This window comes from Sphaerodactylus townsendi, linkage group LG01, assembly GCF_021028975.2.
Source record: "Sphaerodactylus townsendi isolate TG3544 linkage group LG01, MPM_Stown_v2.3, whole genome shotgun sequence".
Classification (NCBI taxonomy): domain Eukaryota; kingdom Metazoa; phylum Chordata; class Lepidosauria; order Squamata; family Sphaerodactylidae; genus Sphaerodactylus; species Sphaerodactylus townsendi.
In genome coordinates, this window is record NC_059425.1 from 15,788,612 (window position 1) to 15,851,030 (window position 62,419).

The 62,419-nt window shown below is 47.3% G+C and overlaps 1 protein-coding gene across 1 annotated transcript; it reads right to left on the minus strand.

Moving 5' to 3' along the window:
- Positions 1-12,617: 12,617 nt before the first annotated feature.
- LOC125436769 (V-set and immunoglobulin domain-containing protein 8-like) lies at positions 12,618-45,594 on the minus strand. Its single transcript, XM_048504047.1, has 10 exons — positions 45,491-45,594; positions 41,317-41,396; positions 37,405-37,521; positions 24,988-25,166; positions 22,644-22,845; positions 20,652-20,810; positions 16,987-17,106; positions 13,326-13,563; positions 12,791-12,850; positions 12,618-12,696 (listed from the first exon to the last, which is right to left on the minus strand). Exons 1-10 carry the CDS (start codon positions 45,592-45,594, stop codon positions 12,618-12,620), a joined length of 1,338 nt encoding a protein of 445 aa, XP_048360004.1.
- Positions 45,595-62,419: the final 16,825 nt, after the last annotated feature.

Genomic DNA, 62,419 nt, shown 5'->3' on the forward strand with positions numbered 1-62,419 from the left:
TAGGGTCATGAGGATATGATGGAGCCTAGAAATTTAAAGGTCTCTACTGTCGATACTTGTGTTGTCTAGTATTGTGAGAGGAGGTAGGATGGGAGGGTTTCTCCTGAAATCTACCACCATTTCTAATGGGTTTTAAAGTGTGTTCAGTTCTAGATTGTTCCAGTGGCACCCACGTAGGGCTAGCTTGTTCAACCTCCCGTCTGTATCTTGGTGGTTTCATGCGTTGTCTCGAATGAGACCAATCACTGTTGTATCATCTGCAAACTTCAGTATTTTTTTAAACAGATGGATCAGTTTGAGATGCAGTCATTGGTATGCAGAGAGAAGAGAAGTGGTGAAAGTACACAGCCATGGGGGGTCTCCCTGTTGCTCATTTTTACAGGTGTCTGATGCTTAATTTTTTCCTAGCCTCACCTGCTGTCATTCCTATCTGTTAGGAAGCTTGTGATCCACTTACAAATATGCTCAGTGGTACTGCTAGCTGATTTAGTTTTGGTTAGAAGAATGTCCGGTATGATAATATTGACCAGATGCTGAATCTAAAGTCAACAAAGAGGACCCTTGCACTTAGGTCTTTGGCGATTCAAGATGCTGTAGGATATAGTGCAAAGCCATATTAACAGCATCATCTGTCGATCTATTTGCTCGGTATGCAAATTGCAAGGGGTCCAACAGTGGATCCGTGATGGTTTTCAAATGGTACATCACCAGCCTTTCAAAAGTTTTCATAACTACAGATGTTAGAGCAACTGGTCTGTAGTCGTTCAGTTCCTTGATGGAAGGCTTCTTCGGCACTGGGACAATAGTGGAGTGTTTGAAGCAGGAAGGAACATAGCACATCTCTAGTGATTTGTTGAAGATTTGGGTGAAGATCTTCACCCAAAAATAGCTAGGGATGACATCTGAATTCCTCTGAATTTGAGACTCAGGCCCACGGGTCTTCCTGCCCCCCCCCCCCTCCCGAATCAGTCCTTTGCAAGAGAGAATGACAGCAGGATGTGGAACAGGAAGTTGGTGTATGGACACCATTCCTGCCATCTTCTTGCTGCAGCCACAGCAGGTGCCAGTGTGGTGTAGTGGTTACAGCAGCAGACTAGGATCTGGGTTGAAATCTCCATTCTGCCAAGGAAAGTTGCTGGTTAAGGGTTGTCAGTTCTGGGTTGGGAAGTTCCTGGAGATTTTGGGGGTGGAGTCTCAGCCAGGTAGGCTTGGGGAGGGACCTCGGTGTGATGTAATGCCACCTTCTAAAACAGGTGTTTTCTCCAGGGAAGCATTCCTGTATCCTGGAGACCAGTTGTAATTCTGGGATACCACCTGGATATTGGCAGCCCTGGTAACCTAGTAACCTTGGACAAGTGTTGAGAACATAAGAACTAGCCTGCTGGATCAGACCAGAGTCCATCTAGTCCAGCACTCTGCTACTCGCAGTGGCCCACCAGGTGCCTTTGGGAGCTCACGTGCAGGAGGTGAAAGCAATGGCCTTCTGCGGCTGCGGCTGCTCCTGAGCACCTGGTCTGCTAAGGCATTTGCAATCTGAGATTAAGGAGGATCAAGATTGGTAGCCATAGATCGACTTCTCTTCCATAAATTTGTCCAAGCCCTTTTTAAAGCTATCCAGGTTAGTGTTCTCAGCCCAGCCTATCTCCTAACAGGGCTGTTGTGCAGATGGATGAAAGAGAGGAGAATACAGTTGTAAGCTGCTTTGAGTTCCCAGTGGGGAGAAAATCAGAGTATAAATCGATAAATAAATAAACTACAGTCCAAATTTCGGCTGGGAATTCCTAGTGCCTATGGCCTTGGCAGGACCTAAGTACATATTTTCACCACAAAACCAAGAGGTTTTTCCTGGCAAGTCTTCACCAACTTAGAACTCAGCAATATTTACTTAAAGTTATGAGAGGGGTTTTTTTTTTTTTTTGCTGTAATGTGGATCACCTTGCACTTTTCTTATGTCTTCCGGGCAGACCTCTTTGCCTGCTGCTGCTCCGAGTTTTAGCAGGGGGGGGGGGGGACACAACACATTGGCATCCTGTGTGCCACAACATCGTTTACACAGAAAACCTCAAAATGTTTGCTAGTTCAAGGAATCTCCAGAAACTCTATTGTTTTTCCATAGAGTTCTTCACAACTCACAGAGCTACCCAAAGTCACTTCCACATTTTCCTGGAAGTGACATTGTTTTCCCACAGAGTTCTCCACAACTCCTAGAGCTACCCAATGTCACTTCTACGTTTTCCTGGAAGTGACATTGCAGTGCACAGGAAACCCTGCCCTCCTCATACCCTTGCTCCAAAACTCCCACCATTACATTGGATTTCATTTGTCATTGGTCAGTTGGGGCAGACCCACTGCAACTCCACCCCCTTGCCCCTAAAAATGAGAAGCAGTCTTAAAGGGGAAACAGCAGATTTATTTAATCACAAAAAATATTTGAAAGTTCAATACTGTCCAGTCTATACAACCTTCTTTTTTTCTCCGGAAGACTATATTGGCAAAAATAAAATTATTTATATTAAAATGACAGCAGGAGACATAACCACAAACAAATCCGAAAACACACAGAAATGAAGACAATAATACTGAATCTTGTGTACAGTTATAAAACACACTGTCTCCTGCACTGTCAAAGGTTTAAAATAAAAACAATTGCTACCAAAAGGGCTTGCAAATGACTTAGGGTTTAACAGCGATAACAATGTACAGACAGAGGAAGCACGTTCAGAAACGGATCTTGCTACAGAGAGTCTGCATTCTCTCTGAAACGAATGGTAGATTTTTCCTGTTTTTAGAAAGGGAGAAGTGCCTCCTAGAAAATGTGTTCCCTTTTTAATGCATACTAGCGGGGCCCAGCCACGCGTTGCTGTGGCAATTGTCTTTCTCATCACAGTCCGCAACCCACACAGATGTCCATGCAAGTCCAATGATCCGCAGAATAGCCTTTTGGGGTGGTCAAATGGAATCCCTCTTTTCCTTTTCAATGCACATCAAGCATGGTGGTGTCTTGTTTTTCAGCATTAGGTATCTCTTTCCATTCCGCAACGGAACTGTCCAGAGTGCGAATCTCGCTGTCCATGAGGTTGGCTGACACGCACAGTCCTGGCTTACAGGCAGAACTGGGGCAAGGAGGCTATCCCAGTCAGGGAAGCAGAGGTGCAGGGTGGTGAGGCGCTCAGGATTGAGGCAAGGCCAGCTCTCTGGGTTCCCAAAGGGCCATGTGCAAAAGAAGCTGAGCCAGTAGTAGTTGGTTTGCCCCCACCCCGGAGATTTCTTAGAAGAAAGAACTCCAGCTCAGCTTTTAGTAAAAGAGAGCTGTATTAATACAAAGAAGTGGGTAAGTGGTGGTTGGATGTGAGGGAGGGCAGAGTGAGGTGTGTGAGGATGAGTTGGATGTGTATTGTGTGGTAGCAGTGGGTGAGGCACAGAGAGTGAAAGTTTCCTGTCTGTGAGGGGGGGAACCCCATCTGACGTCTCACACGGCAAAGTGTGTATGTGTTTCACTTCCACTCGTATTACCTAACAGTGTTACCTATTTACTGTTTCCACTGCTCATCTCTGCCCATCTGCACGAACATTCTAAGGGCATACCAAGCCCTCAGGCCACAGACAGACAGGCTGCATGAACATTCTAAGGGTGACAGTTAAACACAGCCAGCTTCATGGCCTGTTGCGCCAGGAAAAGACATTTTACCTGGCTCAGGTACAGACTTTCGGCGATTTGAAGGTCCCATTACCTGCCCGCAACAGGGAGGAACATCATGTGAAAATTTGGGGGCGATCCGTTCAGCCGTTTTGGCGTTAGGGAGTGACTAACAAAGTCACTGTTTGCTTTTTATATATATAGATGTACAACTTACAAAGAGGGAGAAGGCCAGAGAGCACAAGAACACATCCTTGACAGACATTAGCTCTCCCTAGACTACAACTTATGAACAATTCCAGGGCACGGGGCCAGTTGGCACATTACAAAGTCTGACGGGCCTTATTGACTGGATATGCTGTATGAATCCTGTACCCAGAACAGCAAGATTCAAATCTAGTAGCACCTTAGAGACAAACAAGATTTTCAGGATATAAGCTTTCGGGAGTCAAAACTCCCTTGGCAGATCCAAGTTGGAATGGAGATCCTTCCGATATCCCAGTCAGAAGGTAGAGTATGGATATAAGGGCTGAGAGATCTCCATTCCTATTGAATCTGATAAACAGAGAAAGGTTATAGTCCCAAAATCATGTTGGTTTCTAAGGTGCCACTGTTCCTCTGCGAACCAACAGAGCTACCCTGTGAAACTGTGCTTAGAACATAATTGCTGGGCACACCCAGACTCAACTTGGATTGGGACCACAGAGTACAGGACGAAAGGACCCCAGTGACCTAGTATTTGTCCTGTTGGGGAAACTGATTTGTCCTGATGGGATACACATCTCCCCAACAGGGCAAACAGACAATCCCAAGGCTGTTTAGGTTGGAGAAAACAGCACAGGGGAAGACGTAAGCCACAGGTCCAATCCAAATCAGAGCTGTATGCACCTAGGCCAGTGGTGGCAAACCTATGGCACGGGTGCCAGAGGTGGCACTCAGAGCCCTCTCTGTGGGCACATGCAAAAAGAGTTGCGCCCCCCCCCCCCAAATCAGAGCTGTATGCACCTAGGCTGATCTAGGCTGGGTTGGGCTGCTGGGCTCGGTTATTAGCATTAAACCTAAGACCTAGTTTTGGGGAAGCAGTGTAGGTTACCCTGTTAAGCGCTGTTAAACCCCACTGATTTTCATGAGAAGAACTAAAGCGTGATCCTTTACCTGGGAGTAAGCTCGGTTGCTGGCAATGGGGCTTGCTTCTGAGTAAACAATCCTAGGGTTGTGATTCAACCATTCGAAGAGTTGCATGGTTGCTTCAAAGCAAAGCCACCGTCTACCACCAAGCTTATTCCCCAGTAATGCACGCCGCGGAGCCAACCGTTTTTTCTAAACTAAAACCTCAGCATTCAGGTTAAATTGCTGTGTTGGCACTTTGCAATAAATAAGTGGGTTTTGGGTTGCAATTTGGGCACTCGGTCTCGAAAAGGTACGCTATCACTGACCTAGGCATTATGTTCCAAGCATGAAACTCACAGGACAAAGTCTCTTGAGAGGATGCATGAGACTTGAGCACTTTGTAATGTGTGAATTACCGGTTGTCTCAAATATATACACTCTATACCACTTAATTATTTTAATGTATTTTGTTGTGAGCACCATTCATTTAAAAAGAGAGACCTGCTACATATTAGTGCTATACTTACAACGTATCAAATGTAGACCTGAGAGAGAATTTGGCACTTAGATCTGAATCTGTTTGCTTTGACATCTTGAAGAAACCTCTCTCAAAGAAATCATACACGTTTGTTACACATTTGTAAATGAAGCAGGCATTACAAAAGTGCGTAAATCATCAGTGCTTTCTCATCGAAAGTAAACCAAACCCAGAAACGATGTCCCTGCCTTGTCTCATTGCTGGGGGAAGTAGAAAGCTCATAACACTGGTGGCAGAGGTGGGATTGTATTTCTTTAAAGAGAAGTCTTGAGTGAGCCAAAGGGAAGCAAGTTAAGGCCACACAAAAACAAACTCCTAAAAATGTGCTCATAGGAGACCCCACCACCACCCATGGTAACTCAGAGACTGCGGAAACTTTACTCTGCCTGCACAGAAATGGCTTGTCTGTGGTGGGGGGAGGATGCAGCTGATTCATCAGGAAAAACAATGCAATTGGCTCTTGTCCATGTGATTGTTTCAGTCACATGGTACCCAACAGCCACTCATAGAGCAGCAAATCCAATACAGCTGCAGTAACACTTAAAACACCCCTCCCTCTATTAGTAACAGAAGGTCTTGCCTGCCATCCCTGTTTTCCCCCATGACTCCGTTTAGGTACAGTGGATATCAGCATCCTGATAGACCACTTTCCTAATGAAGGGAGAAACCAACCATGTCCTACGTAGGCCAACAGGCTGAAATCTCAATTCCCAACTTGAAGGGCAGAAAGTTGGCAAATCCTTTTGCAAACATCAGGGTAATTTACACCCCCTCCCAACCCCCCTACCCCTATACCCACCCTGGGCTCATATCAAAAGCCCTTCCTTGCTCGCCGATCGCATCATGACCACTGCGCCCTTGTAAGATCGGGGGCTACTTCCGTCATTCCACTGGGTGCTTTCCGAGTCCGACGCAGGAGGGTTGTAATTGTGCGGGTCGGTGTAGATTTGGACCTGGGAAGGCGAGTTGTTGCACTGCCTACTCTTGGTGTAGATGGGGGAGGAGTTCACAGGGGTGTACGGAGACCTCCCCTTGGTGGTGTAGATGGGGTCGGGTGCATCACTCTGATCGGAAATATCAGGAGACGGGAGGTCAGCAGCTAGAATAAGACTCATTTCGCTGTCAGGGGGAGAGGTCATCTTTACCTGAACAATCTGGGGCATTTGCTTGCGGCCTGGAACGTACTGGCCCCCGTTCCGCGTTTGGTAGCCGAGGAGGGAATGCATGCTGCTGGCGCGGCTGTAGACCTGACTAACTGGTCTGCTGGGGGGAGCGTCTGCATCGACACTAGGGATGGCAGAAAGCAAAAACAAGGGTTATCGGCTGTAGGGCACACTGTTATTTTTTAAGAAGTTCATTTAATATTTATTAAAACAAATGAACAAAAAATAAAAACAGAATTCAAAAATGCATGAAATACATCAAATACACTACACGCCTTTAAAACCTGCCATTGCTATACAGCTTGCGTGGTGTAGTGGTTAAGAGCAGGTGGATTCTAATCCGGAGGACCGGGTTTGATTCCCCACTCCTCCACCTGAGTGGCTGAGGTTTATCTGGTGAACCAGATGTGTTTCTGCACTCCTATGGTCCTGCTGGGTGACCTTGGGCTAGTCACAGTCCTCTCAGGACTTTCTCAGCGCCACCTACCTCACAAGGTGTCTGTTGTGGGGAGAGGAAGGGAAAGGAGCTCGTAAGCCACCTTGAATCTCCTTATAGGAGAGAAAAGAGAGGTATAAATCCAAATGCCGCAAATCCTCCTCCTCCTCCTCCTCCTCCTCCTCTTCCTCCTCCTTAATTTGGTCTATTCTATTGCCAGTTCCATCCTCTACAGAGCCCCTAACCATAATAAGTCAGCATGTAGTTATTTATACCCTGCTTTTTTGTCCAAGTGAGGCAACAACAATGTTGTTCTCCTATCCTCTGTTTTATCCTCACAACAACAGCCACCCTCCAAGGTAGACTAAACTGAAAGAGAGTCTAAAGAGAGACTAAACTGGTCACGATCACCCAGAGATCTTTCATGGCAGAGCAGGGATCTGGACCCGGGGATCCCAGATTCTATTTTTATTTATTTCTTTCTTCAATTTTTATACCGCCCGATCCCCGAAGGGCTCCAGGCGGTGAACAACATCATTTAAACATCAGACAGGAGCGGTCATACAAAAGCGGTCATACCTAGGCTCCATCCCATACTCATCAATAAAATACTTAAAACTCATAAAAACAGCGAATGACAGTAATACATAAATAAACAAGAGGCGTCCAACCCCAATTTAAAACCTACCCCCAGAAGGGGGGACGGCGGGGCCCCTCAATATGAGGGGACCCTGATGTAACCGCACTAAGGCAGGGAGCAGTGAGAGGGCACCGTATCAGCGGCTGGACACTCCAAAGGCCTGGTGGAACAACACGGTCTTACAGGCCCTGTGGAACTCACCCAGGTCCCGCAGGGCCCGGACAGCTGGAGGAAGGGTGTTCCACCAGGCTGGGGCCAGTGCCGTAAAAGTCCTGGCCAGCGTGGAGGCCAGCCGCATCATAGAGGGGCCGGGGACCACCAGCAAATTGGCCTCTGCTGAAAGCAGAGGCCGAGTTGGGACATATAAGCTGATGCAGTCCCAAAGGAACGAGGGCCCCAGGCCACGCAAAGCCTTAAAGGTCAAAACCCACACCTTGAAGATGATTCGGAATTCAACCGGAAGCCAATTCTAGTCTGACGCTCTAACACAAAGCACCCCTGCAGGAACCTTTGGGATGTGGATGGTGGTATGCGACATCCCAAAATGGCTGCCACAGGGGGCGGAGCCAAATGGAATGTGTCCCTTGCCGACCATCCTGATTCTCCAGTGGAAACCTTTTTCATTTGCAAGGCAGCAGCAGCCAGTAAGAGGCCCTGCCTTACAATGGCCTCATCCCCTGTCTGAAAAGTTTGACAGACACCGAAGGAAGAACTGGTGGGGTGCAAAGGCACAACACTGGCCCTTTCTGCACAGGCACAACACTGGCCCTTTCTGCACAAACCAAATAAAATGGTTTCAGGCTGGAAATAAATCAATTCCCTTATTGAGCTCCGCATGATTTCTATCTTAAAACATTTTATTTCCTGCCTGAAAACGCTGTATTTGCACACTGTTTCCTCGCAATTCTCTTGTTTGAAAATGAATATTTTCAAGATGAAAGGTAAAGACAGGCATGCAAAGTCTGTGAACAATATCCCTGATGTGGGGGATAACGGGCCAAATTCCCATAGCAGTCAGAGCTCAGCAAGAATTGGTTTTCTCTGTTTTTGAGAACCACTGTAATATGGGGGTTGGATCAAAATCGGGGAGACCCAGATTCAAATCCCCACTGCCACGAGAGCTCATTGGTTGAACTGGGGCCTTTGCTACCCCAGACTTGCTTACCTCACAGGACTGCTGTGAGGGAAAAATGGAGGAGGGGAAGCATGCTAAATAATGCCGGCCGTACTTGGCTGGCTACTGTAGCAATCATAAATCTCCTTCCCACTGTCTATCCCTTCTTTGTCCAGAACAGTGTCTGGAGCTTTTTAAAAATGTGGCTTAAAAACCACAGGATTTACCAAACACAAGTCAAGGGTCGGGGGGGTGGGGTATTTCTCCCCAGATAAGCTATCCAAAAAATAAACATAAGAACATAAGAACTAGCCTGCTGGATCAGACCAGAGTCCATCTAGTCCAGCACTCTGCTACTCGCAGTGGCCCACCAGGGAGCTCACAGGCAGGAGGTGAAAGCAATGGCCTTCTGCTGCTGCTGCTGCTCCCGAGCACCTGGTCTGCTCAGGCATTTGCAATCTCAGATCAAGGAGGATCAAGATTGGTAGCCATAGATCGACTTCTCCTTCACAAATCTGTCCAAGCCCTTTTTAAAGCTATCCAGGTTAGTGGCCATCACCACCTCCACCTGTGGCAGCATATTCCAAACACCAATCACACTGGGGTTGTCTTAAATTGCCATTCAAGTTTCCATTATGTCCAATGACCAAAAAAAACCTTTTGTGTATAACATTTTTAGGGGGGGGGTTGCATGACGTTCAGTGTACTCTACCTTTCGAGTAAATACGGTATGTCACCAAATAAGTATTTGAAAAGATAAACAGGTGGATGTGAGAAGGAGGGGAGGACGAGGAGGTACAAGAATGCACAACAGGGCTGGATCCAGATATGCGTCACGTCCTCCAGCATTTTGCAGATGAAATGAAAGATAATTCAGCATTTGCATCACGACAGCCTCACGGTCCTGTCTATGGCTCTACTACACCAACAGTATTAAATTTAGCCCAGTCTTCCGTTGCTGAAGAAGAAGAAGAAGAGGAGGAGGAGGAGGAGGAGGAGCAGGAGGAGTTTGGGTTTATACCCCACCTTTCTCTCCTGTAAGGACACTCAAGATGGCTTACAAATTCATTTCCCTTCCTCTCCCCCAGTGGTGGCATCCAAAAATTTTAATAACAGGTTCCAACGGTGGTGGGATTCAAACAGTGGCGCCGCCGCACACACGCACCTCCAGTCCCTATTGGGCAGGGAGGTTTGCTTTAGTCACCCCTTCTCGGCACTCAGAAAAAATTAGTAACCACTTCTAGAGAAGTGGTGAGAACTGGTTGGATCCCACCTCTGCTCTCCTCGCAACAGACACCTTGTGAGGTAGGTGGGGCTGAGAGAGTTCTGAGGGAACTGGGACTAGCCCAAGGTCACCCAGCAGGAATGTAGGAGTGCGGAAACACAACTGGTTCAGCAGATAAGCCTCTGACGCTCAGGTGGAGGAGTGGGGAATCACACCCCAGATTAGAATCCACCTGCTGTTATCCACTACAGCACACTGGCTCTCAGAGTATATTGGTTGTTTCAAATCAAGGTCGATTGGAGAACACAAATTGTCCTGGTGGATGGTATCAACTGTTTATAAGACATCTGAGCAATGGTTGCCAACTCTGGGCCAGGAAATATCTGGAGATTTTGGAGAGGGAGCCTAAGGAAGGCCAGGTTTGAGGGTGGGCAGGGAACTCAGGGTATAATACCTTCCAAAGCCGCCATTTTCTGCAGGTGAACTTATCTCTGTTGTCTGGAGGACAGTTGTGATTCTGGGAGATTTCCACCTGGCAGATGGTAACCTTTGCATGCAAGCGCATCCTGTGTCTCACCTGGCACCTTAGGGCTCATGCGCCCCTTTGGATGGGGATACCTGATACAAGCAAGATGCATCCATTGTCTGCACTGAAATTTAACTTCTGGGGAGGGAGCTGAAGTTTGGAAGGTGACAAATGTCTCGAGCTAAGAATATCTGATCAAGGCTTCCCCCACAAGAAAAAACTGGCAGAAACTTTTGACCTTGAGGGTCAGAGACCAGAAAACAGGGGCTACCGTAAGGGCTGACAAGCTCCTTTCCCTTCCTCTCCCCGCAACAGACACCTTGTGAGGCAGGTGGGGCTGAGAGAGTTCTCAGAGAGCTGTGACTAGCCCAAGGTCACCCAGCAAGCTTCAAGTGTGGGAGTGGGGAAACAAACCCTGTTCACCGGATAAGATTCCGTCGTTCATGTGGAGGAGTGGGAAATCAAACCCGGTTCTCCAGATTAGAGGAACTACTCAATTCAGACTTGGACAGCAGCACCGAAGAGGGGGTCTGCTCAATCAACAGGGGTAGGAGAGGAGACCACAGGTGAGCTGAGAAAGCTAGCACCACAAGCCAGGTGTGAGTGGATTGGCTTGTTGGACTGCAAAGGCCATTTTTATCTCCCAGCTCGCACCTAGGTAGTAGAAAACATGCTTCCTCTCATGGACAGAAGGTAGGGTTATCAGCTGGAGATCTCCCACTATTACAATCGATATCCAGGTGACACTTCCTTCACTTCCCATTTTTGACCGGTTTGGAATGCAGACTCTATGGCAGTGGTGGCGAACCTTTGGCACTCCAGATGTCATGGACTACAATTGGCCCTGCTGGAAGGGGCTGATGGGAATTGTAGTCCATAACATCCGGAGTGCCAAAGGTTCGCCACCACGGCTCGATGGCATCATACCCAATTGAAGTCCTGCCCTTCTCAGGCTACACCCCTAAAATCTCCAGGTATTTCCCAATCCAGAGCTGGCAACCAAGAAATGTTCTATCACCGGGTGCCGACTTGTTCAGCCTGTATATTTGTTAATAAACAGGTAGCACAAGGACACCTTGAGCGTTCCCTGTTCTCTCCTCCTTCATCGCTTCCTCTGGGGAATGTCCATTTGAGAGACATCCAAAGCATTACACTCGATTTAGGAATGTGTAGCTGGCTCTTCCCTCCTTGTCGCCCAAGATGTTTGTTTCCTTCTGCATTTCCTGGTGAAACACTTCACGTTTCCTATTCATTCCTTTCTTCTGATCCACACAGATGGTTGCATTCATTCATTCATTCATTCATTCATTCATTCTTTCTTTCTTTCTTTCTCTCTCTCTCTCTCTCTCTCTCTCTCTCTCTCTTTTACTCCTGCCTCACAATTCTTCTCCATCATCATCTGCTAGTCCTTTTATTTCTAGTTAGATTAGAAGCCTGAGGGGAGACCCATCCAGCTGTTGTGCATTCTTTAGACACACACCCAGTGGTTAAGGTGGTTCACACTTCCTAAATATTATTTTCGCGTCACACTGAAAACCAGAAAAGTAATTACTTCTTTTAAAAGCAGTTTTAACTCGCTGCCTGTCCGGCTTCGTCATTCTGTCACGTTGTTATGAAAACAGAGAGACTACGAGGAGCAATGGGTCAAGGGGGTGACCCAACAATTTGGGGGGAATTTTTGGGATAGAAAAGCCACAGGGGAGGGGGAAGATGTATCCCCTTCTCAGCACCAAAGTTCTTATCCCAATAAGAGCTTTGAACTTTGGAAAACACTTCTTTTGCTCTTGCCGTGTGATATACTGAGACAAAAGATGTCAGAACTTTCAGTGTAAAATCCTGTACAGTATCACTAGGCTCCAAACTAAGACGTGCAAGAGCAACAGGGGAAAATATCCATTTATTGTACAGCTATCCCTTCCGCATTGCGACTTTTCCCATCACTGTTTTGATATCTCACAGGTTAGCATATGAAATTAAATGGGAATTTAGGGGGAGTTTTGCAGAAGTCACAGAAGACAACACGCAAAAGTCAGCAGAAGACACGGAAAAAGTTTAGAAACTCCGAAATGCATAAAATATTTGCATAGTATTGTACGTTATCAACATGTTTTATCTTTTAATACCATAAATATACGCAATTTCTTTTCTCAAGTTAAAATGGAAGAAAAAGAAAAATCCAGGCTTCTTCTCTGGTACGAAGGGAGGGCCAAAATTGTTTGCACAGGTTTCTAAATGGCGTCGGGTGTCGCACCCCCAACCCCTGCGATGGGTAAGGGATAACTGTACAGATTGCATCTCTGTTCAAAGCTACAGGTTCTGAACGTAGCATATCAGGCGTCCCCCAAGGAATAATCATGACAGAGTGGACTCATTCAGACGTGCAAAAAAGTTTGCTACTTACCTCTGGGTCCACCAGATTTTCTCGATGCTGGAAGAGAAATCTGCCAGCGGAACCCCCTCCCTGGCACCCGAGACCCAGTTGTTAAGCCAAAGGCTCCCCTCAATTTTCCTCCAGGCCAGATTGGCCAGGGATGCGGGAGGGTTTTTTGTTTTTTACCTTCGTCTGGGCATAGAGCAAAGGTCACTGCAGGGGCAGGAAGTGGGAGAAAAGGTCATTGTGAATTTCCTACGTCGTGCAGGGGGTTGGACTGGATGACCCTCGAGGTCCCTTCCCACTCTATCTTCTAGACCCTGGAAGTACAAGGTGTCCTGGATCTTTTACAACTGAGGTTGCCAACCCCCAGGCAAGGCCTGGAGGTCACCAGGAATGACAACTGGAGGGAATGGTGACTTTGGAGGGTTGACTCTATGGCATCGCAGCCCGGCTGAGCTCCCTCCCGTGCCCAAACTCTGCCCTCTCCAAACCTCCAGGAACTCTGCAACCTGTACCAGGCAGCTCCTTGGGCCCTTGATTCCCACAAAAGATAAACGCTTACCAGATGTCGTTGCCTTTGGTCTCCTGGAACTCTGGTGGGTCCTCCTGGCCACCGTTCACGGTGCTGCAGCAGCAGTCACAGCAGTAGTTGTCCCCACAGTAGCAGCCAACGCCCGAACCACAGCATCCTTTCCCCCAGCAGCACCAGGTGCACCAGATGATGCCACCGATGATGAGGGCCATGCCGAGGAGGCTGCAGAGGACTGAACCCCCGATCATCCAGGGGCTGCCGAGTCCTCCTGCAGGCAGAAAGCATTTCAGGCAACTCTGTCAACTCTGGGTATTATTATTATTATTATTATTATTATTATTATTATTATTATTATTATTATTATTATTATTATTATTATTATTATTATTATTATAAAACATCAGCTAAAAACATACATATAATTAAAACAGCAATCGTATCTTAGAGCATCGCCCACGCCCTTACGAAACCCTCCTAATGCGAAATAATGGGTCCTGATGGTATTAGGGCCCATGGGGGTAAAGAGGTCTGGGGAGTGGAACCTGAGGAGGGTGGGTTTTGGGGAGGGGAGGGTCTTCATTGGGGCACAATTAGGGTTGTCACCCTCCAGGTGGGACCTGGAGATCTCCCACTATTACAATTGATCGCCAGATGGCAAAGACCGATTCCGCTGCAGAAGATGGCTGCTTGGGAGGACGGACTTTATGGCATTATATTCTGCTGTAGCCCCACCCCTCCCCAAATCCACCCTTGCCAAAATCTCCAGGTATTTCCCGGCAACTCTACAGTCCGCCTTTCAAAATGGCCATTTTCTGCAGCAGAACTGATCTCTAATGCCCGGAGAGCATGTGCAGGAGGAGATCTCCAGCCACGCCCTGGAGGTTGGCGACCTTACTCGCATTCCCCTCCAGGCAAAAGCAGGCATTCTCTTGAGCACATACAGGAGCCTTGTTCTCAAGAGAGCAATTAGGGTTGCTGGCTCCGGATTGACAAACTCCTACAAGTATGCAATCTTTTTTTTTCTCAATTAAAATTTTAAATATGCATTTTAAGATAAAGAAATAGAATAACGCACAATAACAAAATATTGAGTTATTTGTGACAGCTTAGAGTTCCGCCACGTTCGAGTCCAGTAGAACTTTAGATTTTTGGTGCATAAGCTCTGGAGAGTCAAAACTCCCTTTGTTAGATCCCTGACTCTTGAAAGCTTATGCTCCGCAAATCTTGTTGATCTCTAAGGCACTACGGATCTCAAATCTAGCTGTTCTACTGCAAGATAACACAGCTGACCTCTGAAACTATCATTTAGAGTACCAGATCTATCTCACCCTTCCGCACATGCAGAATAATGCAATTTCAATCCACTTTCACGACTGTTTGAAAGTGGATTTTGCTGTTCCGCACAGTAAAATCCAGCTGCAAAGTGCATTGAAAGTGGATTGAAAGTCCATTATTCTGCATGTGCGGAAGGGACCTCAGTGTAAGAAAATAAGGCCTTTATCCTTCAAAATGTGGGTGTCCTTCTGGTGGGCACAAAGTTGCCGTCACATCCAGTTTCACCCTGATTCAAACAGTGCCAGATTGGGTCTGAGAAGACATGGGTTTGAGCCTTTGCAAATCAGCTATCATATTTACACAGCGGCCCTGAGGACGATCGCCCAAGCCCTTTCAGCCTCAGAAGGTTCTGAGGAAAAAATAAATAGTGGAAGAACCACGTAGCACCTTTGAAGGGAGCGGGAAAAGGTGGTTTCTGAGGAGAGGTTATCTGGAGTGAAAGAGAGGGAAGGCGGGGAAACAGCGGAGGCATTCCTTCTGCCTACGAGTTTTTCTGATGCGTTTTGATCAGTATCAGGACAAATGTAGTTTTCCAGCACCTCTTGGACAAACAAGTTTTGTATGTCGTTTTATAGCCCAACAAACTGAGCTTTTAGAATCTGTGAACTTAGGTCAAAGTGCAGGGCGAAAATATGTGAAAGCATAAATAGATTTTAAAAAATCTGAGCATTTGCCATGCTGGTAAATATTAAAAGGATCTGAACTAAACGATTTCTTTCTTTTGTCTTCCTTTGTATATCAAGGTTTGCTCCTGATAGTTAATGGATCGTTCCTTGGTTTGAATTAGCCAGAAAAGTGATTGACCAAGGACACAATCCCTTTCCGCACAACACAAATAAAACGTTTTCAGGCAGGAAATAAAACATTTCCTCCGTGGAGTTCCACATGGTTTTTAACACAAAACGTTTTGTTTCTAGCCTGAAAACATTTGATTTGTCAGCTGTTCCCTAGCGATTCTTTTTGTTAAATCGTCTTGAAAACGTTTTAATTTGCTGTGCAATCTCTTTAAAACGTTTCCCATGCCTCTCCGCAGTCCCCGGACTTCCTCATTGGCACCATTTTCTGAACTCTGAAGCTCCACTTCACACTTACGTGTAATGCTCTTGGCAGACCTATTTTCCACCATGAATTTGTCTATTCCTCCCCTCAAAGCCACCTAAAGTCGGTGATTTGCATCTTGTAGCAGTGAATTCCATAGGTTCATATGTGCTGGGTGAAACAGTACTGGTTTTAGCCCTGAATCTAGACATAGGATTTGGAGTGGGGAAAAAAATAATTCTATTCACTTTCTCCATGCCAGGCATACTTTTTGAAACTTTTATCATATGTGATATTTTTTCTCCAAACCAAAAAGCTCTAAACTCTTCAGCCTTCCTTCATTGGAAAGATGCTCCAACAGTTGATGATTTGTGCCTTTTCCATAAGAACATAAGAACATAAGAACTAGCCTTCTGGATCAGACCAGAGTCCATCTAGTCCAGCACTCTGCCACTCGCAGTGGCCCACCAGGTGCCTTTGGGAGCTCACGTGCAGGAGGTGAAAGCAATGGCCTTCTGCTGCTGCTGCTCCTGATCACCTGGTCTGCTAAGGCATTTGCAATCTGAGATCAAGGAGGATCGAGATTGGTAGCCATAGATCGACTTCTCCTCCATAAATCTGTCCGAGCCCTTTTTAAAGCTATCCAGGTTAGTGGCCATCACCACCTCCTGTGGCAGCATATTCCACACGTTGCGTGAAGAAGCGTTTCCTTTTATTAGCCCAAATTCTTCCCCCCAGAATTTTCAATGTATGCCCCCTGGTTCTAGTATTGTGAGAAAGAGAGAAAAATTTCTCTCTGTCAACATTTTCTACCCCATGCATTATTTTATAGACTTCAATCATATCCCCCCTCAGACGTCTCCTCTCAAACTAAAGAGTCCCAAACGCTGCAGCCTCTCCTCATAAGGTTCCAGCACTACAACGCTCTTTTTCAGGTGGAGGGATCAGAACTGTACATATGATATATGCTAAATACGGCATAGATCCAGAGCAAGAGCGAGGGGGAACTGCGCCCCCGCCACACCCCCGCCCCAGGATGCCCCTGCCACCCCCATGCCACGCCACCCCCACGCCCCCTCACTGGGACGCGCCCGGGGCAAGACACCCCCACCGTATCCCCTGGGCACTACGCCACTGCATGGCTCTAGATAAGGGCCTTTCTATATTGTCTACAATAATCCTTATCCTAAAACACTCGAAAGTGGAAATCTGCCTTTTTTCAACAGAAACGGAGCATTAGGACTTATCTCCTACAATTTTGTCAGAATTCTCTGGTTTTCAGTGTTTAAAACAGAATCTTCGTGTCTGCCACACTTACCGCCCATGACAATGTCCACGGAGCAATAGGCCACGCCCACGTTGTTACCCACGCTGCACTGGTAGGTACCCACATGTTCGTCACCCAAGTCGTAGATATGAAGGTCACCAGGCACAGATCCTATTTGGCAGAAAGGGAGAGTGTTGGGACCGGTCGGAGGGCTTTTGCCACCCGAGGCGAGCTGTTGGTAGTCTCTCCTGTTCCAGCAAACATCTTTTGATATCCCATCACCCGCCCTGCCCTCCAGAACCCAGACAACTGCTTAAGTCTGCCTAATGGGCTGGCCATATTTGGAGCAGGTTAAGCATTGGCAGCTAGCTTCTGGTTTTCAAAAATCTCAGCACCATAGGATGAATGTCTCTGGATATCTACACGATTCATGGAAATTTTGTTATGGAGAAGCCTGCAGTGTATAGTTGCCGTGCAGAGGGAGGGCAATAGGGGGCAAAGAGGCATGGGAGAATTTTTTTAAAAAAAATACTGCCTCACATATTTACTAGAAGTTTCTATAGGAAGTGACGAAGGTTAGTTTAGGACATCCCTGCAAACTCTACCATTTCTGGCTGTTATTAGATAGGGTTGCCAGATGTCCAGTATTGCACTGAACAGTTTGATATTTCCACAGACTTTTAGGGGGGAAAAACTTGAGAGGTGAGAGAATAGGAAAACAGGCTGGAGAGAGGGGGTGTTAAAAAAATCCTCCCCCAATATCATGGCCAGTGGTGGGATCCAAAAATTTTAGTAACAGGTTGCCATGGTGGTGGGATTCAAACTGTGGCGTAGCGCCAGTGGGGTTGGGTGGGGCACGACGGGGGCGTGACCGGGCATTCCGGGGGCGGGGCATTCCTGGGCGGGGCTGTGGCAAGGACGCAGCCACTGCGCCGGTCCTTGGGTGGGAAACGAATGCACGCAGGCGCAGGCTGCCACGCACGCCGGTGCACCTCCTGCTAGACTGCTTCAAGTTCTGCGCGCTACTGCTGAGAGGAGGGGCGTAACTAAGGCAAAAATCACTTGGCAAAATCGCCAATTAGTAACCCCCTCTCGGCACACACAAATAATTAGTAACCTACTCTCGGGAACCCGTGAGAACCTGCTGGATCCCACCTCTGATCATGGCCCTAGTTCAAACTCCCTCCACAATTACAGCTTTAAAGATCCATGGAAGCTCCTGATCACATGTTTCAGTTGGGCCTAAAACTATGAGCTGGCATTCAGGGGCAGAGCACTCACTGGGACAGGTGGGGTCACATGTCCCCGGGCGCACCCCAGCTGGTCATGTGGGGAAGCGGAGAATTGCCCCCCCCAACCCCTCCCCTCAGCCCCACCCCCATCAGGCTGATCCTTTGAAGCAGGAGCAGCCTGGCTGGGCCACCGCTGGGCACACCTCGGCCGGCCCCACCAGACTGCTCCTTCAGCTCTGCTGGTTGAAGGAGCAGCCTGGCAGGGCCAGGCGGAGGGGCAGCCCATGGCAGGCTCCCAATGGCTAAGGTTAAGTGGGGCACGGGGAGTGTGCAGGGAGGCCCCCAAAGAAGGTGTTGCCCCCCAGGTGCAATTCCCCCCCATGCCTCTGCTCGCGTTATTTAGTGGTGAGAGAAATGCACTCTGCACACGCCTAGTGGCATTTAGAATTTTCCTGGCAGTCCAGGGAGAAACTAAAACCTTGTTCTCCTATCTACTGCCTCTGCTGTACAAGAAATTAAAAGATAATTTTGAGGAGCCACAAATGCCTTCTGGAGGGTTCCGTCTGAAGGGCAGTTCTGCCAGGGATACTTAAAAGATATCTGAAGACAGTTCAGAGACAGCTAGTTATTTTCTTCACCTTGACTAAACAGAAGTCTAAGGGAAAACCTACATTCAGATTTATACCACTTTAGCTATCAAGGCATTTCCTAAGAACTGAAGACAAGGAGGAGGAGGAGGAGGAGGAGGAGGAGGAGGATTTTATACCCCACTTTTCTCAACCTTTAAGGAGACCCAGTGCAGCTTACAAGTGCCTTCCCATCTTCTCTCCACTTACACTTTGTAAGGTAGGTGGGGCTGAGAGAATCCTGAGAGAACTATGACTAGTCCAAGATCCCCAGCAGGCTTCATGTGGAGGATAAGGGAAACAAACCTGGTTCACCAGATTAGAGTCTGACACTCATGCAGAGGAGCAGAGATTTTCTGCCCCCATGTGTACCCAATGGCATGCGCCCGGGGCACGGCACCCCCACCCCAGTCCCATGGCAGCTACGCCACTGGTCCTTGCAGAATGCAATTGCCAAGAGCAGTTAAACTGAAAACACACAGGGTATAGGAGTTAGTGTCCATCTAATATGTGAAAGATCCGGGTTCCAATCCTCACCCTGCCACTGAAACTTGCTGGATGGCTTTGGGCCAGTCACAGGCTCCTCAGGGAGAAAGCCTAGGTAGGCCTACTCAGAAGTAAGTTCCAGAATTAAGAGTATGTGGGGGAGGATTGATAAAAACCCAGTTTGGGGGAAATAACATGAGGCAGACTCGTTTTAGGGGTGCGATCTGTGCAGAGTACCCCCCAAAATGGATTTTCCCCCATTCTAAGCCTGTGTTGAAAGGCCTGTGCAGTGGGCGTGTGCCAAGAGCCAAGCCACCTGTTTCTCACAGTGGCCAGTCAGGAAGCTCCAGGAAACCCACCCGCAGGGCATGAACACAACAGCACCCCCCAATTTGCGTGCAGAAGCTGACATTCAGAGATAGAATGCCTCTGAAGATGGAAGTTCCAGTAGGCTATCATGGCTAATAGCAAGAAGAAGAAGAAGAAGAAGAAGAAGAAGAAGAAGAAGAAGAAGAAGAAGAAGAAGAAGAAGAAGAAGAAGAAGAAGAAGAAGAAGAAGAAGAAGAAGAAGAAGAAGAAGAAGAAGAACAAGAACAAGAACAAGAACAAGAACAAGAAGAAGAACAAGAAGAAGAACAAGAACAAGAACAAGAACAAGAAGAACAAGAACAAGAACAAGAACAAGAAGAACAAGAACAAGAACAAGAACAAGAAGAAGAAGAAGAAGAAGAAGAAGAAGAACAAGAAGAACAAGAAGAACAAGAAGAAGAACAAGAACAAGAACAAGAAGAACAAGAAGAAGAACAAGAACAAGAAGAACAAGAACAAGAAGAACAAGAACAAGAACAAGAAGAACAAGAAGAACAAGAAGAACAAGAAGAACAAGAACAAGAACAAGAACAAGAAGAACAAGAAGAAGAGTTTAGATTTATACCCTGCCTTTCTCTCCTGTAAGAAATCTTGGGGCAGATTACAAGCTCCTTTTCCCTCCGCCTCCCCACAGCAGACACCTTGTGAGGCAGGTGGGGCTGAGAGAGTTGGAAGAGAACTGTGACTGGCCCAAGATCACCCTGAAGGTTTCATGTGGAGGAGTTGGGAACAAATCCAGTCCACCAGATAAGAGTCCACAGCTCATGTGGAGGAGTGGGGAATCAAACCTGTTTCTCCAGATCAGAGTCTCCCACTCTCAGCCATTACACCACGCCGACTTCCGTCATAAATTTACCCAATTCCTTTTTTTAAAACTAAGCCACTGATTCCATCAACATCTTGTGGTGGTGAGTTCCACAAGTATAAATGTGCATCACTGCTCTGTTCTTCCCTCCAAAGAATGTCCTTTTGCTTCCCTAGGCCTAGGACCTTTGCCACTTACCCATATTTCCAGGTATCCAATCTCTGAAGCCTGGCCCGTGCGTCATGGACCAACGGTACGTGAGGGGTGGGGAGCCTGCAGACGCCATGCACCGCAAAGTGATGTCATTCCCATAATCCATATCACCAATTATCCAACACTGAGGAATTGCTGGCCTTTCTAGTTGGGGGTGATGAAAACAAGAAACTAGTGTCAAAAAAAGTTTTTATGTCTGAGAGAGATACCTGCTGTTACAACTCCCCCGGCCCACTTCCAGAACTGCAACCGGAGATCAGCAGCTTGCTTCTCTCTTCTCACCCCAAAACTCCTCGACTGATTCCTCTCATGAGAAAACTTGCATAAAAGTGATCTGCTAGTCTGGGGTTGACTGAGTAAGACTGACCATTCTGGTCTGGGAACGTCTTAGGGATATGGAGGGTGGTGTGGAGCTGTCAAATGTGGCTGACAACTGCGGGAGGTTTCAGGGATAGGACATGGGGGCTGCATGGTTGTCTGCACCACCCCATCCCTTCCAATTAAAACTAGGAAGTGACACAGGGTAGCTCTATGAATCAACAGAAAATTTATGGTAAAACCATAGAGTTTCTGGAAATGCCTAGAGTTACCTTCCTTCACTTCCCAATTTCCCCTGGAAGTGTGGTTGGTGTTGAGTTTTTAAAATTTTTCTCCGGCATCCATTCTGAACACAAGCAAGCAACTATTTGCTTCTTTCCCTTCTCTCTCCACTCCACCCCCAGCAAGGCTGATTTGGAGAATTGGATGAGGAATAGGATTATTCTTCCTGATTTGGGGAATGGGATTCACCCTCTCTGACCCAGCACTGTAGCCCCAATCTAGGGCTGTCTCTGCATGGTCGAAATATCCTGGATTGAGCAAGAAAAATATAGCTGTGCAGCCGAGAATTCTGCACAGCTCCCGATGCTAAGGCGGGCCTTTCCCAGTGTTGCCCCGTGATATTTCCCTTACCCCGGGATTTTCAAAAATTGCAAGTTTGGAGGTTCTTTTTAAAAATCCCCATGTAACCCTGCTTGTGCCTGCTACCATGCAAAAACCAATCAGGAGCAGGACCGGCTTATTTTTCCCACCCAGCCGCCTGATCTCCCCGCCTGACATTCCTTCAAGCTGCCTCTCAAAAACAACAGCCAAAAAGAACGCAGGCACTGGGCATACTCAGAGATGCTTGCAGCGGCCACTCAAAAACAACAGCCAATTGGAATGTGGGACACCAAACATGCTCAGTTATGCTTCCGAAGTAAATACAAAAGTCCCAGGCTTGTGCAAAAGAAACTGGAGTATTTCCTCCCAGTTTTCAATGGATTCCTTCAAAAAGTGAGCAACCATGCGGATAAAGTGAACCCAGGTTTTTTTTTAAAAGGTGGTGCACAGGTATAATTTTGCCATGCGGAAACGACCCAGCACTCCCTGTATCCATGGCAGCTGATTTTTCAACAGTACATTACCCATTAGTGGTAGAAAGTACTGTCAAGTTGCAAACAGCTGATGACAACACAGGTGTTTTGCCATTGCCTGCCTCTGCCTAGCGACAAGTACCAACCAGGACTGACCCTGTTTAGCTTCTGAGATCTGACAAGATTAGGCTAGCCTGGGCAATCCAGTTGAAGGCAAGAAATGGGCTGAGGTGGTTTGCCATTGCCTGCCTCTGCAAAACAACTCTGAACTTCAGCCTCCCATTCAAGTACTGAGCAGGGCTGACCCTGAAGGTTTCCAAGGCAAGAGAGTAACAGAGGTGGTTTGCCACTGTCTGCTTCTGCGTAGTGACCCTGGACCTCTTTGGTGGTCTCCTGTTCAAGAAATAATAAGGGCCAGGCAGCCCTGCTTAGCTTTAATGCTCTGATAAAATGAGCCTAATCGAGCCATCCAGGTCAGGGCAATTCAGCTGCAAATGCCAGAGCAAGTGGGGGCCTTTGGCCCTCAACATTTGCTGAACCGAAGGGGGCCACCACCTCACACACCCTGCAAAAATGATTTCACCTTGTACAGCAATGGTCACTTTGTGGGTGGCCTCTGTGGTTTTCTTCACTGTGCATTCGTACGTGGCTGAGTCGGTGATCCTCACATCGCGCAACTGCATGGAAGCATCGTATAGGCTGGGGTCGGCAGAGGTGAACCCAACCCTTTGCTGGAGATCAGGAGGTCCGGGGCGGATGATCTGGTGGTCATGGTAACTCAGGAGCTTGTGGGGACAAGGAGGTGCAGATGAAGGGGGGGGGAGAAATTAAATGAACTATAAATGCACTTGAATTAAAGTACCACGTTCAGTAATGCACAAAACAGTGGCTTTGACAAAGGAAGCAATGTAAAAATGAATGATAATCCTCATGTTCGTTTGGGACTATATTCAAATGCGGAAGCATACAATTTTCTGAACCGCTGTACCTCAACTGACCATACCAACATCTGTATCTGAGACAGACGATATTCAAGTCCAGCTGCCCTTTATCGACCAAGATGATATAAGCTTTCAAGAGACAAAGCTCCCTTCATCAGATACGAGTAGGAATGGGCATGCCTGTGCCCTTATATCCCAGTCAGAAGATGGGAGGGGGATATAAGAGCTTTTGGTCTTCAGGGAAAGGGGAGAAGAGGTGGTAGAAAAGGCGAGAAGGATTCATTGATGCCGTCTATTAATCTAACGTTATTGTAATATTTTGTTAACTGGTTTCAAAAGTTTTAAATTAGGATTTATATTTTAAAGTTATTGCATGTTTTAAATTATGCTGTAACCTGCCCAGAGTCCTTCAGGGATGGGGCGGGATATAAATCCAAACAAATAGACAAATAAATAAATTCTTTGTATCTGAGGCTCATTCCGCACATGCAGAATAATGCACTTTCAAACTGCTTTCAGTGCTCCTTGAAGCTGTGCGGAATAGCAAAATCCACTTGCAAACAGTTGTGAAAGTGGTTTGAAAACGCATTATTTTTGTGTGTGCGGAAGGGGCCTGACACTCAAAAGCTCATGCCCTGGCAACCTTGTGAGTCTTCACAGTAGTACTAGACTTGAATAATTTACACTTCTGTGGCAGACCAACATAGCTATCCCTACCTGAACCGACTATAGATGTGGAAATTTTACTGAATTCCTCTTTCACTTGGTTCTGTCTTTTTCTCTTGAGGCAAACCATCTAAATATCCGGCTTATAAAAGCTTTACAAGCATCGCAGGATATCTGCCAAGAAACCTCTGCCGAACACGTTAAGAAAATCATTCACTGTATCTCTAAGGGCCTTTCCCCACTTTTGTCCTTCCCCTCTATGCCGCGTGCTGCTCTCAGCGCGCAGCATCCCAGGCACTCGCCCGGGGCGCGACAGCAGCAGCTTCGGGGCGGCTGCGCTGTCACCACCCCTCTCAGTGGGGAGTGCCGGGGGACCCCGCGCTACTCTCCTCGAGTAGCGCGGGGCTTAAGGGAAGTGGGGAAAGGCCCTAAGATTTGAAAGTGCAATTTTCTGCTCAAAGAAAACTTGAGCAGCCCCCTCCCTCCCTCCCCTCCCTTGCATGCCACCCCTCACTCCCTCCCCTCCCCTTCCTCACTGAAGGCCATCCACCCCATGCAGACTAAAATGGCTGAGAGCCCCTTCCGCACATGCAGAATAATGCACTTTCAATCCGCTTTCACAATTGTTTGCAAGTGGATTTGGCTATTCCGCACAGTAAAATCCAGCTGCAAAGTGCATGGAAAGTGGATTGAAAGTGCATTATTCCGCATGTGTGGAAGGGGCCTGAAGTTTTTCAAATGACAGTTAACATCAGAATGAAGAGTTGGTGATTGCTCCAGGGTCTCCAGTGATGAAAGGTCTTTTCCAACATCTCCTTTAATTGCAGATGCCACAAACCAAACCTGGTAACTTTGGCAAGCAAAGCAGACATTTCACCACTCCCAAATTTAAGCTGGTGTCTCCTTGAAACGTGCTGTATTGATGAGTTGTGGCCTAGGGTTGCCAATTTCCAGATGGGGCCTGGAGATTTCCCAGAAATGAAACTGATCTCCATACTACAGAAATCTGGATGGCGGCTTCTGGAGATGGATTCCATTGCTCCCTTCCCCAAACTTCATCCCACCCAAGTTTTGCCCCTAAAGCTCCAGGAATTTCCAGAGCTGGAGTTGGCCAACTTTCCACGGCTCCTCCAGAAAGCATTTTGCCTGAGAAACAGGCAAACACCAGGAAGCCAATGTGTGGAATTTGAACTCGCTCCTCACTTTGGAAACCAGAATACTGCAAAATCCTTGCCATGAACTGTCCAGTCATCTTGGCGTGGCACCAAACAGCTCCAGAGGTCATCAGCCCATGACTGCAGCTGAAACACACAAACTTACTGGGTTTGTCTGAGGATACTGTCCGGGTTTCACCTGCCTCCACTGGATATTCCAAGCGCTGTCGGGGGTGTTGTCTTCGGGGTCCGTTGAAAAGGGGCAGCCCAGTTTGACGGACTCTCCCTTGGGCAGGTAGATGATCTTCGATCCATCCTCAGTGATCCTCACGGCAGAACTCAGACCTAAAATGAGACCCATCAGAGCACCATAAGACAGGCTTCTCCAAGGGAAAGAAGTCCCAAACCACAATGCGTTGAGGTGTTATTGGTGTCCCCAACAGATGGGTCCTGGACATCTCCCAGAACCTCAACTGATCTCCAGACTACACAGAAAATGGAGCGTAGCCTCTGTGCCATAATACATTGTTGTGGTCTCCCCCCTCCTCAAACCCCACCTTCCCCAAGCTCCACCCCCCAAAATCTCCAGGGTTGATGGGTATTGTAGTTTTCGAAGCATTCTAATGCATAGGTGTCAAACTCGCGCCCCTCCAGATGTTATGGACTACAGTTCCCATCATCCCCTAGGAGATGATGGGAGCTGTAGTCCATAACATCTGGAGGGCCGCAAGTTTGACACCTATGTTCTAATGCAATTGGGGAGGCTGGGGGGGGGGAGGGGCTACCAAATGCTTCAGCCACAAATTGTGCCAGGGAGGTCCCATGTGCAAAGGCACCCCCCCCCCAAATACCATGTAAATCCCTCCCCTTTAGACAGGCAAGGTTTGTGGCTCCGGCTTGGAAAAATTCCTAAAGAGTTGGAGGCAGAGCTGGGGAGGGCATTTGTGGAGGAGAGACAGCTCTGCAAAGATGTGATGCAACAGAGTTCTATTTTTCTATTCCTATTTCCATTTATTACCCGCCCTTTACCACAGTCTCAGGGCGGGTTACGATAAAATATGCCACAACATTAAAATCGTGTCAGTAAAACACTACAAAACCCTATTCTAAAAGCACCATTCTAAGAAACACAATAAAAACACAATAAAAGCACACATCCTAAAACAGACATCAAAAACACAAGGAAAAAAACAAGAAAACCCCATTCTAAAAACCTGGATCTAAAATCTTCCACATCTCTCTCTCACACACACGCACACACACACACACACGCACACAGAGGCTCCAAAGCTATTGTTTTTTTCAGGGAAGGAAACCTAATCTCTCCATCCATCCATCCATCCATCCATCCATCCATCCATCCATCCATCCATCCATCCATCCATCCATCCATTATATTTATACCCCACCCTTCCCGGCCAAGGCCAGATTCAGTGTGGCTTACCTAAGAATTAAGAACATTAAAATTCAATAAAAAATAAAATATTTCCCCAAAATCTGAAATACATAAGATGGCACCTAATAGAAGACCTAAGACCCCAAACATAATAGTTTATTTCAACCTCTCTCCCAGTTTTATCTGATTCTATGTTCTGGTATGGGGGGAGTGAAGGGGGAATGCACAGATGTGTAGATTGGAAATTGGGAGGCCAGCAAGATGGACAGTTTGGACTGGTGGATGGCCTCAACCAAAGGCCCGGTGGAATATCTCTGTCTTGCAGGCTCTGTGGAGCTGGTGAAGGTCCCGCACAGCCCTGGTGCCAGCTGACAGAGAGTTTCACCAGGCTGGAGTTACTAGGGCTGAAAAATCCCTGGCTCTGGTTAAGGCCAGCCTAACATCCTTGGGACCAGGGACCACCAAGAGGTTAGTGCTGGAGGGCCAACGCATCCTCCATGGCACGGGCAATATGGGAAGATGTGGTCTCTGCAGTCTGGAGATCAGTTATTCGGGTTGCTGACTTGGGAGAAGCTGTTCCACCACACATTTTACAACAGTGAGGAAATCTATGGCCCCTTCCGCACATGCATAATAATGCACGTTCAATCCACTTTCACAATTGTTTGCAAGTGGATTTTGCTCTTCCACACAGTAAAATTCAGCTACGAAGTGCATTGAAAGTGGATTGAAAGTGTATTATTATTCTGCATGTGCGGAAGGGACCTAAGGCTGCTATGCAGAGGCAGCCAATGGCAAACCACCGCTCTTCATCTCTTGCCTTGGAAACCCTACAAGGTCACCATAAGTCGGTGACAACTTTGTAGGCGCAGAGAAAGGGAAAGGGGTTTTAATTCCATCTATAAGTAAGGCTGTTTCTTCTTTCCCCCCATTAGCTTTCCTATAATGGGGAGATGGCAACCACAAAGCTGCTGACCAAAGAATTCATGCAGGCCCTAATGCTTACTGTTCTTTTACTCTGCTAACCAGATTTGTAGCAACCCTGAAGAATGCCCCTTGTCCTCAATTCCAAAGAATATGTGTGCTAAACTGTTTTTGAGGTCTCAATGTCTCTAACGATACCTTAAAGTTGCCCTTTTCTGATACAGAGTAAGGAACATAGAAAAATGTTTAGATTCTTTGTCTGGAAAATAGGGCAACAAAGAACAATACTGATAAGGTGAAGACAGGGCCTTAAGAACATAAGAACATAAGAACTAGCCTGCTGGATCAGACCAGAGTCCATCTAGGTCAGCATTCTGCTACTCGCAGTGGCCCACCAGGTGCCTTTGGGAGCTCACAGTGGCCCACTCGCAGTGGCCCACCAGGTGCCTTTGGGCCTTAGTTCACCAAACGTCAAAGGGTGAAATACTGACATCTTCCAATAAGGATTTTAGCCAGCCCCAAATGTTTTGGGGGAAGGGAGACTCTCCACCTTTCTACATGATTGATTGATGATGCGGGCATTTTGGGGCGTATTCTTTTCTGCCATTTTGATGTAACCTGTTTTTACCCTATAAAAGTAAGAACCCGCTGCCATTTTGGTGTGGCTCCTCTGATGCTGTCTTGCCCGTTGTCCGAATAAAATACTTCTTTGATTTTATTCTTTGTCGGCTTGAGCTTTTGGGGGCTTCAATTTCTTAACTCGTTACCCCGTTGTAACAACTTGACAGCACTTTCCACCACCACCATGAAAGGCTGGCGAATATCTTTCATTCACATACGGCACTCGATTGGCAAGTGGATTCATGCCAGCGCCGAATGGCCCCTGTTTCCTCCGGGATTCTTACCTTGCTTTATTTGTTGGTACCAACAATGCTTTGAAAATGTTTTTTTCCATTTGACGTTTTGTCAGTGTCACCCCTCTGTTCAGAATGGGTTGACCCAGCAATGGGGTGGAGACTCAAAGCAGCAGAAGGCTGCAAAAACTGGTGAAGTTGGAGGAAGCAAGGCTACCAGGCTAGGACCTTGCTTTAATTCTTCATAAGCTCTTAAGACCTTGTTTAAGGTAACTGCAAAGATTGTTGGGAACTAGTGGGAAGGGAGTTGTTTATTTTTGCTATATTTGTAAATGTTAGAACTTATTGTTTCAGGGCTTGCTATGTATGTAATTGATGGGAGTTCGTTTGGGGACCTTCATCATCTTGGATCCCATTCACCAAGCCTCTGAAGTCTTCATAAGCCAACCACCAGCAGGAAGAATTGGACTTGGCATTTATCAGTAGATTGTCAAGATAAGGACTTGAAATGCAACCTAGAAGGACTGTAAATTGTTAATGTTAAATGTTAATGTTAAAAGTATTATTTGTTAAGGAAGTAAACCATTTTGTTTTAAAATTTAGTTCTTTGCAACTCATTCCAAGTTCTTCCCCACAGAACCCACAGTTAGAGGTTACATCAGCAGGAATATTTCTACTCCAACGTTTTTGAGTCTCCAAAAGAGGGACCCATCGAAGAACACACCCCAAACCTTCATACATGTAAAGCTGGACAGAGATGCAGCAACCGACACCGAGAGCCAGCAGTGTAAATATAGAACAAGCCCATAAAAGGGATGAGTCAGCAAATTCAGGCAAGCGCGGACTTGCCGAGAAGATCTCGCTGATCTGTTGTGTCGCTCTAAACGCTCATCGTAATTAATTCCAGCTGCCAATTAGCATCTTTCATTCCTTTCCAACTGCTAATAAGGTACTGAGCATCCCAGTAATTTACTGACTTCATTACATCCATACAAAATAATAATTTTTTTCCCCGCTTGGACATACTGACTCAAATAGCTAGGCCAACATTATACAAAACGATTCCGAGTTTCATAATGAATTCTAATCTTTGGGTGTTGCCTGCCTCTGTGAAGTCATTCCATACAAATAAAAAAAAATTACCATCTGTAAACAATTCCTGAACTCTGTTTTGTTTAATGAAGCAAATCCATTCAGAGGCGCTGCCAAATTAATCAGTACCCCATAATAAATTAAGTGATTTACTGTGCAATCCTATGTGGAATTACTCCAATCTATACCCGCTGGCATACAAGGGCATGAACTGAGGTAACTGTGCACAGGATCATGCTGTTTAAGAAGCAATTGAAACATCCGTTCATTCCAAGGATTTCAATCCAAAATGGTCCTTTGAGATCAAGGCTATAACAGTGGCCAGGAGAAAGCAATACCCCGTTTCTCCAAAAATAAGACATCCCCTGAGAATAAGACGTAGTAGAGGTTTTGCTGAAGTACTAAATATAAAACATCCCCCGAAAGTGAGACATAGCAAAGTTTTTGTTTGGAAGCATGCCCGTCGAACAGAACACCAGAGCATGCAGCTGTGGAGCGGAAAAATAAGACGTCCCCTGAAAATAAGACATAGTGCATCTTTGGGAGCAAAAATTAATATAAGACATTGTCTTATTTTCAGAGAAACACGGTAGTAGTTTAGTTGTGCCCTCGCTTAGGTGGCCCAGACAAACTCCGTCATTTGTTTGGGTGGCTCAGCTAAAAAAACAGCCCTGCACTACAGCTAACCAGTGCTGGAGAAAAGAAAAAACATCTCCCCTGGGGCCTAAAAATTAGCAGCTTCAGCCATATGCTCTAGGCCAGTGGTGGCGAACCTATGGCACGGGTGCCAGAGGTGGCACTCAGAGCCCTCTCTGTGGGCACCCGCAAACAGAGCTGCCCCCCCTCACCCCCCACACATCTAGGCTGGTCTGGGCTGCTGGGCTCAATTATTAGCATTAAAGCTAAGACCTTGTTTTGGGGAAGCAGTGTAGGTAACTCTGTTAAGTGCTGTTAAACCCCACTGATTTTCATGCGAAGAACTAAAGCATGATCCTTTACCTGGGAGTAAGCTCGGTTGCTGGCAATTGGGCTTGTTCTGAGTAAACCCTCCCAGGGTCATGATTCACCCGTTGGAAGAGTTGCATGGTTGCTTCAAAGCAAAACTACCGACTACCACCAAGCTTATTCCCGAGTAATGCACACCTCAGAGTCAACCGTTTTTTTCTAAACTAAAACCTCAGTATTTGGGTTAAATTGCCATGTTGGCACTTTGCGATAAATAAGTGGGTTTTGGGTTGCAATTTGGGCACTCGGTCTTGAAAAGGTTCGCCATCACTGCTCTAGATAGGCCAATTGGCCATGCTGGCAGGGGCTGATGGGGATTGTAGTCCATAACATCTGGAGTGCCAAAGGTTCGCCACCACGGCTCTAGGCTGATCTTGCCCTGAGCAGGAGATTGGACTAAATGCCCTGGATGGTCCCTTCCAACTGTATAATTCTTTGAACATGCAAATGAAGCCTAGAGGGGATTCCGAAGCTGTGGTGCCACCAGGGAGAAGACCCTGTCTCAGGTGGGCGGCTCTTTCCCTTCTGGGAGGGGCGGGCATGGAATTTCAACAGAGGACTTCAATAGAGGAGTTCACACAGGACCCTTTAGATCTCCTGATCCCAGGGGTGAACCACCCAGAGGGACATACAGGGTCAAATCTCCCCTGGCTGCAGCCATTTAGTCATGTGGGGGGGTGCAGAAAATCGCCCCCCACAAGCCTCCTCCTTCCCCTGGGTCCACATGTTACATAGATTTACCCTCTTGCGAAGTGTCTCTAGCTGGGCTGATCAGCCATTTGCCCCCCCCCCCACACACTGCTTCCTTGTTCTTTCCATGCAACCTCCATTTGGGGAGGTTGCCTGCCACTCCCCCCCCCCCGCCATCTTTGGTTCAGTGTTGCTTAGTTAGACTATGTTAATTTCATATCAATTTTATGAAATTCAGAGTTAATTTTTTTTTAGAAAATAAAACCCTTCCGATCATTTTAAAATGATAGCCCCAAGAGTTAGAGAAACTGCTGCTGTGTGGGGAGGGAAGGTCGGGAGCAACAAGAAAACCTGAAGGAAGCCAAACATGTAGTGATCTCCTTCGCTTTCCCTGAGAAGGGAGAGAAAAAAGTCACTCTTTAACAGCTTTTGGAAACCACGGGGATTCTCTGATCTGAAAATGCAGTCTGTTCTGAAGAGGTGAAAACGGTCGACCTGCACTTGCATTATCAACCTAAGTTCGAGCTGTGTTCGACCTAAGTGCTCCACACAACCACTGGGATCGACGTGGTTTTGTACCAGCTTCGCCCCGTGTAACAGTCAAATTTCTGACACCAGTTGGGAACAACTACTTTTTCAGGGAACCACGCTCGAACTCAGCTCGATTCCAGTAAAGTGCGGAATCTCTGGTGCCAGGAGTCCCCCATTCAGCCAATCACAGCTGAGTGTTTCGGGCAATTGTACAGATGGCCAATCAAAAAACGCCACCTTCATCCCTCCATTCCTGTGACCGTTTTTTTTATAATGTGTGTGGGGATAGAAGGAACATGGCCGTAGAACAGTAGCCAATCGGAACGGAGCGGCGAAGAGGCACAGGATGATTCCGCCCTCCGAGCTGGGATCAAGCTGGTTGCAGTGGGGAACAACAATGGCTTCGACCTAGGTCAGTACCCTTCTCAGGGAACTGGGTCGAACCTATTTTACTCGTGTGCGGAATCGCCCAACGTGTGCTTAACTGGGAATCAAACCCAAAGGGAACGTATGCTCAACATGAAGGAGACCACAAGACCACAACTGTGGCATGAATGGCCATAGTTTTTGAGGCAAAAAAGGAACAAGTTTTTAAAAATTGTGCACGTTGGTAGCCAGTGTTATTCTTCCAGTGTATTTCTGACAAGACTCTGCTGTTTCCTCCAGCTTTCTTCCAGCATCTAACGCACTGCTATCTGGCATCAGCTCCAGGGTTTACAGGTTGCCAGCAGCAAATCTGATAACTCCCATGTTGCGTATCATAACTGAGGTTACGTGTCATTTGTAAAGAGCAGTGTAACCAATTGCCCTCAAGCTAGTTAAAACAGCATTATCGAATTCCATTCAGTAAAAGAATGCTTCCCACTTTCTATCCCTCAATTCCTTTCCTTACATCCACAGCTCCGTTCTGGGGATGTTTTCCCTTTAACCTCCAAATCTTATTGGATCAGCAATTTTTATAGATTAAAAACTCTTGCGTTGATCTGAAATGCATTGAGAGCTTTTCAGAGACAAAATATAACAGTCAGGCCCCTTCCACACGGGCCAATAAACACGGGTGTAGGATGCTAAATGGGGGGAGGGGCTTTGCACAGATCCCACCCCCAAAATAAGTCTGTCCTGTGTTACTTCTCCCAACCTGGGCTTTTTGAAAATCACCAAACAAGCCCACACCTGTTCACTGAAAAGCAAACCTAACCACACTGATCCATGCTTGTATAGCCTCACTGCTAGACTACTGTCCCATGCTCTGTGTAGGGCTGCCCTTGAAGACAGTCCCCGCACAACAATTGGTTCAAAATGCTCAGTTATTGTGAGGGACTAGTTGATAGAAATGCATCTTGTCAACTTTAGAACAACTACATTGGCTGACCATCTCTTCCGTTGTGTCCCCATGCAGCGACTATGCTCTACTTGTCTTTGGTGTCTGGAAATCTTCTAATGCAAGGTTGTGCTCACATCACCAGCTACAGCCTGTTCCTTTTCCACAGCAGTCCCCATTTTGCATGATGGGCTCCCTGAGGGGTGAAGAGGAGCTTGCAATGACCAATCAAAAACCTTGCTGGGCCAAAGACCCGCCTGGTCCCATCCACTTTCTAAAAACACTCGGGAAGTGCCAGGAATGGAGGCGGTCAGGTGCCAAGCCTCCAATAAGCACCACATTCGGGTCCCTGGCACCTGTATGGTGCTGAGGGAAAGGTGGTATGGAAATGTTTCAATAACAGAGAGGCATTTTCCGCATGGACCAAATATCCTGGGATGGGGAGCTGAAACATCCCAGTAGCGAATTACTTCTGCATGGCTTATGGCCCTAAATCGGGCCTGCCCCATGAGATTTCCCTTATCCCAGGATTTTCAAAAACCGCCAAATTGGCGGTTCTTTTGAAAACCCTCGTGCTGCTCCCGCTCCCATGCAAACACCGCAGGAAACGAACCAGTTTATTTTTCCCTCCTCGCCGCCTACTCTCCCCCCCACACACACAGCAGCAGCTAATCATAACATCAGGAAAATGGGAATATTCGTGCATGCATGGAAACGTGAGCACGGAAAATAAAAATAAACCGGGGGCTTGTGCATAATCCCAGTCTTAATGCGATAACGGGCAGCCGTGCAAAGGGAGAAACCAAGATACAAACAACCCAGTATGTATGATCCTGGATATTATGTCCGGAAAATGCCAGAGTCTGCTTGGCACCAATTTGAAAAAAAACACTCTCTGCTTCACTGAGACAGAAGCAACTTTAAAACCACACCCACTTACCTCTGAAGTAAATAAACTAGAACATTTATATCCCACCCATCTTCCGAGGAGCTCAGAGAGCCATACAAGTTTCTCCCTTCCTGGTGTCATCCTCACAACAACCCAGTGAGGTAGGTTAGGCTGAGAAGGTGTAACTAGCTTAATGTCACCCAGCAGCCTTTCCTGGTAAGGGTGGAGACTTGAATCTAGGACCTCTAGTCCCTGGTTCAACACTGAAACCAATACACCACCCAGCTCAATTTCTTGCTTCCAGAATGAGACTGGGGGAAAAATATTTCTGTCGTTTTAGTAAAACAAACAGCCTTCTCGGGGAAAAAAACCACATGCTTTAAAAACATAAAGAAAATTGAATGCATTAGAAGAGATAACTCTGTTGCAACATGCACGGGTGAATAGAAGGCAAATAGTTTATATGATCTAAAGAGAAACCAGAGTGGTTTTAGTTAAGTGGAAAAGGCTTATGTGTAGATCCGTCACTTTTTTAAAAAAGCAATTAAAAAAACATGAATGAGTGAAGGGCGTTGTTAAGATTTTCTGCTGGTTTATCAGACAACACATACAGCTCTCTGTTTTTTCAGGGATATGATCTTGCACTGGTTAAATTCTCAATGGGCAAACACTAAAGAGCTATCGAGTCTTTGCTTTCAGTGGGATCTGGCACTGTGGACCACTGTGGCCCGATCAGTTTTTGCGCTGTTTTCTTTTCAGTCACGCATGAATGAAAGGTAGCAATTGTGCTTTGCGGCAATAGAGGCAAAGCCAATGCAAAGCTGCCGGGGGTGGGGGGTGGGTGTGATATGAACATATAGTTTATAATGTTTTAAGCTATTGTATTTAATCATATAAGTTATATGAGTGTAATTCACTGGGTACCAATCACTTCAAAAACTTACTTTCGTTGAAAGAAACGAAACTCATAGAGCAGCCTGACACTAAGCTTTGATTTGGGAAAACAGGGCCCCACCAAGGAGATAAGGAATTAGCAGAAGCTCACAAACACAGAGATAAGGGTGAAGTACTATAGCAACCGAGATCTCTGAACGGGGCAAGATGACATAGAGAATACACGCACAATTGTAGAAAGCAAGGTGGGCTTTGGAGAGGAGTGGAGATTCAAATGGCAATGTGTACGTATTCCAAATCTAGCCAATGGTTAGAAGACAAGGAGGGATGTTTGTAAGAGGGTATAAATTATGTTACACAAGCAACAGCCCCTTTGAACCTCTTCCTTGTTGCTAACAGAGGAGAGTTCCCTCTTCTGCGCAGAATGGAAAACAATAAATCTCTGAACACTGAAGAAGCTGGTGGATGGTTATTTGTGTAACCGGTCAGAGCCTTTGCTCTGTGGACAGGGCCTTGCCCTGTGCCTATCAGGTGGATTCAGTCTGGCATGCTGCCCTCACTAAGCCTCCCTCAAAGCCCCTATGGAGCTTCTCCCCTGCCATCCTTTCAATCCTCCGTGTCTACTCAGTCCTGAAAAGGAAACAACATATGACATGCAGGATTGTAAATATCCGTTCTCTCTTTGCCCACGTTAACTGCCTGCGATCTGGGGAGGCGGCTTCCCTTCCTCCGATTTTCCGCCTGATAAGTAGTTTTGTGGAAACGCAGCTCTCAGGTTGTTGTTGTCTAAACCTACCCTGAACTGAAATTGCTACCTAGCCTAATCAAGGGCTACAATAATCGTTAGGAACCAGCAACCTGTTTTCCCGCCCCATCTAACAATTAAAGTTAGGGTATAGCAGACGCTTCAACCGGCCTTGTTTACTAGGAACAATCCCGATTTTCTGGTTCCTGCCGATAAACTCCCGCTCCTGTTTCTGTTCTATGAGAGGCGCTGAGCCCACAAAGGAGAGCTGCTCTGGGTAAGGGCCCTTCCCCCAAATAGAAAAACCTGTTCCACAAAACACGGCACCAGTAAGGAAAAGCCCCATATTATCTGCAATAAAACAGATTGGTTTGTGGGGAGTGCAAGTAGAAGGCTGGCTCTTTTAGAAAGCTTCAAGTCTCTTCCTGGGCTTTTAAACTTTTTTTTAAAAAGTTCCTTTTCTAATGTATTCTTGAAAGCTTTCATGGCCAGAATCAACTGACTGTTCTGGGTTTTCCAGGCTGTGTGGCTGTGGTCTGGTAGTTTTTGCTCCTGACATTTTGCCGATATCTATAGCTGGCATCTTCAGGGGCATGCGGAGAGTCTACACTGCACCATGGAGAGAAGCACATCTTACTGTCACATATCTCTGGAGCTGCCATCCATAGATGCAGGTGAAACGTTAGGGGAGAAAAAACTAGCAGACCACGGCCACACAATCTGGAAAGCCCAGAACAGCCAGTTTCTTTTCTAAGAAAGGAGATTTTGGTAAAAGGCAACACATATTAAACTAACAACGGCAGATACAAACCTAAAGTTGGGAAGGCCTGTTTAGCCAAGGCCCTGATGAGGTAACCTGAAGCCAATAATTTTTCTCTTAGAATAACCTGCTTTGCAAGGTTGTTGTGAAGGAACAGGGTTGTTGCACAGACATCCTAGAGGGGCAGGTGCACTGATGGTTAGAGTGGGTACACACACACTTTAACAACCGGGCACTGCGCCACTTGGTCTAAGTCCTGTGCTTTGGTAATCTCTGATTGGCAGCCTGCGGAACACCCCTCCATGAAAGAACAAAGTTTTGTCGAAGGCTTTCACGGCCGGATTCAACTGGTTGTGGTGGGTTTTCCAGGCTGTGTGGCCGTAGTCTGGTGGATCTTTTTCCTAACGTTTCGCCTGCATCTGTGGCTGGCATCTTCAGAGGTGTATCACAGAGGGAAGTCTGTTACACACTGTGTCTAGTTTACACATTGTTACACACTAGACACAGTGTATAACAGACTTCTCTCTGTGATACAGCTCTGAAGATGCCAGCCACAGATGCAGGCGAAACATTAGGAACAAGATCCACCAGACCACGGCCACACAGCCCGGAAAACCCACCAGAACAACAAAGCTGTCAATTGAATGGGATTCGTGCAAACGATGAAACAGTAGAAAGACACAGAAAAAAAAACTTCGTGACAAGTTAGCAGCATTTTATGCCTCAAAACTACGGCAGCATCTAGCCTGAAGCGAGTCCAGATTTCTGTCATTATGGTCCAGCACTATTTAAATGTATACCTAGAACACCTCTCCCAAAATGTATTCGGAGCATCACCTTCTTCATCACCTTCCTTAAAACTCACCTTTTCTACTACAGCAAAGCCCTTGAGTGTAAAATCTCAATCCTTCATCTCTGCAGCTACAGCTGAACTTAAGAAAATGTGTCTGTATTTGCTTCTGTGTAATCCCCCCCCCCCCCCCCCCGGTTCATTCCAATCTTCCCTTCTTCTGCCCCCCTCTCTTCCCCCCCCCCCCCACATCCATCAGTGTTTAGATATTTTAGGCATTATCTTTCTATCCATCTTTTCCACAGTACAGCCCATTAGGCAAAAAAAGTATATTTCTAAAACAGATCTGATGTACGCCATTATATCCCGCCCCCTGAGCCCTTTGGGGGTAGGACGGGATATAAAAATAAAAATAAATGAATGAATGAACAAACATATTTGTCGTGAAGTAAGAAATAAAAAGAAAACAAACAAACAAAAGAAAAAGAAAACAACAAAAGAAAAAAAAATCCAGTTACAACTTGAAGAATCTATTCCAGCAATTCAAGATTGAGATTGGAATCTCCTTGGGTGCGGGGGACTCTGTTCACTGGCAAAGACCTCGGAAAAACCAACTGCTGGTCGAATGTTGTAGAAGGACAGAATTCGAATCCAGAAATAAAACCTCATCTTCCCAGGCAAAGGAGCCATACCTGAAATGATACACAGGAGTAGGAACCGAAGGATCCTTTTGTGGGTCATGACCGGCAGGTGGATGTCACTGTAAAGATGGAGAGAGATTGCAGCCGGGATCCCACGCAGGCTGCCGTCTGCCAGAGGCACTGAGGAGCTCTGGAGAGGCTCTCCTGTTTTGATCTCTCAAGCATGCTCGGTCTCCCGGCAAAGATTCCTTTCGGTTGACTGAGGGAGGTGACTGAGCACCTCCGAGCTGCAAAACGAGCTACTGGCCAATTCCAGTTTCCTTTGAACTGGGTGCATTCTGTCCCATGAGGTCATACTTTCATCACGGCTGGTTCCCCAGAGCATGCAAGAATGCTGAGTGCCATGCCAGGATCCAGACAGCGGCTCCGGGCATAGCCTCAGGCCTGAGGATAAGCCCGGCAGGACATTTTGCAGACAATGCTGGCCTCATGTCCAGTCAGAGCATCGGTCTGAACGCTGGCCAGTTATGCATGCAGTGCTGATCATGCCGCTCTTTGCTTCACAGTGGGGTTTTCCCGCATTTTCTGCTCACGCTGCAAAGCGGAGCCGCCATTTTGTCGTTTCCTCAGTCTCCATTTGGGGAGGCTGCCTGCCATTTTTTAAAAAAAATACCAGGGTTTTATGTGGTCTATCGCTCCTGTGGTAGACCTACGGCATCAAAATATATTTTCTTAAAGCCCCTCTAATCCTTTTGGGCTGAGGAGTGGACGGAACTGCTGCTATGTGTGCAGGGGTAGGCAGGGAGAAATAGGGAACCCCCCCCCCCAAAAAAAACTGGACATACATTGCTCTCCTTCACTTTCCTGCGAAGGGAGATAAAAAGTCATGCTTTCACAGGTTTAGAAAGCCACAAGGAGAGTCTGATGTGGGAGCGTTGTGAGTTCCGGAGAGGGGGAAACATGTGCGTAACCGAGAACCAAACCTGAAGGGAATGTACGTTCAGTGCAAAGGAGGCCACAAGGGCATAAATGGGCATTGTCTATTTGTCACAGGTGGCCATTCTGCAGGGTCTCAACAAAACACGTTTCCTCCCACAACTTTGTGACCCACAGTCCATTAATTGAAAGCTGTGGGAACGAAGGATACCAATCGTCCAGGAGAAAAATATCATGTCCCTTCAGCAGAGATTTATAGAGAGGCAGAAGGGTGTAGTGGTTGGAATGTCCTGTCAGGATCTGGGCAAACTGGATTCAATTCCCCACTCTGTCATGGAAGCTTGCTGGGCGACCTTGGGCCAGTCACATGCTCTCAGCCTAGCCTACCTCGTGGGGTTGTTGTGGAGATAAAATGGAGGATAAGATGATTATGTAAACCACCATGGGTCCCTGCTGAGGAGAAAGGATGGGGTCATAAATGAAATGAGGAAACAAATAAAAATAGATAAAATGTGTGGGGAAGGGCAGCTGACGTTTGTCATGGCATGAAGTTAAATAACTTCACTTAATAATTCTCAGTTGTGGGATCGAAACTTTGGAGCTCCTTCCCCAGGAAGGTTCATCTCTCTCCCTCTATCAGTGCCTTCCTCCAGTAAGTGAAGGCTTTTTTTGGTTTCATCGGGGATGCCCCCAATAATGGTGGTTGGCCCGCCCTCTCCAGTGTCGTTTCTGTGTTTTTACTTGAAGAAGGAGAAGAATTGGTTATTATGCCCCACATTTCCCTCCCTTTTAGGAGGCTCAAAGCAGCTTTCAATTGCCTTCCCTTTCCGTCCCCTTCTCACAACATAAACCGTGTGAGGTAAGTGGGGCTGAGAGAGTTCTGAGAGAACTGTGACCAGAAAGAAGAAGAGAAGAAGAGTTTGGATTTATATCCCCCTTTCTCTCCTGCAGGAGACTCAAAGGGGCTTACAATCTCCTTGCCCTTCCCCCCTCACAACAAACACCCTGTGAAGTAAGTGGGGCTGAGAGAGCTCCGAAGAGCTGTGACTAGCCAAAGGTCACCCAGCTGGCATGTGTGGAAGTGCACAGGCTAAACTGAATTCCCCAGATAAGCCTCCACAGCTCAGGCGGCAGAGCTGGGAATCAAACCCAGTTCCTCCAGATTAGATACACGAGCTCTTAACCTCCTACGCCACTGCTGGATTTGGATTTATTTGGATTTATACCCTGTTTAAGAGTTTGGATTTATACCCTGCTTTTCTCAACTATAAGGAATCTCAAAGCAGCTTACAACCCTTCCTCTCCCCACCACAGACACCTTGTGAGGTAGGTGCGGCTGAGAGAGTTCTGAGAGAACTGTGACTGGCCCACACAGCAGGCTTCATGCAAAGGAGTGGTGAATCGAACCCAGCTCTCCAGGTTAGAGTCCGCTACTCTTATCCACTAATTTTAGCTATGTTTTGTTCAGATATATATATTTTTACATTTGCCATCTTGTGGACCCTTTTTATGTAAACAATTTTAATTATTTTTACACCTGAAAATTGCAGAATGGGGGAAAAAAGCAAAGCAATCGCAACAATATATAACAATCACGACAAATTCATAACAATACGTTTATCAAAATAAACTTATCTCGAAGTATAAAACGGCTGCTCTCAAAGTGATTAATAATGAGAAAGCGGTTAATCATTCTTATTGACTTTATGTGACATTCTGCAACGGACAGTTTTGTCTTAAAGCCACACAACGATAAGTAAAAAGTAACTGTCAATAATGCAATTAATCAGTCATTTAGTTATGCAAGTATTACTTACGTTATTCTATCTACAAGTTATTAGGCACTTGTAACAATAACAGGCCTTCAATTACATATTCAAATTAAAGTATATCACCAAGCTGTAAGAGCTTTTATCTAATCTAAATTGATCAAGTATTACATCTACTTATCTTTCGATTACAGCTCACTCCGGAGCCCTGAGGCAGCCTGGGACGGAGCCGCTGCGGTACCACCCTGCTGACTCCGGAGGGCTTTTCGGCAGCGTATCCCCGCTGCTGGAAAGCCGACCTTTGGGCTCAGTGGCTAAGTCCAAGCCCCAGGTGCATATATTGGCCAAGCGACAAAGCTGGCATGGAAGCCGTCTAATGCCAACACCATCTAGAACCATACTTCTGGAATGCCCCTACAGAGCTGGCCGGGGTACAGAGGTCTGGCCACTGAGGAGGGGTGTGGTGGCCACCTGCCAGTGGATTTGCCCCTCTGTCGGGGTATGTACCCCAGGACGGCAAATCCACCAACATAGGGCCCCACCACCTTCACAACTCCCTTCTGTGTCCCCCCCCCCTCCCAGGTTCAGCCATTCGTCTATTCATGCATACATGCAAAAAATATTCAATAATAATAGTATAGATAATATCATCCTAAGAAGTGCGGCGTTAAGGCATATAATCAGTTAATTGCATTAATAAATCGTTTCAACGCAACATATTATCCGAACGATGTTGCATAACAATTAAAATATAGCTCCCATTTCTCACTGAACTCCTGTTTTAGTCTTCCGCTTACGAGGCTAGTCAGCTTGACCATGTTGGTATATTCTCTCATTTTGTCTTCTTGGTCTGGAAGCCCTTCCATTTTCCAATGGGCTGCAGTTGCAATGGCATATCTTGGGGGGGGGGGGGTACATTTGACCCAGGCACTATTTGCCTCTACGTGATGTGCCCAGCACATTTTGGGCATCTGCCCCTTCCCCCCCCCCCCCCAGAAGGCCCTCGTGTTGGGCGGGCCAGTGTGGGACTCAGCAGCTAGGTGAGGGATGGGGGCACACATAGACCTATCTTGTGCGCTGCTGACTTCCTCCCAGCGCCACCTGCTTGGCGCCCACCCACCTGTGGCATCGCCACCAGCAGCTGCCTGTCCTCTGCTCAACGTGCTGGCGCAGTGCAGGCGATCAGCGGTAGGGCCAGGTGGCAGGTGTATCAGGAGTGAAGCAAGGAGGTGGGGCCACTGCTGCTAGTATAAAGCACCCTTGGCTTGAAGGCAGAAGCAGCGGCGCCCCCAGTCGACCCCTTTGGAACAAAGTTGGTAAATTAACTTCTCTCTCTCTCTGGGACAGCGGGGTCAGGGGGGCACAGCCCGGGGGCCCACAGTCCAGGGGAGTGCAATTTTAGTTGTCGCCTTGGGTGCCATTTTAAGTAGGTACACTCCTGTGAAGTTGAGATGCAGTTTGCTTTCCTGCCAAGATTTCATTCCCCTTCTTTGTTTACCAGTGGCGTAGGAGGTTAAGAGCTCATGTAATTTAATCTGGAGGAACCGGGTTTGATTCCCCGCTCTGCTGCTTGAGCTGTGGAGGCTTATCTGGGGAATTCAGATTCGCCTGTGCACTCCCACACACGCCAGCTGGGTGACCTTGGGCTAGTCACAGCTTCTCAGAGCTCTCTCAGCCCCACCCACCTCACAGAGTGTTTGTTGTGAGGGGGGGAAGGGCAAGGAGATTGTCAGCCCCTTTGAGTCTCCTGCAGGAGAGAAAGGGGGGATATAAATCCAAACTCTTCTTCTTCTCTTCTTATCTTGTCATTATTTCTTTCGTTAGCAATACTATGGTAACCTTCAATTGGAGATATTAAAGGTGAAGTTGGTAAACTTAACCTTTTTTTACGTTTTTGTCCAAATTCCTAAGAGTAATTCTTGTTACCTGTGTCTCTCATCCATAACAGCTTTTATGGCCATAAATACTTATGTATACCTACATTCAGGCCTGGTGTTTCTACCATCTTGTGGACTCCAACTGGCTGGAAAGGTGTCATGAAAATAGTTTAAATAAATACATACTTGCAGATCAAACCGAGGTGCTAATTTAAAGTTGCCGACTCCGGGGGGAACTGAGTGTAGCTGTAGGACCTCTTTTGGCCATCAAGTCACATGTGTCTTACGCAGAGACGGAGTGCTCATGGGGACATGTGGGGTTACATGTCCCTGGGCGCACGCCAGCAGGTCACGTGGGGGCAGAGAATCACCCGACACACCCCTCTCCTCAGCCCTTCCCCTCCAGGCTGCTCCTTCAGCTAGCAGAGCGTCCGCTGGCCGAAGGAGCAAGTAACTGTACGAATCCACTGTGGATCGGTAACTTTGCAAGCGGTTAAAGGACTTTGCAGAAGGTTTGCATGAGGTTAAAGGACTGAAAGAACTTCTAAAGAACTTTCACCTGTCAATTAAATTCAAGCAGATGTGCATGTTGACAAAGAGTTAACTGTGTGGTGGGTGGGAGCAAATTTAAAAGCAATAGGAGCAGTTTGTTGGTAAGAGGTAATGGGAAGTAGTAATCTTTTCTTGTATAAACTACAACCAAAATAGCCACAGTAACTTAGGTGAGCACACCTTTGAAGAGTCAATTTGATTGGAATTGACTTCTGCCCATTAACTAAGGAAAGCGCCTGGCCTAAGTATCCTTTCTTGGAAGTATAACCCATAGCAGCAAGCAGGGCTTCGTTACTTCCGAGTAAGCATGGCTAGGAAAAGGATTCCAACCAATGGCGTAGGAGGTTAAGAGCTCGTGTATCTAATCTGGAGGAAACAGGTTTGATTCCCAGCTCTGCCGCCTGAGCTGTGGAGGCTTATCTGGGGAATTCAGATTAGCCTGTGCACCCCCACACACGCCAGCTGGGTGACCTTGGGCTAGTCACAGCTTCTCGGAGCTCTCTCAGCCCCACCTACCTCGCAGGGTGTTTGTTGTGACGGGGGGAAGGGCAAGGAGATTGTAAGCCCCTTTGAGTCTCCTGCAGGAGAGAAAGGGGGGGATATAAATCCAAACTCTTCTTCTTCTTCTTCTTCTTCTTCCTTCTTTCTTCTTCTTCAGCTGCTTCTTCCTTCTTCTTCTTCTTCTCTCCTCTTCTTCTTTCTTCTCCTCCTCCTCCTCTTCTTCTTCTTCTTCTTCTTCTTCTTCTTCTTCTTCTTCTTCTTCTTCTTCTTCTTCTTCTTCTTCTTCTTCTTCTTCTATGTGTCCCTCACAAGTAAGAAAAAATTCACCATATCTAGAAATCTATTGCTGTCTACTGAAATGTGAGTTATTCTCCGCGGTGTGATAAAGCTCCTTCTGGTTTGCACCATTTGGAGCTGCATGGGGAAGGTTGGAACTTTATGCACTTAGGGGTTTCGGCGTAGCTGGGTGCTTCACAGAGGGGTCTCCCCACGTTTCCTGTTTACAATGTGGAGCGGCCTCACTGCTTCCCACAAGCCCAGCCGCCATTTTGTCCACCCCCTGAGGAGAATGTTTCCGAGTTCAGGTGGTTGTCTGGCACCTGTTTCGTAATTAAAAACAAAAAACCAAAACCCAGCCAACCCTTCAATCTATGGCTCCTGGGATCGATAAAAAGTGCCTTCATTAAAACAAACATTAAAAGGAGCCCTATCAATCCCCCAGAAAGGCCAGTGGGACTGTTCCTGCGTGGGCAGGGGAAGACAGGGAGCGAAGCAAAGCACATACCACTCTGTAGCGCTTTCCCTGCGCAGGCAGGGGGAAAAGCCACACTTTGCCAACTCTTGGAAACCGTGGGGCTTCTCTGATCTGCTGTGGGGTGAGTTCTGATGATGGAAGAACACATGCGCAATTGAGAATCTGACCCAAAGGGTAATGTACGTTGGACCCAAAGAGATCAAACGTGAACAAAAGGTAGTTGTCGTGATGAAAAGCTCCTTCAAACAGACAAGCAAACATCATTCCCTGCACACAGCGATCCAGCACCTCAAGGAGAAGACTAGGCAACCTCTTGTCTTCTATATACATGTAATGTGTTTGTATGGGACAGTAGATCTCCTTGTGGCCTGAATTCGAAAAGGTTGACTGCCTCAGCAAAAACCAGGCTTGCGGAAGTATCTATATGGAAAGTTCATACCGCATGAATCCACTTGATGGAATGCTTTCATCGGTTTTTAGCTCATGCTTCAGTTCATCTCTTATTATCGTAAGTTTCCACCCCACTGGAATTTGTCCTATATTTATTTTCAAAATCCCTGCATTCAGAAAAGAAGTGTGTCAGAGAGAAAGCTAGGCAGCAGCCTATTTCCTTGCTAGGCTGGTTTTCTGCATGTAAAGAATCTGAGTGCTGATGTATACAGAAAAAAAAACTTTGCAAAGAGAAAACCACCCTGTCGGGAAAGCATTCTTGCCTAGCCCTGTCTCTGACCTGCTGCTTTTCTGAATGCAAGGAATTATTGTATGGCACAGCATTCAGTCATGCAAGACCTTATCTTCACTATGAGGTGCTTATGCTCAGATATAGGTTGGTCACCTCCGGGGAAACAGACCTTAGCCTCCAAATACAGGGGGAAATGGTTTTAAGAACAAATTCCCCCTCTCCCCTTAGCAGGATATTTTTCCTCAAATTGTTAGCACTGGGCTGCTCCCCACTGCACGAAATGGACCTCAGTTGCAGGGGCATAACATTCATTGGGCATGTGAGCGATCCATTTTTATTTTTTGTTGTTTTTTCATATTTTGACCTGCAGGGGGGCGCATTTTTGGACGTATCAGCACCAAAATTGCAGGGTATCATCAGGAGACCGTCCTGATGATAGCCCCCAAGTTTGGTGCAGTTTGGGTCAGGGGGGTCAAAGTTACGGACCCTCAAAGGGGGTGCCCCAACCTCCATTCTTTCCAATAAGAGCTAAGGAGATGGGGCTGCCCCTTTGAGAGCCCATAACTTTGCCCCCCCCCCCGAACCAAACTGCATCAAACTTTGGGGGTAGCATCAGGACAGTCTCCTGATGATATGCTGAAATTGTGGTGCCGATATGTCTAAAAATGCACCCCCTGCAGGCACCAATGACCTGGTGCAAAAAAAAAAATTTTGGTCATGGTGGGGTGGCCGCCTATGGGGGGGGGCATCCAACTCAGGTTTTGCCCAGGGCTCCAGTTTGCCTCGTTACACCCCTGCTCAGTTGTATGCAGCATCCTGAGTCATCCCAAGGAAGGAATGGACCTGCATGCTGCAATAAACAGAACCCCATGCTCAGCACCTAGACAGCTAGCATCTCAGGGGTGGGCATTCTAGTTGAGACTGCTCCCGATCATGATAACTTTCTGCATGCGGGGAATTTTTTATTTTTGTACAAAGGAATGTTCAGGTGTATGAGACCCCACCTGCAGCCTGAAGCACTCCATCCCAAGCAGGCTAACCTCCTCAGTGAAGACTAGATCCTTACGTTTGAACACTCTTCTGTTTAGACTCCAGTTGGAAATACACACACTTCTTCTTTCCACTGAAGATTGTCTGGCTGTCTTCGACCAGGGCCAGAGCCTTTTTCATCATGGCCCCGGCCTGGTGGAACACTCTGTCAAGCGAGACCTAGGCAATACGGGACCTATTACAATTGTGCAGGTCCTGCAAGATTAAGCTGTTCCACCAGGCCTATGGTTAAGGAGAGCAACAGCAATCTGCCCCCCCCCTTCCTCCCTCTCCTTTTTCCTCCCCCCTCCTTTTTCCTCCCCCCTCCCATTTCCCTGCTGTTTATATTTTCCCCCTCTCTATTCTTCCTTCCCTTTCTGCATGAATGAGTAAGCAGTGGCGTAGGAGGTTAAGAGCTCGTGTATCTAATCTGGAGGAACCGGGTTTGATTCCCAGCTCTGCCGCCTGAGCTGTGGAGGCTTATCTGGGGAATTCAGATTAGCCTGTGCACTCCCACACACGCCAGCTGGGTGACCTTGGGCTAGTCACAGCTTCTCGGAGCTCTCTCAGCCCCACCTACCTCGCAGGGTGTTTGTTGTGAGGGGGGAAGGGCAAGGAGATTGTAAGCCCCTTTGAGTCTCCTGCAGGAGAGAAAGGGGGATATAAATCCAAACTCCTCCTCCTCCTCCTCCTCTTCTTCTTCTTCTTCTTAATAGATCTGGAGGTTGGGATGGTATTTATTTATTTATTTATTTATTTATTTATTTATTTATTTATTTATTTATATGTCAGATTTAATATACCACCTCATCCCCAAAGGGCTCTGGGCGGTGTACAACCATTAGAAACGTTTTATCTCCCAGAGGGAATATATGATGCCGAAGATTCGATCCGATTGTGTTACTGTTTTAATGTTGTTTGACAATAACGCACCCTGAGCCCGTTGGAGGAGGGTGGCCTAACAACCCAACCAATCCATCAAAATCAATCAATTACCTGAGCTCTGGTTACAGGTAGCCAGCCTTTCAGGGGGTGTGACGAATCTCATGAAGGAAGCAAGTACCTCCCCTCCCAAATCAGGAAGAGAACTTGCCTGAGACTTCTAATTAGTTTTACTCCCTGCAGCTAATTGGCGATGACTCTTCTGCAGACTTGCGGTATGGTTTGGTACGCAGGGCAGGGCACGTGGCTCAGGCGTTAGACATTTCGAGTGATATCCCGCATTTCACAAAACCGCTGACCTGCAAGCAGGCCGAGCCCATCGCTACTGAAACTCTCATCCTCCTGGCTTGCGAAAGTCCTCTTTGCAAAGGACAGAAACCTCTTGCATTTATATGGAGCATCGGGATGTGCAGTGCGCTTCACAAAGCAGTCTGGACAACAGCCCTGGCGGGTGGACCAGCACCAAGCACCGTCAGGGCGGGGTTATGGTTCAGTAGCACAGCATCTACTTGACATGTAGGAGAAGAGTTTGGATTTATACCCCACCTTTCTCTCCTGTAAGGAGACTCAAGGTGGCTTATACGCCCCTTCCCCTTACTCTCCCCACAAAAACAACTTGTGAGCTAGGTGGGGCTAAGAGAGAGTTCTGAGGTAACTGTGACTAGCCCAAGGTCACCCAGCAGGAATGCAGGAGTGCAGAAACACATCTGGTTCACCAGATAAGCCTCTGCCACTCAGGTGGAGGAGTGGGGAATCAAACCCGGTTCTCCTGATTAGAATCCACCTGCTCTTAACCACTACACCAGAAGCTCCCAGGGTCATAGAACAGTAATAGAACAGCTAGATTCAATAGAATCTGTAATAGAACAGCTAGATTCAAACCCAGTAGCACCTTAGAGACTCACAAGGTTTTCAGGGTTCGAGCTTTCAAGAGTCACAGCTTCCTTCTTCCGTCTTCGCAGCTTGTGGCATAGGAGGTTAAGAGCTCGGGTATCTAATCTGGAGGAACCGGGTTTGATTCCCCGCTCTGCCGCCTTAGCTGTGGAGGCTTATCTGGGGAATTCAGATTAGCCTGTGCACTCCCACACGCCAGCTGGGTAACTTTGGGCTAGTCACAGTTTCTCGGAGCTCTCTCAGCCCCACCTACCTCACAGGGTGTTTGTTGTGAGGGGGGAAGGGCAAGGAGATTGTAAGCCCCTTTGAGTCTCCTACAGGAGAGAAAGGGGGGATATAAATCCAAACTCCTCCTCCTCCTCTTCCTCCTCCTCCTCTTCTTCTTCTTCTTCTTCTTCTTGTATCTGACAAAGAGATCAGTGTCTCTCAAAAGCACACACCCTGAACACATTGTTGGTCTACAAGGTGTCCATGGACTTCAATCTAGATCTCCAGCTAAAAAGACCAGGCAGTAGCTGATGCAACAGACCTCCGCCTGAAATCTTGGAGCACTCCTGGTTATACGAGCAGAAAAGACTGGTCCTGATAGATCAGTGGTCTGATTCAGTATTAGTGTCAGGAGGTACCTTCTCCTGCCATCAAAGGGTCCAGGGCCGGGGGTGAAGATTCACACCTGGGCAGGGGGGAGCAACTGCCTGCACCCTCTGATATGTTAATGGGTCTTTTCCTTTCTTCTCTCCATCCTTTGATGCTTGCAACTGCAGCTAACTAGGATCAACCCTGGTGCCTTCCCAGCAAGAAGGGGGTGGGGCAGGTGGCTGAGAACTATCGCTGTGCTGGCAGTGGTGGGATCCAAAAATTTTAGTAACAGGTTCCCATGGTGGTGGGATTCAAACTGTGGTGTAGCGCCAATGGGGCTGGGCGGGGCACAACAGGGGCATGGCCGGGCATTCCTGGGGCGGGGCATTCCTGGGCGGGGCTGTGGCAAGGACGCAGCCGCTGCGCCGGTCCTTAGGTAGGAAACGAATGTACGCAGACGCAGGCTGCCACATACGCCGGTGCACCTCCTGCTAGACTGCTTCAAGTTCTACACGCTACTGCTGAGAGGAGGGGCGTAACGAAGGCAAAAATCACGTGGCAAAATCACCAATTAGCAACCCCCTCTCGGCACACACAAATAATTAGTAACCTACTCTCGGGAACCTGTGAGAACCTGCGTGAGACGCTCAACTCCCAAACATCTTTCTTTCCATTATGTTGGTCTCACATTCCATGGGAATCTGGGATGGGGGGATTTATGGCGGGAACTCTGAGGGGGAAAGGGCAACTGTATTTTCATAGCCTGGCAGAACTGGCTTTCTGAAAGCCAGGGACTTGCCGAGATCAATGAAGATTTCTGATTCAACATCAAGAGTCTGCTTATTGTCTTCAGTCTCAAGATCTGACAATCAGGCATGTGTTTATGTGTGTTCTTTCCAATATTTCCAGGGTGAAAATAGAGACTTGCCTCTAACGCCTCTGTTTCCATAGCTTGTGAACCTGCATTAGGCTGAGCCCAGACCATTGGACAGAACTGTCTGCTTGGCTTGGAGATGCTGGGGATTGAGGACAAAAACCTCTGCATAGGGGTGAGCACCGATAATTTTTATTGATTAATTTCAGGTTTGAATTTTAAAAATCCGGAAATTTTCAGTAAAGCCAAATAAAGCTGATACCTTTTGGAGCCAGTGTGGTGAAGTGGTTAAGAGCAGGTGCACTCTAATCTGGGGAACCGGATTTGATTCCCTGCTCTGCCACTTGAGCTGTGGAGGCTTATCTGGTGAACTGGATTAGCTTGTGCACTCCAACACAGCTGGGTGACCTTGGGCAAGTCACAGTTCTTCGGAGCTCTCTCAGCCCCACCTACCTCACAGGGTGTTTGTTGTTGTGGGGGAAGGGAAAGGAGATTGTAAGCACCTTTGAGTCTCCTTACAGGAGATAAAGGGGAGCTATAAATCCAAACTCCTCCTCCTCCTCCTCCTCCTCCTCCTCCTCCTCCTCCTCTTCTTCTTCTTCTTCTTCTGCACAGCATTCATTTCTCTCCCAACCTCCCATCCATCCATCACTCTTTTCCAAGCCTCAGTAGACTTGGGAAGTGGTGGCAGTGAGGAGACCATTTAATTCTTTCCCCGCCCCCACCTCCACACACTCAGCTCTGAAAGCCGATAAAGCTGAATCATGTTCAGCTTTATTGGCTCCCGGGATATTCAGCTCTGCAAAATAGCCTTGGATTTCCCCCCCCCCTGTAAATAAAATACCCGAAAGAAGCTGATAATTTTTGAAGGCCCTTTTCCAGGTGATTTGGGTTTTTTTAAATCACCCCCCTTTGTGTTCAATGCAGATGCTCTGCCACTGAACCCCTACCTGATAAAGCTCATTGCCTCTACCCATCAATGGTTTTATTATTGTTGTTGTTGTTGTTGTTAATTAATTGATTGATTGATTGATTGATTGATTTGGATTTCATAGACTGCCTCATCCCCGAAAGGCTCTTCTTGTCTAAAGCTCTACCCCACCTGCTGCATACATTCACCTTGCAACTGTCTCTCCTCTGCTGGTTTAAAAGCAGGGCGGGTATTTTGTTCTTTTTGGTTTGAAGATATGCTTGGAAAAGTCATAATTTGTCCTTCAGTCTGTTTGCAACGTTGCAAAAGATAAGCAGCTACAGGGGATGGAAAATGCCATGCGTGCGTTAGTTTTTGCAAGGACAAAATGCATCCTTCAACAATACATCAGACAGTTAAGAGTTTATTGTTTGGAAAAGAGGCCATCTGCTTCCTTGGGGGCATTCTGGGAAGGAGCAGCTATGGCGGTAGTGGTTGCTTAGGCGGCTGCTGGAGTTCTTGCAATCATAGTTTCTTGGCCCAGATTCTAGAACTTGTTGAGTTCCTCCAAGAGCACTTATTTGGGCACCGGTTGCCAGACTCCAGGGGGAGCGGGGAGGTCTCCCAGAATTACAACTGATCTTCAGACGACAAAGATCCATTCTCCTGAGTCCTCCCCTGGTTTCTTCTCCAAATCTCCAGGAATATCCAGACCTAGAGCTGGCAACCCTGTCTGTGGGGGAACATGAAAAATCTTCCCAAGTTCCTCTTAGAGAGCCCAGAAACAGGGAAAGAAGGCCACTCCCTTTTGACACTGCTCATCCCCACTAACAAAGGTATACTTCCTCAGACTATGGAGGCTCTGCTGATCATTGTTAATAGCTATGAACAGACTTCTACTCTCTGAATTTGCCTAATTCAGCAATACTCCTTCAGTGGCACAAGATTCACACGTGGCTCTTCAACACGACACTGGTGGCTGTTCTGAGCACCATTCTCCAATGTGGCACCAACCTCATATCATAGCATCATAGAGTTGGAAGGGGTCACACAGGCCATAGCATCATAGAGTTGGAAGGGGCCATACAGGCTATCTAGTCCAACCCCCTGCTCAATGCAAGATCAGCCTAAAGCACAGGTGTCAAACTCGCGGCCCTCCAGATGTTATGGACTACAGTTCCTATCACCCCCTGCCAGCATCATGCTGGCAGGGGATGATGGCAACTGTAGTCCATAACATCTGGAGAGCCGTGAGTTTGACATCTATGGCCTAAAGCATGACTGGCAAGTGTTCATCTAGCCACTGCCAGTGAAGACTATCCTTGGAAGTGGGCAAGACCATCTTTCAGTGGAGCTTAAGGCTGTTAGGTGATTTCCACCTTGAAATGTTTGCTGCTGGAGGGACTGGAGGACAGCTTCAGTAGTCATGTGGCTCTTGGGGGTTACAGTAATAGCAAATGTGGCTCTCTATGAGCCATAGAGGGAGTGTTCCAGGCCTCATCGCTTTTTAATCAAGCATTTTGTATTATGACCCCCAGTGGCGTATCTGCTAGAGGGACATGGGGGGTCAATTGGCCCCTGGCGCCCCCATTGGATCACACGGGGAGAACCTGGTGGGCCACCTCTCAGCCCGGCCCTGCTAGGCTTGTCCTAAGGCAAGTGGGGGGGTGGGGGGCCCGGGGCAGGTGTTGCCCCGGGTGCCATTTTCCCCCAGTAGGCCTCTGATGACCCCTCTCCTTCTAACAGCACCCAGCCCGATGAAGAATTCTGGAGAACTCAAAAGCTTGCATGCTGCTCGGCGACATTGTGGTTGGTGCTAATCAAAGGTGCTAAGTGGCTTTTGTTTTGGGATTTTACTTAGGACTGACATTTCACTGTCTACACTTGCAATTCACAAAGAAGTTTCCTTATTGCATGTGCTTTATTGAAAGCAGTGGGAGAAACTGAAGGTGCAGGATAAACTTTACCTCTCATTCTAAAATCCTGAACCATGTCCCTAATCTTCCCTTGAGGTTGACCTCATGCCCTCCCTGCTCGAGGCAGACAAAATATCACCCATCTGCTATCCCAGAGCCCTTCGAGGATGGGGCGGTATAAAAGTTTAAGAAAATAAATAAATAAATAAATAAATAAATAAATAAATAAATAAATAAATAAATAAATAAATAAATAAATAAAAAACTCGAGGGCATTGTGGGCTCATTTTTCCTTCTTCTTCCTTGAGCCCTTCTCCTGAAGAGAATAACCCCACTTCCACTTTTCAAGCTCAGCACAAACCAGGGTTAGCTGCAAACCAAAGAGTGCAAGCCACGGTTGGTGGTAGTGGAAAGTATTGTCAACTCGGAGCCAGAGGCGTAGCAAGGGGGAAAAGTGCCCGGTACACTGGTGCGTCCCCCACCCTGTTCCAGAATGCCCCTGGAACGCCCCGGAATGTCCTCGTCACACCCCCACAGGGGCGTGCGCCCGGTGCGCCATGCACCCCCCTCCGTTCCCCTTGGAGTTACGCCTCTGCTCAGAGCCAACTCATGGTAACTCCTCATGGGAGCCATTCAGAGGTGGCTTACCCTGGACTTCCTTGGTGGACTCCCATTCAAATGCTAACCAGGGCCAACCCTGCATCGCTCATAGGATCCGACGAGATTGAATTAGCCCGGGCCAAAAACGAACATTAGAAGTAGGCAAACGTGCTTCTCACAACAGAGTCTCCTAACAGTCCTCACAGTCTCAAGGATACGGTCCGTGGCGGTTTTTAGTGGCTTCTCCACAGCTACAAAACGGCCTCCTGGCAGGAGTGAAGTAGGCACTTCCGAGGCCTTCCAGCACGGCTGTAAAACAGAATTATCCCAAAGAGCCTATGGGATGGTATGAATAGGCTCCGGCTTGACAGTTTTAATTGTCTGTTTTAATTAAATGCTCTTAATAACGTGTCTTCATTTAAGAGGTGATTGTTTTTGTATTATAGCTATAAGTAGGCATCTGCCTTGGGCCCCGATGATGTCAAGAGAAACACAGGGCACTGAAAAACATTCCATGTAAATAAACAAATGGGTTTACAAGCTGAGGTTTGCACACAGAATGCCAGCCGAGGAAACCCCCCAAATAGTAGGTTCAGATATAGTGCAGAAAACCGCTGACAGGCATAAAATGCTGGCCGCTCGTCCATTTTGGAGCACCATACTGGACAGGGCGGGTTGGTGTTTTTAAAGCCCTCAAACAGAGTCCTTGAGGCCAAAGATCACAAGGTCCTTATGATAAGGTGACCAGATGGTCACCTTTGTGAACCTGGACGGGCGGCCGTGCGCGGGCACATGCACCTGTGACAGGGCAGGAAACGGGAGCACCCCAGAAGGCCGTGCGCTCCTGCGGCCCCACGCGCGGGAGGCTGCCGCACATGCGCCTTAGAAGGCAGTGCGGCAGCCTTCCAAAAATCGGGGCACTTGAAAAAACCCGCGGGACGCGGGACAAATTGTTTTAAGGTGGGACTGTCCTGTCAAAAGCAGGACGTCTGGTCAGCCTACCTTATGACCAACTCATCAATCAAAGAAGCTTGTCCGGCTTGGTACGCAGGACAGGGCCTGTTCAGTGGCAGCCTCCAATTGTGGAACAATCTCTCCAGTGGGGTACGCCTGGCCTTCTCACTTTCAGTCTTTAGAAGGCTGTTGAAGATTGTTTTATTTAGGACTGCATTTGGCAGAGTTTAGTAGCAGTCGTTTTAAAATTGGGTTCTGTGTTTTTAATGGGTTGTATTCTATGGGTTTTTTTCTGTTTGTCAACCGCTTTGAGCTCCATAATGGAAAAATGGGGCTAATAAATGTTTTTCAAACAAACAAACAAACAAATAAATGCTCCTCTTCAAATCCACTGATCAAACTGCAGCTGAGACAACTCTATCTCTTCAAGGTTAAGGTGGACAGTGAACATAGACCAGGACTTCTTGGTGGTGGTTCCTCTGTTTCGGTATTCCCTTCTTCCCAAGTTTGCCCAATTTTATCTGGCAGGTTAAAAAAACCCTCCAATCATCTACCCTCCAATGTTTGTCTGTGTCTCCCTCAGTTTGTCCTACCTAAATACCTATGTATGTGCTATTAAGTTGCAACTGACTTCTGTTGACCCCAGGAAGGGCCTTATAAGGCAAGTGAGAAGCAGAGGTGGTTTGCCATGGCCTTCCTCTGCCGAGCCTTCCTTGGTGGTCTCCCTTCCAAATACTGGCCCTGCTTAGCTTCCAATATGTAACAACCCCAGCAAGGGGATTTCAAAACAAGTGAGAAGCAGAGGTGGTTTGCCATGGCCTTCTGCCACAGAGCCTTCCTTGGTGGTCCCCCATCCAAGCTCTGACCCTGTTTTGCTTCTGAGATTGGTTGAGGTCCGACTATACCATATTACCTTCCCTGCTTTTGATCATTGCCAGGATATTATTTCATTTTTAATGTGCCGGGTGTCTTTTGGAATTCCTCTGCTCTTTTTCTAAGATGTAAGATTTATTCTCTGCTGCCGTACAGATGTTTCATTCTTTTATTTATGCATCAACATTGTCCTAATGACTGAACATAAGCAGACTTTGGGGCATTTTTCATAGAGAAAGCAGCGTGTTAAACAAGTTAACAGAATCTCACCCACCCACCAAGCTGAATGCTTAGCATGCCTAGTGGGAAACCATAGTTATCTTCAATCTGAGCTGGTTAGCTGCATGGGTCAGTGCGGGTTTGCAAACTCTCATTCGCGCCCCGAATGCCAGTTGCAGATAGCTCCAAAAGCAGTGCTGCAGAATTCGCACAAGGAGCAGGAGGACAGACGGGCATGAGCTCATCGCAAGATCCCAATCTAACCATGGTCAGGATAACAGGAACCTTCTGTGCCCGCTCTGGGCTACGACACGTTTCCAAGTCCCCAACAGGAAGTAGAGGGCTTTGTTGATGCTGAGCCTTTGAATGCACTTCCCCTCTGCCCCCGGCAACTCCTTTTCACACTCGTAGCCTAAGAATTCTTCACCAATTGCCAGATTCCGGGGCAGTCTGGCACACGGTGATGAAGTCTGCGGATAAACACGGCCCACCCCGTCAAAACACTGCCGTGGCTGGCAGCCATCTTCCCTGGAAGTCAACATTCCGGTCCTTCTGGACCGACTGCAAATGCCGATTGTTACATCACGGAGTTAGTTTTAATTAAAGTCTGCCTCTAATTAGAGTTTGGTGTCAAGCCAGTCGGAGAGCTGTTCGTTTGAGCAAGCGCCAAACCCCACTCGTTTCCTAAATGAAGCCAGCGCTCGACAGATTGATGTGCCTTGAGGGACAGCTCAGCTAAAGGGTTCCCCACCCCCCACTAGCTTCCTCTGAGTGCCAAAGAATGACCTATCCCAGTTTTGGGGAAAGAGGGACATTGAAAATTAGCACAGGATACATGTAGCTTGTTCAAGCATCATGTGTGTGTAAAGTGCTGTCAGGGTGCAGCCAACTTATGGTGACCACAGCAAGGGCTTTTCAAGGCAAGTGAGAAGCAGAGGTAGTTTGCCATGGCCATCCTCTGCAGAGCCTTCCCTGGTGGTCTCCCATCCAAGCTCAGACCCTGCTTAGCTTCTAACATAGAACATTAGCTTCTAACAAGTACACACAGTGCTTCCTGGGATAGGGCGGTATAGAGAACGAAACATGAATGAACGAACAAACGAACGAACGAACGAACGAACGAACGAACGAATGATGACTCCAACAAGGGGTTTTCAAAAAAAGTGAGAAGCAGAGGTGGTTTGCCATGGCCTTCCTCTGCAGAGCCTTCCTTGGTGGTCTCCCATCCAAGCTCTGACCCTGCTTAGCTTCTAACATATAATGACTCCAGCAAGGGGCTTTCAAGGCGAGTGAGAAGCAGAGGTGGTTTGCCACGGCCTTCCTCTGCAGAGCCTTCCTTGGTGGTCTCCCATCCAAGCTCTGACCCTGCTTAGCTTCTAACATATAATGACTCCAGCAAGGGGTTTTCAAGGGGAGAGAGAAGCAGAGGTGGTTTGCCATGGCCTTCCTCTGCAGAGCCTTCCTTGGTGGTCTCCCATCCAAGTACAAACACTGTTTAGCTTCTGAGATCTGATGAGATCGGGTGATACCAGATCGCCTCCCTTCCTCATTAAAGCATCTTATGTGAAGGGGGGAAAAAGTATCTGCGCAAAGCAACCAGGAAGATAACTCTTTTAAAAAAAAGTTTTGGGAACTGCTTCCAAGAAATGGGCGGAAAGACTTGGTGACACCATTTGGCGCATGGAAGTCATCTGAGATAATAACAACTTTGTGGGAACAGGCAAAAGGATTATTTGCTCCTGTGTTTTGCTCAAAACAGTGGCCTTCCACTAAGTTTGCACACAGTATTTATATTGGGAAGTACACTGTCCTTTCACACAGCGGTTTTACTTAACTGTTACGAAAAACTTGTGGTGCCAGAGGTGACACTCAGAGCCCTCTCTGTGGGCACGCGCAAACAAAGTCACCCTCACCCCCCCACACACACACATATCAAGGCTGGCCTGGGCCGCTGGGCTTGATTATTAGCATTAAACCCAAGACCTAGTTTTGGGGAAGCAGTGTAGGTAACCCTGTTAAGCACTGTTAAACCCATTGATTGTCATGCGAAGAACTAAAGTGCGATCCTTTACCTGGGAGTAAGCTCGGTTGCTGGAGTGGGGCTTGCTTCTGAGTAAACCCTCCTAGGGTTGTGATTCACCCATTGGAAAAGTTGCACGGTTGCTTCAAAGCAAAGCCACCGACTTCCACCAAGCCTACTCCCAAGTAACGCGCACCTTGGAGCCATTCGGTTTTTCTAAACTAAAACCTCAGCATTCAGGTTAAATTGCCATGTTGGCACTTTGCGATAAATAAGTGGGTTTTGGGTTGCAATTTGGGCACTCGGTGTTGAAAAGGTTAGCTATCACTGTCATATATTGACTGAGATCTATGTTCTGAAAAACGGACCAGTTTGGAATTCTGGACTCTAATCTGGAGATCTAGGTTTGATTCCTCACTTTTCCACATGAGCAACCTACTTTTATCTGGAGAACCGGGTTTATTTTCCCTGCTCCTCCACATGAAGCCTGCTGGGCCAGTCACAGTTCTCTCAGACCTCTCTCAGCCCCACCTGCCTCACAAGGTGTCTCTTCTTGGGGGAGGAAGGGAAGGAGGGATATAAATCCAAACTTTTCTTCTTCAGGAAGCAGTAATTATCCTTTTCTGTGTCTCTCCTACGATTTGATATTCAGAGATAGCATGCCTCTAAAAATGGAGATTCCACTTAGCTATTGTGACTTCTAGGTAAGAATGGGCAGATTTGCCCCATTTGGGTTCTTTGAATGGGGGGGGGGTCACATTCTGTGGAGATTTCAGTTGATTTCAGTTAAGCTTTTGACAAGGTTCCACATTATTTTTGTATTGACAAGTTCTTAAGATGTAGTTTGGATCCTATTGCTCTTAGAAGGATCTGTAACCAGTTGGCAAATCCCACCCAAACAGCGCTTGCTGATGGTTCCTCGCCCTCTTGGAGATCCTAGAGGTCCGGCACTCAACTAAGCACGGAGGATTCCTCTAGCACACAGGTGTCAAACTCGCGGCCTGCCAGATGTTACGGACTACAGTTCCCATCATCCCCTGCCAGCATCATGCTGGCAGGGGATGATGGGAACTGTAGTCCGTAACATCTGGAGGGCCGCGATATCGACTCTACCACTCAACGACTTGAAATTATTTTGAAGGCGAGAAAATTACTTGTGGAACGGTGTGTTTGAATGAAATTGCTTAAAGCTGTTAAAATATGGTCCATAAAACTTCATGCATTCCCTCCCCTTATCTTTCTACCCATAAATCCTCAAATGAGTTTCCTCACAGGACAAGTGCGGCTGTTGACTCAACCCGGCAAAATCCTTCGCCGGACCTGGGTCTACCTCGGAATTCCATGAAAATGGGGTTTTCACGTTTCGCACGAGAACATCGAAAACGCTGGAACATTTCCTGCTGGGATGCCTTCCTTTTGCTGCCTATTCCGTGGACGCGGAACGCCATTCTGGAACTTTATAACGCTTCCCTTCCAGGGCGACGTTTCCATACGCTTTCCGGACCATAAACCAAGATAATAGGGCTGCGGCCATGACCAGGTTCCTTTTCCGAACGCTCTTCCGACTACGGACCGTCGCTTCGTATTGACCTTCGCCCGGGCGGGCAACCGCGTACGGCGGAAGAGGCGGAAGCAGAGTTCGCGACAACCGAAGGAATAGAACAGAGGACCAGGTTGAACGCACACTACCGACCTAGCATAAGGCTTCTTCCTCTTGCCTTCACCGGGGAATTGCCTCAAGGATCCACTATTGCACCTCAAGGAAGATAATTATTTCACTTAATTACACGCTGAGGGAAAAAAATGCCTCCCTTTGGCACGCCTCAGGTGTCTGCCAAACAATGTTATGTCCCAGGGTTATGGGAGAAAAATTGCCCCCTTTCCTCACCACTCATTTGATCCAGGAGCTCAAAGAAGAACCGTAGCTGTCATGCCGTTTCGCCCTCACAAAGCCCTGCAAGATAGGCTAGGCTAAGAGACCACTGGATCAAGGTCACTGGGTCAGCTTTGTGGCCAGGGGTGAATTCGATACTCCGGTCTCATTAGCGTGATGATTTCGGCCTCACTTCTCTGGCTTTGCCAGGCCTTTCACTTTGCGATTCCATCATTTAACCATAATCACATTGGATGCTTCACCCTCCCTGAAGGCGCGGCCCTCCCGTTCCTGTGACTGCTCTTCTTTTTTTTTAACATCGCTCCCAAGGTGAACGTTTGCTTCTCCTTCCTGCTTTCCGACACTCGCTCGGTCATCGGGGTGGTTCCCTTTCGTGGCTCACGCAAACTCGAAGCTTCTAATAATCGCGTTCCATGCCTCTGAATTGTCTTTCCTCTGCACTTGAGGCCTTTCCAACATAATCCCGGCTAATCTTTACAACGTTGTTAGCTGATGCCGTATTATTGTTATCCCGGGTGATTGCTCCCATATTGCAGCCAGGAAAGATGAGGCTGGAAGATAGCGGCTTGCAGAGGGCCAAAGGGGATATGACGCAACTGTTTGTTTTTAATGAAAAGTCAGACAGAGAGGATTGGGAGTTCCAGTGCCCTTTTCCTCTGGCTGTTTTTCCGCTCAGACTCAACCAGCACAACAAATTCTGACTCATCCAGGAAAACAATACATGCTAGACCAGTGGTTCTCAACCTTCCTAATGCCACTACCCTTTCATACAGTTCCTCATGTTGTGGTGACCCCCAACCATAAAATATCTGTACCATGGGAACTTAATCTGGATGCTGATCGGTCTTAAAGGGGTCACGACCCACAAGTTGAGAACCGGTTGAGCAAAAACGCAACGGCAGAACCAAAGGAATCTCTGACCAATTCCCACAGTTAGGTGCCGAATTTTCAAAGGCTCAGAGCGGCAACAACTGGTTATTTTTCGATGACTGGCACTTTGCGGCACCGACGCTTCGGTTTGGAACCTGGAATTTCTGTTCGGGCAAACCAACGCTAATAACTTATCAACAGACCTCTTCTCCATGAATTTGTCTAATCCTATAAAACGTGACGGCTGTCGGGACATTTCGCGTCTGCGATGTATTGTATACGAAGCTGCGACAAAGAATCTATGGACCCGGCTTCTGTGTTGTTGGGAGAAATAAACTCTCTCACCTTTTTCTCCACAGCAAACATCACTTTATAATGCTCTCTCCCACACAGCCTCTAAAACCAGATGTTTCTCAACTGAAAGTTGCAAGTTCCAGCGGCTGCTTTTCTTTTTTAAAATAAGGATCCTGTTGCCACATCCCATTTGGACTTTAAGTCACCCACAGAACTGTGGAGCAGGAGATGCTGAGAGGGGAGGGTTCGGAGCTCAATCCCCGGCATCTCCACTTAAAGGATCTGATAACAGATGATGTGAAAGACTTTGCCCTAAGACCGCGGACGGCCGCTGCCAGTCTGAGGAGACGATAATGGCTTTGATGGACTAAGAATCGTAATCAGTAAAAGGCAGCTCAGTGTGTTCATGAGGTCACAGCAGTGGCGTACCAGTAATGGGGACATGTGGTACCCCATGCCCCGGGCGCATGCCGTTCAGTCATGTGGGGGGTGCCGGGCCAGCTGTTTCCCTCCCCGGCCTCTCTGGCTGCTGCCCTCCCCTGCTGACAGGGTAAGTGGGGCATCGGGGGGGGCACAGGGAACTGGGTAGGGGGAGCACGGGGAGCCAGTCATGCCCCAGGTTTTGGGGGTTTTCAGCCGGTACACCTCTGGGTCAGTCCTGGTTTGTCCTCACCCTTCCTCCATGATATCCCCTTTTTTCTTGAACAAGAAAAAAGCGCTTTAGAAATGGACCTTCAAACCCACCCAGAACAGCGCTGAGTATTTGCCTTTTTATTCTCAGCTAGTAAAAGCTTTCATGGGGAAGGAGGGGCCCATCTCTAGTCAGAATCTCCGGTCTGGGGTGGGTGGGTGGGAAATCAATGTGTCCATATTCTGGCCATAGAAACACATCGCACTCTTCTCTCCCAGTGGTCAGAGTGAAGGCTAGTGTGTCCCCCTGAGCAGTAGTGATATTCCCCCAAAGGCAGGTCCTTGTCACAGGCGAGGACAATGATTAGGGTAGAGAAAAGGACTGTAATTCAGAGAAAATTTGGGGACAGGGGACTTAATTTGTGGTGAAGCAGATGTCTACAAACTAATAACAGCCAGTGAGGTGTAGTGGTTCAAGTCCTGGGTTTTTAAATCCTCATTCAGCTAAATAAAACAGAAGTCCGCTGGCACCTCAAGAGACAAACAGAAACTGTTCCAGCGGAAGCTTTCTAAGCCAGGACTCACTTCATCACGTGCGCTGGAACGTACATCCATCTTGATGCTGCATTTATATTAGGCTAATATGTTAACGAATAACAATTTATTCCAGCGTCAGCTTTTGTGAGTCAACAGATGCGTGAAGCATACCTCCAGCAGGTTTTTATTGACATGTTAGGCAGACATAAACACATTTCATGCCACTGACTTACAAAAAAAAATTTATGCTGGAATAAATTCTGTTAGTCTCCTGCAGTGCCACCGAACTCCGGTTTTGATTTGCTTCTGCTGACTGTCCTGGAATTATTGCTTAGCCAAGAAGCTAACTGCGTGACTAATCTTTCTCAGCTTCACATGGCCGTTGTAAGGATAAAATGGGAGCTATGCTTGCCACCCTGGGCTTCTTGGAGGAAAAGCAGGATTAGAATGTTCACAGTTCTTAAACAGTGTCAGGAGGGGCGGCATTCACTAACCAACACACTGCCTTTGCAAGCAGAAAGACCCAGCTTCCACCCGCAGCACAGCCAGTTCAAGCCTTTCATGTAGGAAAACAGCTTCTTTTGCCTGAGATTCGGGCAAGCGGCGGCTAGACACTATACCCAATAAGAGAATAGTGTCTAGGTCGAGGGAAGTAATTGTACCACTCTACTCTGCATTGGTCAGACCTCATCTAGAGTACTGTGTTCAGTTCTGGGCACTACAATTCAAGAAGGATATTGACAAGCTGGAATCCAGAGGAGGGCAACCAAAATGGTGAAAAGTCTGGGATCCATGGCCTATGAAGAGAGGCTTAGGAAGCTGGGGAAGTTTAGCCTGGAGAAGCAAAGGTTAAGGGGGGATATGATAGCTGAGTCCCTCGGGGGAGGCCAGTAGATAAACGTAATAAATCAATCAATCAATCAATCAATCAATCAATCAATCAATAAATAAGATGATGATGATGATGGTGATGGTGATGATGATAGGCGCCATCCCAAAAACACTAGGGCAGCACTTGAAACATCTTCGAACTGACAAAATTAACATCTGTCAAATTCAGAAGGCAGCCCTTCTGCTGGGATCCGCACGAACACTACGCCGATACATTACAACTTCCTAGGCTTCTGGGTGAGGCTCGAATTGTAATGAAGGCCAACAACCAGCTAAAGATCTGGCAGCTGTGAAATCTACCATAATCATACGTTTAAATATTTGAAGGGATGCCATGTCGAAGAGGGAGCAAGCTTGTTTTCTGCTGCTCCAGAGACTAGGACACGGAGTAATGGAGTCAAGGTGCAGGAAAAGAGATTCCACTTAAACATTAGGAAGAACTTCCTGACCGTTAGGGCTGTTTGACAGTGGAATCCACTACCTCAGAGAGTGGTGGTCTCTCCTTCTTTAGAGGTTTTTAAACAGAGGAGTGCTTTGATTGTGTCTTCCTGCATGGCAGGGGATTGGGCTTGATGGCCCTTGCAGTCTCTTCCAACTCTATGATTCTATTATTGTAACCACATCAGGCATTACTGAGCTAGTTGGACCCACTATCTGACTGTTCAAGGCAGCTTCATGTAGTCACAGCCAAGTGGTCCACGGTCAAGATGCCAAATGCTTCGACGCTGCTCCTGGCTAGCCTCCAAACTGTAAACCGCGGGTATGGTTGAAAGCCCGCTGACAGTTTCACCCATTAGGAAAAGGGAATTGCCCTCGAGATGCGGTAAGAGATCGCCTCCGTTTTAACTTGGGCTTCAAAATGCAGGTCCAGCCCTGCTGTTCGCAGAAGCCACGGCCCCTCAGGAAAGGCCAGCTCGGGCACGAACCTGGTGAACTAATCTGCATGTTTCACTGGACTTCTGCCAGGCACCAGGAAGGAATCTGTTCCACCCTCGACCCATGCAAATTTGTTTGGAACATCTGCTCCAGCTTTTGAGATTACACCAAACCCCGTTCGTGTAGCTTTCAG

Coding starts and splice junctions, on each gene's coding strand:
- LOC125436769 (XM_048504047.1), bottom strand. CDS start 45,594: ATGAAAAAGGCTCTGGCCCTGGTCGAAGACAGCCAGACAATCTTCAGT. Junction 25,167..37,404: donor ACTCCTGTGTATCATTTCAG/GTATGGCTCCTT, acceptor GTCTCATTTTAG/GTCTGAGTTCTGCCGTGAGG. Junction 12,851..13,325: donor ACCAAAGGCAACGACATCTG/GTAAGCGTTTAT, acceptor CTCGGGTGCCAG/GGAGGGGGTTCCGCTGGCAG.